Below are 72,089 nucleotides of genomic sequence, written 5' to 3'. Positions count from 1 at the left end.
CAACAGCTTATGCTGAGATAAGGATGAAGAAGAATCAACATAAACACTTAAGTCTATTTACTTTGCTTAAACATCACATATTATCTAAGATATTTACTGTATATAAATCCAGAACAGAGGCAGGTGTAAAACAGAACCCCCTTGTCAGTTCTTTGTTCAATGTTATGTTCTCAGTTTACTGTGTACTCAGTGTACATTAACTTGGAAGTGAGGTACAGTTATACAATATAATGTACAGTATACAGTAGGTATACTGGTGATGTAGCTTATTAAAAAAATCTAACAAGTTCATTTAATAATACACATTGTTTTTAGCATACTCACATTAGTGACTTTTGCCTATAATGCTATTACTATATAGATAATGTTTTAGGTAAACTATATTGTTTTCAAAATAATTTTACATATAATACAGGTACGATCAGTGGGTCTGTGGGTTTAATCTGATAGGTGTGATGAATAGATAGATAGATAATACTTTATTAATCCCGTAGGGAAATTGATGTGTTACAGCAGTCCAGCCCAAGACAAGCAAAACAGACATCAGAATAGTTATAAAACAAAAGACAAACAAGATAAATAAAAATAAATAAGTACATAGGTGTGTGCAAAATGTGCTGATCATAGTCACCTAGCCGATAGGACAGTACGTATAACATCCCTTATTTCATTAAGTTGTACTAAGAAAATAGATTGTAGTCATAGTTTTTTTAATCGTAAGTGAAATAGCCATAGCTGTAACAAAAGTTGTCTCTGTAACTTTTCAGTTGCTAATATATTAAGAGCATTTAATTAAAATCAACTACATACTAAACAAAAATTTTACACCCCTGATGAAATAAGAAACAAATCATATAACATAATGTGTTGTTGGAGAATGAGTATAAGTATGGTTGCATGAATATTTCTTTAATTATTTTAATAGATTAAAAAACTGTAACACACAGGTTCTATCCAGAAAACACAAGTGTCAAATTGTTTTCTCCAACACAACACATTATCCAATCTGTACAGTAAATCTTTCTGTTATTTGATGATTTTTTCCTATTTAGTTAGGGGGCAAACAAACCTGCAGGTACACTGGTTAAAACCAGTTCAAAGAACTTTGTGTCCCATTGCAAAATTCTCTTCTGTCTATATATATAATATTTTACAGTAGATCTCTCTGAGAATAGTGACAGTATTGACTTGCATAACCTGTTAAGGTAGCCAACCCTGGTGATGTAAGCTAATCACAGTGAAAAGGATTAGAACCCAAAGAATGCCTCTACCAAATCTTGCTGCTTTAAATGAACAGGAGAAGAGGATATCTAAACTGTTCTCATGCACTGTGCATTGTTCCATGTGTTGTCTAATATGTGTAACTGGGGGTAAAATTAATCTCTCTGACAAAGTTGTACAAAGGTCTCCAAGAAAATATTCATATATTATAGACTACTGTTGTTCATTTTAGCCAACACAAGACTGTCTTGGCTGACCTTGCATGACACAGGAAAATATAAAGTTACTATAATCCATCAAGGCCTCTGAAAACTGTCCACAAAGTCTCCAGGAACAATAAGAAACATTTCATCACCAAGCCTAGTAGCATATAAAATTAATCCTCTCACACAGTGGATCTGCTTTAATTGCACTTATGATAAATCAGTGGAAATCATGTGTGTTTTTAAGATTTTATATATTATTTAGAATATTTATATCCTTGAACTCAATTTGATGCCAAAATTAAAGTGTCCTAAATAATGGAGCCCTCTTAAAAAGAGGTTCTCAAGACAGAAAAGGCTAAGGGTTCCTGCTCTATAGTATTTCTACCATGTTCTGGAAAGAACAAATACCAAGACCAGTGTACTGGCATTGCCAATTAAAGGCAATAATGAAGAAAAATGTGTGGGAGAAGAAAAATGCCTTGACAGTAATTGCCTTAGTAAAGTAAGAACAAGAGAGCATTATAAAGTGTTGACTAAGTATTAAGTATCTTGTGAGAGGATGCTGTTATTATTTTCTCCCTCGCCTGCGTCTTTGAAGTGGCATTCTCAAGGACACAGCTGAAGCGGCAACTTTTACAAAGTTGTAGAAATGTGTAGATTAACACTTTAGGTTGTGTTTTGTCTTTTGTGCTATAAACAAAAAGCACAATACAGCGAACAATTTAAGGTAATGAAATAACAATGGCAAAAGCTGTATTATAGCATTAAGTAATGTTTATTTCAGTTTATTTCAGCTGAGAAACAGGTAATCTTCAGTGTGCACACTATCACCGTACTTAAAATATAGTATTTAATTAACCATTTTTTGATTTATGCTAACTTATATTTAACCTATGTAACAGCATTAAAAATATCATATTAATACATGCGCACCCTCTGACATATTTTATAAGGGGCTATACATAAAAAGAGGAGGACTGATGCAGCTCTCATCAATAAAGCTGCAATCTCACAGGTGCTTGGGGAACCAAAGGCTTTGTCGTCCTATGGCAATAATCCCCTGGCCTGCCCAGGCCTTCAGAACATTTGTCGTGTTTCACCAATTGTGCTATGTTACAGGTGGAACTTTTTGTGATAGCTGACGGATGACTTAGACGAGACTTGAGCCTCATTCTTAATTATCTATCTAGAATTATTTACCCAGTGAGCTAAATACCCAATTTAAACATTTCCTCTTCTTTGATCACTTCTAGCTACAATTTACAATACAAGTCTATGTTGCACTTTGCAAGACTGGTCAGAATAGATATAATATTTTGATAGAATATTAAATAGAATTTAATAGAATATTAAAGCTGTCCTGGTGAAGAATCTGGTGGAACAGGTGCATCTTGACCTTCACTTGAACTCCATTTCTTGTCAATGCCAATAGAAAAGAAGGGGATAGATCAAGTATTTCACAAATTATTTTTGTACCTGTAATACCCAAGACCAACGGTATTTTTTGCTAAGCAACGTAAACAGTGGTACACGTTATTGGACAAATTGAGAATTAAATAAAATCCCTCAGTATTCACTCAAAGGATCTTCTAATGCCCTAAATGTGACTTTGTTTTATTCAACCAAACTCCAGTATCAGCATTTCCTCTTGTTTCCTCCATGTTTTGCTGACAAATTGCTCATATTGACAATATGAAAGAGTTTCACTGATATGCCTGTACCATATTGTCTCAATCTCCCATCAGCCATTTAGCCATCTAATTGCAGATAGGCATGACTCAAGCCCAATTTGGTGAATGACTTCTGCTAACCTACAGTAGCAAACAGGTCACGAGTCTTGTGTATGGGTTATTTGCCACTTAGCTTTCTGTTAATTTGTATTCACCACAAATTATCCGATCTGGTTTCACAAACTAAAAAACGGGATATGGCCACAACTGGAACCTGGGTAGTTGTCATCTTATGGCACACAGAAATAGTGGAAACACCTTGAATGAGCTCATTGCATGCTCTCATTGTAGAAGATGTGTATGTTTTGATTTCAATAGCCTTCCTTGCTGAAGTATATTGAAATATATCCGCTATGTGTTCACTCACCGCAGTAACTGAAGCACCTATTTCTACAGTACCTCAGTCTGCAGCTCTTCACTAATCACATACATTGTAACAACAATAGGTTCAGATTTGACAGCATTTGCATGATACAGAAGATACAGTGTGCATCTCTGGCATTGGTCTGTGACTGCGGTCTGAGTTGATGCAGTCAAATTGGTCTGCTGTTATGCCTTGCTGTTTTTCATTGTTCTATACTGTCAAGCTAGATATCCTTTCTTGTGGCAGTATTTGCACTTGAGAAGAGGAAATGTCACTGTATCACACATCGGATTCACATTTACCTCTATCTAGCTTCATTATTTTTCTCCCAATTTTGTCTACTCCTACAAATCCCTGCTGGTAATGCTGAGACAGTCACATCCTAGATCCAACTAAAATTTTTCTTCTTTTTATAATGATATCTCCATACAATTAGTAGTAAATAAAAAAAAAAACTTGGCTGTGTGTTAAAAGTTGTATTTGTTTGCATCATACACTCGGGCTCCTTAAATCTAAAAACATCTACCCTCCTCAGTGATTTGCTCCATATAAGCATGGACCTTATTTTCTGAGCTTCTCATCTAATGGGCTGGGAAACACACTGAAAAGTAGGAATGAGAGATATTTTTACTTTTGTTTGACTTGGTGCAAAGCGCAATTGGCTACTTTTAGAATTCTTACAAGATTGAACATTTTATTACTAATAAAGAACAATAAACATGTAATTTGAACACAAATACATTTAATCCATAAAATCACCAGTAGGAAGCTGCAGTACAAGCTGAATAAAGGTTCCAGCTTGATAAATGACAAATATACAGTACATTCCTCTTCCCACCCTGCAATACCAAGGGACTAAAAAGTCAAATATTCTCAGGTTCTATCCCGTCACGTTTTTTTAACATACTGAAAGGAAAAGAGTGCAGCTCTTTTTTCTACGCACTGGCACTTTTTATAATATTGTCATGATCTTTCTGAATTGCTTTGATACTGTACTTGCAGGAGGAAAGGATTGTACAGAAAATTGAGGATTTGATGTTACTTCATTGGAGTTCAGAGATGACCCAGACACAGTTGTAAATTCTGTACATTCTATTTTCTTTCACTACTTTTCTCAATATATTTTTGACTTTCTAAGTTGTAATCATGTCAATTATTTTTGCACTCCTATTATTTGCTGCTTCCTTTATCCAAGGTGACTTACAAAAGGCTGCAAGAAGTTAAATTCAATTAATTATAAATTTAAATCATGGAAGAGTGGGTGAAGTTCAAGTTTAGTAAAAGTACCAGGGATTAGGTAATACATGACAAACATTATAAGAATAAGAATGATAACAATTAAGACATATACGAGATATACATAATTACATATAATAAAACAATACAATTTGTGCAGTAGAATGGCAGCAATAAAATCTCAATAGACTGCTGGTTAAATGGTCTATAAGAATGGCCCATTAAACTATTATAACAAGCATGTACTACTACTAGTAGTATTACAATTAGAACTTCTATCACTACTTTTATTTCTTAAATGACATAATTCTGCTAAGGAACATCATACTTAAGGATAAATTCACTTTATTTTTTTCTTAGCATTAATAACTTCAAATTCAAATGTTATTATCTTTCATATTTTAAATAACATTTTGTTCATGTTTTGCTAGAAACTTAAATATTTGCGTTTCTGTTTGCGAGGCATTCCTTGATATTGCAAATGAAAAAAATGTACTTCTGTTATCAATGTTCCAGCCTTACAGTACATCCGAGATATAATCCCACATTAAATCAGACCATGTGCAATCATTTTTTTTGTTTTGATCAACAAGGAATGCCAACCAGAATGTGTATACATAATAATGAGGTCAGATTCCTAAATTGGAAACCTAGAAAAATACAATGCTTAAAAGGCTTGCTATTCAAGTGACATGATTTAGCAGAAAATGTTTTTATTTCAGGTGGGTAGCTGCGTCAGCATGGATAGGCTGCAAAGGAACAAGTAATAGGTTTATTCCATGCTGAAAAGAGAAGAAAGAAAACACGTTTCGGCCATGAAGCCTTCTTCAGGTGTGAGCATTGTCTCCTTTAAGAATGTAGGTGGTTTCAGAGTGTTAAGACATCACTATAACCCAAGCAAATGTACTATATCCCAAGCATAGGCTCAGCACAGGTTTCTTTATGTTCACATACTGTACAGTACTGCAGCTACTATATGTCACACAAATGTTATGCATTTATACTGCAGCAGTATGTACAATACTTGCAAATGGGTTGTAGACTGAAATATCCTAGATCAACCTCTATGATCCAGAATCCAGAGAAAACACATGAGATTCTCTCAATCTCTAAATTATTTTTTTAATTTTGTCACCTTTTACACAGTTTGTTGAAAAGTATTTTGAAAACCTGAATTTACAGCTTAGGAGTTTAAAACATTGTAATAGTCCATATTAATTAAATTGTTAATGTGAATTCTACCTGTATAAAATGTAAAGAAATGAATAGAGCTGAATGAAATGGTTACTTAACCAATGCTATTATAGGTACTGTACAATACTATGCAAAGCTTTTAGGCATCGACTTATCAGACACAATCGGGAGGTAGGACATATGTAAACTATGTGAATAAATGATGTACTCAAAGCATTAATTAGTGTTTCTAATTCTGCTCTTATACAGTAACAACTGTGACCCTTATTAATTCAACTCACAACAACTCTATGAGCAGTAATGTTGCAGTATGACATTTACATCAATATCTTTTACAGTACTTATTGTTGGATATTCCCTACTGTTAATATTCTCCTTCTGACTTTAATATGTCCTTAAAGTTAAATGCAAAATGTTAGCCTTTCATAGACTGCAATAGAATTATGTTTCTGCATGATGAAGGAATAACACTGAGTGAAACAAATAGAACAATGGGAAATGGCCTGAGATTTTACACAGGAGTGTCGAATGTGATGCTGTGGTATAATATTTAAAAAGAAAGTTATTGTGAATTTATTCAGCTTCAATGAACTAATAGGTCACACTTTCTAAGCTGTTACATCTGGACAATTGTTCAACAATCAAAAAATTCAACCAAAACACCATTTAAAGTTACTGAGCAGCATTATTTTAGATTTCAAACTTCACATTGTATATACTGTATAGGTTCTCATAAACAAATTTCACAATCAGTTGGACGTTTTTTTTCTGTTTTAAAATGTAAATGTCATATCATCAAATGTTACACATTTGCTTCTGTAATTAGAACTACAGTATGTATGAATTTTCTGTGACAGATTTGAAATTAACCTTATCTATTTTTAATGAATCTGTAAAATAATATAATTGTTTTGGGTTTCAGTAGCTAAAAGTATTACAACGGGAAAAAGTTTTACAGGAAAAAAACTTAAATTGGGTTTATATTGTTCCATTAAAACTGCTTTATTTTGGGATAAGAAGTTACAAATGTGAAAACTATTGTTTCAAAGTGGAAATTGAACAAATATAATTTGCAGAAAATCAAGTTAAAATCCTAATGAGGGGTAAATAAAATAGTAATTCTTAAACATAGATACATACAGTAGATACAAATTACATCTCATTTTATTTTTGTAACAAACCAAAACATTTAAAGCAATAAATAATAATAATAATAAATAATTTCTTTAAAGCTATGTTTGTTGTTTATGGTACATTTCTTGAGATTTGTAATACCCTTGCTAATAATTAGCTTGAGCAAATAAAACATAACATAAATGGAAATAAAACTTCATAGCTCACATGCCAGAAAGCTCTCCAAATAACCATGGTAAGAAGATACTTTGAACCCCATTCAATCTTTATAGTGTTCTTAACACCAAAGGGAGGACACTTCTAATTTGGATCACAATGCAGTTAGAATTGCGAAGTTCACTAATACGCCATTCATCTTCATAAATTATCTTTCTCAATCAGTATTGTTTCCTTAGAAAACATGTATTCTTAATCACCTGGGCTAACCCAGCACAGTATTAAGAGGCATACTCTCAGACAATCTGAATTGAAATATCTTTACAGCTATTGGAATTTGTAGAATTATATCAATAGGGAAGATTTTCTTGTTAGTCGCTGCTGTCAGTAAGAAGCCTCTGCCCGCACCTTAACCACCCATCTCAACTAGCCAATTGGTGCTATTGTGAGGACACAGAACTTCCTACGCCCTCCCCCCAATCCACGTGTGTGGTGCTTTCTAGGGGGAATGTGATACTCCCCCTGCTATGGCCCCTCTGTTAGTTATGACCTGACCCTGACACTACATTGCTGACATTAACTTCCTTGCCATCTCATTAAGAGCATGCAGCACTATGGGACTTTATACTGAAACTCAGACCATTAGTGGCAGCTGCTGGCACCTGCTAGACCTTCTGACTTGCAAAAGCAGTAGCATGAGTCTGGTGTGGTTGATTAACCAATGAAGGAAATAATCATAATAAAACCCTTTATCACACCCCAGGAGCCCAAACAGTTCACAACGGTGTTGAAAATAAGCCAACGACATTTTAGGAAGAAGATTTGTTTAATGTGGTGTAGATTGACTGATGTCACAGAATTCAGTGTTATTCCTAGAAATGACAGGGCATGAAGACATAAGCATCCTATAGTAAATATTTCATCGCTATCAGTGAAGTAAAAGCAAAAGTTATTTACATATACTGAATGTTACTGAGACACAAAAAGCCACATTCACAACAACTTTCATACTGTACACTTTTTCAAAAGAGCGGATAAAATCGAATAGAAGACAGTAAAATTATATCTGCCAAGTTACCTGAATTGTTAAAATCTTTACAATATGACCAGTATTTTGTCTTATTGAACCAACAAAAAAATAGTTTGTAGGTCATAATAATGATGAAAGCCATTTTTAACTTTTTGCCATCCTGGGCATGCAATTACATGAAACACTTTGAGAATTATGTATAATTCTCATGTTGGTGAACACTATTTCCTTTTGTGTTCATACTGAATACACATAAAGAAAGCATACAGTATACACTATGAAGTCTACAATTATTCAGATTTTGGGGTTTCTCAAAGAGATTGTATAAGTAGCACCTTCTAAACATTTTTATGTTTTAGTGTAGTTAAAATGATAATACAATATGATGATTATTAGGATTATTAATATTCAAACCAATATGCTTAGGAGCCATTAATACATCTTTCTATACAAAACGTCTGAAACTAAATGTCGCGGAGCACTTCTTTTTTTAAATTTCCACATTACATTTTAAATTGCCCTTCTGTGACATTTACAATTATCCATTTTCAGCTTACCCACCAGGGAAACAGTGACCCAAGAATTTCAAAATAAGATCTCACTCTTCTGTATAAATAAAAACAAAACAAAACAGGTAAAGTAATACATAGCACAAAATGTATTGACATAAAGAAAAATAAATATTTTGTTTAGAATTCTGTGGGTACTTTTTTATTTTTGGCAGTTGTTGATGAGAGTCTGCTCTAACAGATCAGTTTTTCCATGCTACCAAATGTGGAATGCTGGGTAGAAGAAGCAGAGTTGGAAAAGAGAAACAGATAAAAAGCATTATTTTATGATCCCTCCTTTATCATATTTTGTAACAATTAACATCAATATGATCTTAGCTTCTTAGTCCATAGTCCCTAGCTTAGCCCATAGATGTTGAAAAACTATTGTAAATGTGTCACTTACTGTATTTGCAATCAGATACTGTATGTTCGTCAACATGTGTGAACAGAAAGGAACTTTGCAAGTGTACCTGAAAATGGATTGATGGCCTTGGTTTAGACTCTGTGTGAGTGCTATGCCCAGTGGGCTACAAGGGAGCACCACAACAAACTGATGTGAGAAATACAGTATTAAGCATCAAAATAATTGATAAATCATATTGAAGCATAATGCTTTACATTTCTAACAGTGTCACTAAATCTGTAGATTCCTCTTTCAGATCAGTGTCTGTATAGTGATATAGGGTAACATAAAAATATATTTTTTTTACTGTATTATACATAATCTAGAAGATCACATATGGAAAGGAGATTAGAGATGCAACAAAAAGCTGAAGTAGGAAAGTGTACATTTGAGATATATACTGTAGTGTCCATTGTATAATAAAAATTTTAAAAGTCTTGATTTTTAAAGAAGTCACTTCCTCAGCCTTGAACATGGCTGTTGCATGTTGCATAAAGCAAAATGCTTGTGTATTAGCTTACCCTAAGTAATTCTGATTTGGATGTATATTTGATCAGTCTTAAACTGTGAACTCTGTTGAATTAATGGAGATTAAAATTTCAGAACAGTTGCTGGTGAATAGCAGGAAAGAATTTGAAGACAAGTGAATACCAGAAAGGAAAGAAAATGCTGCTTTTTTCATATACTGTAAGTGTTCCTTACAAAACAGGATTCATTGATAACTAAATTGCTAATAAAATGGTATTCAAGCAGTAACAACCTCTATTACACCCACTCGGCAGTAGTACGTATCAACTGTTTACATTAATCCTGTGAAAAGAGTATTTTCCTGTCAAAGCCAGTAGGGCTACAGTTTTTTCTCAGCAGTCTGTGAATCACCATGTATATTCTGGTTGGTATGTTCTGTGAGTTTACAAAGCATGCCTGGTTCAATGAAACCTGAAGTGGGTTCTGCTGAAAAAGGTTCTGCTTCACAACCTACTGCTACTTCACAAAGCAAGGAATGTAGGGTGGTTAATGCATAGATGTTTTTCTTAAAGAAAAGTTAGGACCTCCAAAATCTGAGGATGTCGCGCTCTCCTGGAAAAGAGAGGATTGCTCAATCCAAGTGAGGGGGGTGGGGCAGCAAGTAGAGGAGGTCAAGTATCTCGGGGGGTCTTGTTCACAAGTGAGGGTAGTGGGATTGTGAGATTGACAAGCAGATTGCTGCAGAGGTTGTAATAAAGTGGACGCTGTGCTGAACTGTGGTGGTGAAGTGGGTGCTGCGTTTTCAGACAAACTTTCGGTTTTCTGGTCAGTCTACGTCTTTATACTCACCTTATGGTCAGGAGCACTGGGCAGTGACTGAAAGAACGAGTTTGCAGGTATAAGCAGCAGAAACAAGGTTTCTTTACAGGCTGCTCGGCTGACTCTCCAGGACAGGTCGAGGAGCTCAGCAATCAGGGAAGATCCTGGAGTAGACTTGCTGCTCCTCTGGATCGAGAGGAGCCAGTTGGGGAGGTTTGAGCATCTGGTGCAGATACCCCCCGGGGACCTCCCACTGGAGATGTACCAGACATGCCAAACTGGGAAGAGACCCTGGGGCAGACTCAGGAGGTGCTGGAAGGCTGTTTCTGCGATGCTTACCAGGAGTTAGCAGTTAGACAATGAGATGAGACTATTAGCTATATTCCCGACATCTTAATACAACCATAAATATAAGGCATATGAAGTTATGTGAAATACTTTGAAAAACTACATGTGTATACTGTAGCTCTACCAAATCCATGCTCCCCATGGTAAATTCCTTATATACAATTAATGAGTTCTTCTAATAATAAATATAAAAAACAGCTTATGAGTTTTTCAGATTTGATCATGTACACATAGTGTATTGTATACACACCTGAAGAAGGCTCCACGGCCGAAACGTTGTGTTCTCTTTCTTCTTTTTTTCAGCATGGAATAAACCTATTACTTGTTCCTTTGTAGTGTATTGTATATACTGTATATAGCAGAATAAATGTGAATCAAAATAGTAAGCAATAAAGGTAATCAGAGGCCTGGTTTTAAGATAGCAGGTCATAGAGTTTACTTCAATTTTCACAGTATAGAGAAACTTGTCTTTATTGCCATCCCAATGGATTATTTACTGTTGATTTTGTGCTATCAAAATTACTCGATAAACGCAAAAGCAAAGCAGTTTGAAAAGCCCCAAGGTTAGGTGGTGTCAGCTATGTAAACTGTAAGACATGTCTCAAGTTGTGAAGACTTGTAGTGGCAGTCTGACTGGCACGATGGAAAATGCTGTTGAATCACATCAATGAGTTTATTTCTAATTGAGGCACATTAAAGCAAAAAAAAAACAACTGAGATGTTACACAATTAGGTACTATCTCTTTCCTTCTCCTAAACTGTCACTGACACGTAATAATGTTTGTAACGTGTTGCGTTTAAGTTAAAAAGGCATACAAGCAATAGAAGGAAATAACAAGGGGTGTAAGCATCCAGTTGTGTTTCTTATTTTACCTCAGAGAGTAAAGGAAATTTACTACAAGCACATGCTAACATCTCAACAACTTTGCTTATATTCAGAATTTGCCTTATCAAATATTTACATGCTACCAAAATATTAATTGACCCACAGCTTATAACCACTACGATCAAAAGCATATATTGTTCAGGAAAAACAATCAATGGTTATGTATAATATTAAGATTAGCATTTTAAGTTACTAGACAGTCAATTGCGTTTTGTATACAGGTAGGAAGATATGCAAGTACCCTTTATCCATTTCATTTAGTATTTTGTTTACACTAAAACTGTTTGCTTTACAGGTTGCTACAGTACCTTAAATTGTTTACTCTGAATAAGTAGATAGGTTGTAAGAAAGCAGCATCATTGAAGTAAAATGCTAGTTTCATGGTACTGTAAAAACTGAAAGTTTATACATGTTAATTTATACTGTGCAGGAAAGCAGGTACAACAGTTGAATAGAAAATACATGTTCAAAAACTGCATTACATTCTGTACATCAACTTGCCCTCTAGCAAAAAGCTTAAAAAACTATAAGCCTACAAGTATGAATCATAGAACGTTGTGCTTTCTTCTTTGATCTTTTATTCGCTTCCTTTTACTCATTATTCATCAAATACCTTGTAAAATCTATTTCCATAAGACGAGTAATGCCACTTCAGTAGAATACAAACAAATACACCAGCCATTTTCTTTCATACTAGATTTCAGCTAAGAATACATTGAAACATTTTTAAATACTACTTGTTTTTGAGGTTGCCATACTGTGTCTGAAGTATGGAACACATACTGTATGTAGCCACTAATAACAGAAGCAATAACTTCTACATAAAAAGGCTCACATGGTTAATTCTTTGTGGTGTGGTTGTGCCATACACTATGAGCCTATGCGTTTACATTGTGTGGATAAATCAAGCTACCTGAATTAATCCTTTGTGGTATTAATATCATGTAATTTATCAGTTGATAGCAGAGTTTTAAACCACTGATTTTCTTTACTATAATGTGATATTTGGGTACCTGGACAGGTAATGCTCTGTTAATCTTACACTTTTTGAAGGGCTAAAGTCTTCCTTTTACTTCTTGATTTACCAGGTAGAAAAGTTTCCTGATCGAGAGTTTATATTGACCTTTACAGCTCAAAACAACACTGGTTTGACTTTGGCTATTTTATTACCCAAACATGACAAGATTTCACACAATTGTGGTATGCAGCTGGCAGAATGCTACTAGGGCTGAATGGGCTGTAGAAGGTTAAACAAAAAGAGGTTAGGCAAGTTGCTGATACTTATATGCTAAATTGACGGTGCAGTAAAATGAAGAAATTTACAACAAAGCTGACATACAATAAGGTCAATTTCTTGTAGCTAGTACAGACATGAATTTCCTTTACACCACACTTTTCAAAACTTGGAAGACTAAATTATTGTCAAACGTCTGTCAGTATAAATGTGAAAAGATATCTGTATAAAAAGTGAGGAAGGTGTTACCTGCTGTATTAGGAAGGTATTTTATTCCCATCAAGAAATGACCCTAATTATCCTAATTCAAATAATTAATCTTTTGAAAACTTTATGCATTAAGTAAATGAGTCACAAAATACTACTTGTGGTTGAAACACTAATGCTGACATCACAGGAAAAGAACCAGAAACCATGTCTGAGACTGCAATAGTATTCTGACGTATCAAATGATGTCTGTTTAAAGTTGGGCAAGCATAAGTGAAAAGATGTGTTTTTACAATGTGTAAAAGTAATTACACATACCTCATTTAGCATTATTATGTCTATTAAAATGTATATTCCCATATATCCTCAATTAAAGTCTCTATGCAAAGAATCTTAAGTGGAGAGCTGCAAAGGACAAAGTAAATAATTCCAGGCTGAAAAATAGAAAGGCTTGTTTTTTTCTACTTTGCAGCATGGAAATATTCTCTACATGAACAGAATATACTGTAATTCATTTCTAAGTAAAAGTTAAAAGTTTTTAAACGTGTCAGTTTAAATATATTTTAGTCTTTACTATACCAGTGAGCCATATGATACTTATTAAAAATCCCTTTACAAACTGGAAGTTTTTCCTTCTTTGTTCCAAACAAATGAGTTTCTTGTTTCAAATTGAAATGACCCATATTAACTTTCACCAGAATATTGGCTAAAATCCTCCTCTCTGAGTTTAAAAAAGCTGATGATTTCTGTGAAACTGTGATATATTCTCACCCTTCCCAAAAACGCCAACCCGCCCACGCAGAAACAGGCAGAGCCTGAGAAAAAGTCAGCTACCTGCAGCACACGGTAAGTAATTTACATAAATGCTTTAGTTTCCTCTTTATAAAACAGCCATAGGCAACATGTTTTATTTAGCAGTAAGACTATTTAGATTTTTCAATTAAAGGAAAGACCTTTTGTAAGATTTGATAGTCAGGTTTTATCAACTTTCTTATGATGTAAGAAATACCATGATTTAAAACTGCATTTTTAAAACTATTACATTCTTATTTCTTAATTTAGGAGTTGTTTATCTTTAAATGATTACATATTGCATATGTTTTACTGTGATTAGGAATGCACATTTAAATATGGCACTGTAACTTTACATAGTAGTAAGAGTAAAAAGACCAAAATGCATTTATATAAATTATTGAAAGGTAAAGTATTTTACAGAAATTATATACAGGTTTTATGAGGGAAAGAGTAAGTAGTTCACACTTGATGACAGAGAGCCTCCATACCACAGTGTCTTGAAATTAAGGGAAACAGATTCCGCACATACTCAATTCATAAACATACAGATCTTATCATTTTTTGTTGATTTTTGCATTTAGTTTTTTTTTGGTTCACCCAGTATCCCAACTCCCCTCCTTTTACCTTACGTGAGGAAAAGTGAACCTCTTTTGCCACTTGTCATGTCCATGTGCATTCATTGTATCATTTTTTTTCATTCATTTTCTTTGTTTTTCATTTGGAAACATATTGCGAAACCCCATGAGTCAGTTTGAGTAGTAATCCATTTGTCAGAACTTAATAAAGGATTGCATAATTTTACAAATAACAGTACTGTAACACAAACTAATGTAAGTATAATTGATTGCTAACTCCTAGTTAATTCTGGACAATGCCCTTGTGCCCTGTGAAAATCATTTCAGTATGAACTAGTTTCTATTTGTAAAAATGTTAAAAAATAATGCATGGAAGTAAGGTCGAATTTTGAAAGTGATACCATGCTCTAAAATATTGGTTAAAAAAGTACAGCTGCCATTCCTAAAGGCAAGGGGCATTTAAGGATTTGACTAATTTGAGTGCAAATGCCTTGTGATTAATTTGTTTACATTGACACTAGGTAGTACAGACACAAAGAGAAACATTCAAAGTTATTTTGACATAATGTGATAGTCTTTTCTAATACTATAAAATACCAAGATACAGTAAATGGATTTGTCTCTAAAATGTCAATAAAAGAATTTCAAGACTTTCTGCCATTGCAGAAAGGGCTTAGACTTTTTGAGCTTTTAAAAAAATCAGAGATCAGAACTCAGTCATCTGTGAGCAAATATTGCTGATCAGCCTTCTGAGTTTACTCAAACTGACAAAACAACCTTTACACAAGTGGTGACTATTTATAAGCATTTAAGGTTATCACTCCCACGGAAATTGTTGAAATAAACTGTGATAAAGGCTTTTTGATGAAAGCTGAAAAAAAGGTTTTTTAAAATCCTTAAAGTGCATTATAAAGTTCAAAACGTAGTCTGTCCTTTGAATAATCCATTTGTGAATTTGTTCATTTGTGATTGGAGAGAAACAAAAAAAAATGGAAATATTTTCTCTTATTGCAACACATTAAACAAATGCTTCCCCTTTAAGAAGCAGGTCAGACATAATTAGCAGAAACACAGAGGGTAGTGGCTTGACCTAAAACACACATACAGCTTTATTCTCTTTTTACGACAGCAGTGGCTCTCATGGATTTCAGGAATGGCTTAGGGTCTTCTTCCTCACAAAGAGCCAAGTAACGTTCCATTGTAGAAATTGTTTCCAATAAGAAATATGTACTTTGAGACCACTACAAAAGATTAAAGAACAACATTTTGAAACAAATTACTATATACGAAGTAGTTAGAGAATTAGCTGTTAAAAAAAGCACATACTGTACAGTACAGTACACACCTTTGGATAGTGGAGAAAGTAAAATTCAACAATGACACAATGCCCTGTCATGCTTAAGTGAGGCTTAAGCTTTCTTAAGATGCAGGAGATTTACAAAAATGTTTACAGCAGGAAGAATTACTTTAATGTACTTGGAAATACAATTTTTAGAGAAATCCACCATTTTCTTACAAAATAGAAGACTGCAATATATCAATAATAACAATCCTAGAGGACTTTTATTTTGCTTTGGTATTTGAAGACTTTCACTTAACTCTTAAATCTGAAGACAATAGTTTGACAATTGCAGAGACCAGTGATGTTACTCAATTAAACCATAATTGCCTCAAATAACAGATGTTTTTCCCGACACTCTCTGTAGTTATCTCATGAGTCACAGACCTGCAGACTAATGTTATCTCAACAGGGTGCCATTTACAGGCGACAGACAGTGGGTAAAAGGTGGATGACCCTGTAGTTCATGGGCCTTGTACTCCAATAGCCTCAGATAAATAAAGTGCAAACAACTGGTGCTTTAAAAAGGTACTCTTAAATTTTCAACTTTTATCTAAGTTATGTTCACAAATATGCAAATAAAAAAACTGTATTGTTTATTTTCACTTGAAGGTGAAAAAGAATAACATGATGTCTCACAAGTACACCTTTCGTTAGACACACACCTGCTATTCTTTAAAAAAATGAACTTTCCAATTAAGGATCTGCTAAGAAGATTTTATGTTTAAAAAATCATGCACATGAAGATGTTTTGAGATAGACGCTATTAGATATAAACTTGAGGTACGATGCCTCTTTTATCTACTGATGTAACAGCAAAACACTGGAAATCCTGCTTGATGTGTCTGTGAGTGTGTGGATAGGTGGCAGCTGGTGCTCTCGTCTTCACGTACACACAAGTTCAGACATGTTTGTAATTCCAAAATCTTTGTTTCCAAATTGGGGTCATAGATATTTACAGAGGAAGCAGTTTCCTCCTTAAGACCCACATTAGCTCTGAACCTGCTTCTCGACCAGGTGGTTCAAACTTTTTTCCATAGGGCACTCTTACTCTCTTTTGGAGACAGCATCACTGTATTTCACAACTTATTTATAGGTGCAACTGTTTTGTTTTTTTGACCTGCTGTATGTGATTAACATTATGGACAAATGCATTATGTGGTTTATCAAATGCTATATGCTAAAGTGAATTTAATTTCAGTTCTGTGACTCAGGTTGCTCAAGATAAAGGCAGATGAAGAAAAAGAAGGAACAGATTTCCTTCTACCTCTAGGAAGCTTGAGACAAAATGCTTTGGCCAAGAATTAGCCAATCACATTCAGAAATTATACAGAATAATTAGTACATTTCCCCTTTTTATTGCACAATATTGTCTATTTTATTATTTAAAGATATAATTATATATTTTTTATTTTTATACATAGTAAACCTTTACATTGTTCTTATCTGAAATGATAAATATTTTAAATAAAAAAGTAATCATGTTACTAAAACTAATGTACTTTAAGACTGCTGTTATTTGAAAAACATTTATAAAATGAATTTAAGTCATGCGGACTAAAGTTATCAAAAAGTTACAGTTTGCTTCACATGGTAAACTTGATTCCTACAGGTCATGTAGCTGTTAAGGGGATTCATTTGGACACTAATTTGACTGCACTGTCTTTTTTTGTGATCACTGTTCTGTCTGTGTGCTTGTTAATATTAGAGTGCCCACTGTATGAGTGTGTCACTTTCAAGGACAGAATAACCTGTTTTCCCCTTAAGGTCAAAGTAGCACCTTTTCTTATATCAATGTTGTTCTGCTGTAGCATCCCAAAACCCAGTTTTCCTTAATATTAAACACTATAATCAACTCATAGCTTTTCTTGTCCTGTCTGTCTGATACAATTCCTATCCCAAAACACTTTTATTGAACCTAATTTGTTCTACCTCAGTAGAAAGAATGAAAATTATACTGGGGAACTAGGCAGCTCACTCTATATCTAATAATTGATTGTTTAGTAACCTCACCTTACTACTGAGTTTGGAAGCTCACTCATCAGAGAGATTCCACCTCCAATCTGAAGCAGTCAATAGACTTTCAGAAGAGTGAGCTCAATGGTGATCTTTCCTTCATTCCAGCTTATGTCTAAGAGGTAAAAGTGCTATTATTTCATCTAGACAACCCACCTACTATTAATTCTAGAATCTGCATGGATGCACTCTAAACACTTTAAGTCTCCAATACAGAAATGTCTTTTCCCCATTATCCAACCTAACTGCCTTTCTCTTACAGATCTTAACCTGACTGCCTTCCTTTACCTACAGACGCCTTTTAAAACACCTCAACTAATAAGTACCAGCTGTGTAGCTTTCCAGCTTGATTCCGGCCACCTGCTGAAATCCATGTGAGAACGTGCGTTTTGATGCCTTGATTATTAGTCTCTAGGGCTATGCTGTCATCAGACCATCTTTTGTTGCTACACTACAGTTTTTAGTAGTAATTCACCTCATTCACTATGACTCATGTTTGACAGATGTGCTAAAGCTAATTTTAATTGTTATTTTTACTTATTTTATTGCAAATACTGATTTAATTTAAGGCACATACTGAATGAAAAAATACAGTCTACTTAATTTAATGTATCTTTAATGTAATGAGCAAAATAATTTACTTCCCATAATAAACTGACAAGCAGGAAACTACAGTATGTGACTGTTGAGGAAAATTATCTTTACCACTCTTATTTATTATAAATCATGTTATTGTTTTTATTTCCAGTTGTGTTTTGTATTGAAAAATAGTTTTAGTTTTGTTGAAAGTTTGTGGTAATGTGGCAATTCTCCTGAGCCTGTGACTCTTCTTCATTTCTAACTAATCTTTATGTCAAAGTAATCTCTTGCCATGTGTAGCTGTGAAAATTGCCAAGTGTAGATTTTGGCACATTGTTGCTTTTAGTACAGGTAGTGAAAATATTATGATTAAAAGGTTTTCTTTGTAAGGAAAACAGACATTAAATAGATCATTCAATTTGTTCTGTGAGCATATTTGTCATAATTCAAAGATGCATGTGTAATTACTGGAGCTAGAAATACAGTACTGACTACTATTTATACATTTAAAGACAATGGCTTTTTTAAGTAAATTTAAGTCAAATTCTGACCAAAAACACTAATAATATGATTGTAGTAACAACTGAGACATACTGTATGGACAAGGAATTCAGGACCCCACTTGAATTCAAAGACTGCTCCATTGACACTGGCTTTTGGAATGGAGGAATTTAGTGTGATTAAAGCTGGAAAATAATATTAAAATGCAGGCTAAAATAATGAATTACAATATTTTTTCTAGGTCTACCACAGAACAAATAGTGACATAGTTAGTGTCTCAGAAATAATGAGAAACATTTAAATGAGAGGGAAATTGTTAATTTACTGAATGAGTATTTCACTTGTGTTTACTTACAAGAGGCAGAATTGTTATAGGGTTTAGAAGCACTTAAGATAAATTCCCAGGGCTTGATGGTACTCTACCAATTATAGTAAAGGAAATAAAGGGTTTATAGACCATTAACAAAGCTCTTTCAACAGTCTGTAAAGACAGAGGTAATACCCAGTGATTGGAAAATTGCTAATGTAACACCCGCCAATTAAAAGCGTGAAAACTGAACCAAAGAACTCAAGACCAGTATGTGTTATTTATATTTAATATATGATTGTGGAGACCATAATTAAAAATAAACTAAGGGATCATCTGTATGGTAATATGATTCTAGAGAATGCTCTACAAGGATTTAGAAAAAGTATGGTTTTTGTATTCTGTAGATCTCAAAACACAAAAACATTTAACATTTTATGATGGTGTTTCAAGCCAGCATAGATGTGTGAATAGTGGGATGACCCACAGTACACCCCATTCTTAATGCTTCACTAGCTCTTTTAGTTCTTGTGCACTGCAGGATTCTGGCTATAGTACTTAATGTTTTGCAGTATGACACCGGTTGTACCTGTAATGATTGGAACAATGATGGACTTTATTCATAATTAGTACATTTAGTACTTTGATCTCTAAGTTCTTATCCAGCTTCTATCTGGTCTTAATCTGAATGTTTGTGTATACTGTGATGCTCATATCTATGAGAAGTGTAGTATTCATTAGATGTTTTCTTGCCCATGAGACAAATTGGTGAAGTGTTTAACTATCACCAAATTTTAAATCACTTTCATGGAGAAATTTTATATTATGCGTTGTAGCTAGTGTTTGTACCACCCTTTTGGTGATATCAGAATTCTACCAGACACTCAAGTGGACATATTACACACCTAGATGTGTCTGATGTGTTTGACGTGTTTGTAGGCATTCGGCAGAAGGTGAATCATATCAGGCAGACTTTGAAAATGTCTGCAAAGATCTTTTACAGCTTTTTGACATGCTTCTTAATAAGCATTTTGTAGTTAGGAATACTAACATGGGCAGCACAGTATTGCAGTGGTTAACATTTCAGCCTCACAGTACTGGGGCTTGGGGTTCAATTCCTGGGATGCTATCTGCCTGGAGTATGTATGTTCTCCCTGTGTTTGTGAGGAATTCTACAAAGAGCTCCTGAAAAAATCCCCAGGAAAATCATACTTTTTGCATTTACTCCTTCTAATATTTTACTGTATGTCATACGAATAATTCATTCCACTTTGAATGGGCAATCATATTTGAATCATGGGCAGTATTACTCTAAAACTTTCCAATTTTACAAAATTATTTTGCAGATCTCTCTCACACACAAATCTATAGATAGCCACTGTTCCGAGACCAGATCACTGCTTTTGTTGTGCTATAGCTGGTGTAGAACCTTAGCAACAGTCATGCTTGGATTGCTGGAACTCAATTGTCAAAACTGTAAGAACAATTCCTTGTGGTCATATCACAGTATTTTTGCAAACATCAATTCAATTCAACACTATTAAAACATATTAAAATATAAAATATGAAGAGCCTGCTATTATTCAAGCATGCTCTTGGAGTGCCTACTATTATTACTACTGCTGCTTTCTACTAGTAAAAACTATTATGACCAGTAAAACTACCCTCATTGCTGACCATAACATTATTAGAAGCAAATACCTTTTGCAACTGTTCCAGATTCCATGCATTTAGTTTGTGTATACTTGGGCGTGCAAAGTCCAGCACTTCCATGTAATATTCTTTTAAAATCTATACATCAATTGACAGCTTTCTTACCAGCCAATTAATGATAAAGAGTTATCACCTTATCTCATTGAACTTTTAAACTTTTAAAAACTTTTAAACCCCAACATTAAAAATGGTCTTCGATGCTTCATTGTTAAACTTTTAGTACTTTATATTGCAGTTTCATTTTCCAATTCACACCTTGCTTTCATTACTGATTGAATCCTAAACAAATTATGTACTCCTGTTTGCGTGTGTAGCTTGATTAGATAATTTCCTTATGCAAGCTTACTGCTCATTTGTTGGGTGAAATTAGTTGTTAAAACTTTGAAGTACCCATGTTTTAAATTATTTTATGAAGCAGGACTGAGTTTGGGGAAACAAGATTTCGGTCACTCATACACGATGACCTATAAGCCTATTTATTCATTCAACACACAGTTTAAAGGTGACTGGAGTTCATGTTCAATAATTGTACTGCTATGATGACAAATACTGTATTACAAACCATGTTATTTATTGTTAACCTAAGATTTACAATGTGATACAATACTTTTAAAAAGAGTGAGCCAAAACTCCAGTCCCATTTGTGGAACTGGTAAAGATGGTAATGTGACAAGAAATTAATTTAAATCAGGTAGTTAGGCAAGGTGGTAATTAAGATTTGAGAATCACAGAATGGGCACCCCTATATTTAAAATAACTTGAACAGCTGAAGTTCGAGAAGATGTGTGTGAACAGCGAATGGAAACAACAGAGTAGAAGAGGAATACTGAAGTAATTAAATATGAACTATTAAAGAAGCATTGCAGAACACCAAATAGTTGTGCAACTTGTTTAATTGTTGTACTCTATAACTTCCAGTAAAATAAAATCTCATACCTTAAGTAAAGAAAACTGTTTCTACGAACCTATTAGAAATTCAGTTACATCAAATTGAGTAGTGAGAAAAAGTTGAATGTTTTGCAGTTGTATTCTAGTTGAATTTGTTGAAATTGCGGTTATTACAAAGAGATACTGTATATAGAGTTCCATGGACAGGCTAAATGAAAAATCAATGTTTTAAGTGTTATTTGTTGTTATAAATTGTTAAATTGAGCTAAATTAAATTGCTCATTTGGAAAATGGAGACTAAACATGAAGTGGAAAGTATCTCTGAATGCATTGAAGATTGGATGCAGACAAAAGCTAGACTCCTTCTCAAATTCCAGTCCAGGAAGTATGTAAATAAAAGGCATTTCTTTTCTGTATACTAAAGAAGACATGGGCAGTCTGTCATCACGTACCAATCCTCTCCAGCTGACCAAAGGGACAGCTGAAATACAAGCGGTAAGATGGTATTTATTCAAACGATCACGAGCACCCATTGAAACTTTTAGCTTCTTTTCAAAGAACTCTATGTCTTTCCAAAGCCTAAAAACAATCAATCAGGCCAAGGAAGGATGGGAACTGAAATGGAAAGAGTGATTGGAATTTAAAGACCCTCAGCCTTAACCTTTCACTTTGTCAAGCACCACTGCCACTGGAACCCTGCATTGAACAAAAAACACTCACATGAGAAGGCAAATGGCTTCCAGCCTCATAGCCCCACACCCACCCCCTTTTTAAGTGGTCAGTGGGTCATGGCTGGTCTTAAGGCCTTTTTACTCAAGCAAGAGAAAAGTTCTAAAAGAGAAGTTCAAACACAGAGTTTAAATAAAATAAAATCTGGGTCAGGAACACCAAACAATATTGTTCACCTTTGCAGCACTTTAGAAGCATACGACACAATTCACACCATTTCTGAGGGCTTTAGTCTCTTTTTAAAATAAAAACTAAGTACATTTTCCCTGAATAAAGAAAAATCAAAGTGATTTACTACACTTATAACAAAGAGCAACCCCTCTGACCTATGCCACTATTTCCATGCCTGAAATATTTTGTAGGTATTTATCTAAAATACACACATTCCAGTGCTAACTGATGAAACCTTTTGCAGAACAGCTAATGTGTGTTTCTCCAAAGCTTTCACCAGTCAACAACTTCAAACAACCCCCCCCCCCCCACATACTCTGGCATTTCTAATATGCTTGACTGATGGCTGACATAATTTGAGCAAGAAAATAAAGCACAATTGATCCAAAAATACAAAAGATGTGAAAGGGAGTGAGACAATGGTAACTACCATGTTGTAACATCAGCATTCTCACATTACAAACCATCCATTTTTTAATTCAACCAATTCAGGGTCACAGGGGAATAAAGCCTATCCCAACATACATTATGCACAGGGCACGGTACACCCTGGATGGGATGCCAGGCAGACACAAACACACAATTCACACCAAGGTCAATTTTCCCAGAAGCTAATTAACCTACAGTACGTTGGAGCTGTTCCAGGTACATCCCACTGGGTGGAGACCCCGTGGCAGACCCAAGACACGCTGGAGGGTTTATATCTCTCGGCTGGCTTGGGAGAGCCTGGGGATCCCCCAGGAGAATCTGGAATCTGTTACTGGGGACAGGGAAGTCTGGGCTAATCTACTCGGCCTGCTGCGACCGCGACCCTCACCATTTTATGTTCAGTCCTTCTTACTAATTAGAACTGAATTCTTCATGGAACTGTTCCCTTTCAAGGGTTCTGTTGGTCATAGACTGTCTATCCATTTACTCTATATGTGTTCCCCATAATCCCATGTAATATTTTGGCCCAAGAGATGTATACTGTAAGGAAAATATAAGTATATTTAAATCTCACCAGGAAAAGCAGAGTAAAAATGGATGGATGGTTGGAAAGAAACCAGAGGATCTGGAGGCATTCCACACTAACACAGGGAGAAGATACAAACTCCATCCAGCTTCTACCACAGGCTGGGAATTGAACCCAATGCCCCAGCACCGTGAGGCCGGAGTGCTAACCAATGCATCACCATGCCACACTCTCACTTTTCTGTGTTCTTTAAGGGCCTGATACTACATTGCTACTATAAAGTGACCCATTTCAGGATCTTAGGAAACACACTGGTCCACTTGCATTGGCCAATTGTCTCTTTCTTCACCCAATCTTCCTGTATACTTTTCTTTCATTCACAACTCTTGGCTTCTATCTTTCGTATTGTCTTATTTAGGTTCTCTCTGGTATGGAATATTTTAAAACATTTTTATTCCATTCTGCAGCTCCCAGCCCCTAAAATAATGTTATCACTTTCTCAAAGTCTTCTGAAGTCTCTCTCAACTCTTTTACTCACCGTCTTCTTCTACCTCCCTCAGGCTGCCCATCTGTCTGCAGATGTTGTGACATAATAATCACTATGCTTTACTCAGTAGTGTCTAGTCTCTGTTACACTCTTCATTGCTGTCAGACAATACTGTATGTTGCTACTTTGTCAGCGAATTCTGTCTGTCAGCGTTAGTCAAGCAAACCACTCATGGTCCTCAGCTATGCATTACATTCGTGGGCCTCAAATGAGCTTTCATGCACCTTTCCAGAACCTGTGATGTACCTCAATACAGCCTATTTCTCCACTGCTAAGAACTTCCAGCTCACCTCAGTTTGTCAGAGACACCTGCCCTTACCTAGTACTGACACCCCTGCAACAGCAGCCAGTTTAATCTCTTCCTGATTCTTGGATGCATACTGCCTCCTTTTGACATCAATCCCGGATTTACGGCCACCCCTGCTTCTCCTACGCTTCTCGCAACCCCATAGGGTCCATCTATTATATCCTCTCACTTCTTCAGGTGATGTTCTTATAAATTACTAAGGTGTGTGACTGATTCTACACCTGTGGAATTTCACTTATGAGGCCAGCAGCCATATCTCTCTGCAATGCACAACTGGCAACCCACTGAAGCTAAGAAGGTGTGAGCCTGGTCAGTACCTGGATGTGAGACCTCCGGGGAAAAACTAAGGTTGCTGCTGGAAGAAGTGTTAGTGGGGCCAGCAGGGGACGCTCACCCTGCGGTCTATGTGGGTCCTAATGCCCCTGTATAGTGACAGGGACACTATACTGTAAAAAGGTGCTGCACTTTGGATAAGACAAAACTGAGGTCCTACTCTCTGTTGTCATTAAAAATCCCAGGGTGTTTCTCGAGATGTGTAGGGGTGTAACCCCGGCGTCCTGGCCAAATTTCCCAATGGCCCTTACCAATCATGGCCTCCTAATAATCCCCATCTATGAATTGGCTTCATTACTCTGCTCTCCTCCCCACTGATAGCTGAAGTGTGGTGAGCGTTCTGGCGCACTATGGCTGCTGTCGCATCATCCAGGTGGATGCTGCACATTGGTGGTGGTGGAGGGGGGTCCCCATTACCTGTAAAGCGCTTTGAGTGGAGTGTCCAGAAAAGTGCTATATAAGTGTAAGCAATTATTATTATTATTATTATTATTATTATTATTATTATTATTATTATTATTATTATTATTATTATTATTATGCTTCTGAGTGCCCCACACACAAATTCAATGGTTCTAATTTAACAGATGTAGTTCTGGTTACCTTCAGCAGCAATCATGGATCAAAATCGAATCATTGGAGCTTCCCATATAAGCTTCTTCTAGCACTACCACAAGGGGACAACTTGAGCAAGCTCTGAATATGTGATATATTACATATTGTCTCAGTTATTTCCCTGGCCAAATGTGATCTAGCTAACAATTTTCCTTTGACCCTCTTTCTGTAAAGGCATTCACAAACTCATTAAATAGATTTTTAGAGGCACATTTTTGCAATAGTTTTTGGCACAGTCACATCTATAAGCATGATACTCACATACAGTACATGGTTTCTACAAGTATTGGGTCAGAAAAACATCGATCTTTTGGATTATGTGATGTCCTTATAGGAAAAGGGAAAATGCCATGCTATTACAACTGCCTGCTATGCTCCAAGCAATATCAGTTCTGCTTGCAAGACCTTTTTTTGCAATGGCTTATACTTCATTTCATTTGATAAAGTTTCAGCTTTTGAATCTAATCAAAAATGTTAATTAAAATTACACAGTTATAATATTAATAAAACAGTTTAATTTACCTTTTAAGTTATTTATATATATGTTTACGTTTTATGTGATCATTTTGAAAGTGGGGTTTTTAGAACAGCAATGTTAACATTTCTCTACTTTAATCTATAATTCATAACTTCATTGTATTTTACTGAATAATTTGCTTTTATAAAATTTGAATATGTTGTAAATTTGGGAGTAACGTTGCAGCAGAGCAAGGCTACTAAGAGAGAGTGAAAACAAATACACAGACACATGGAGACAGAAAGAGAGAGTAAGAGAAAGACAGATAATGAAACAGAGAGAGTACCATGAGTACCTGCTCTAGCATACATTTCATGCACATGAGAGCTGATTGTACACAATAGAAGTAAGCTTAATAAGGAAGGGACTAGAGACCTGGTGGTAATTATATTGACTCAATCAAATCAAAGTGAAGTATTGAGCAGAAGAAAAAAGCGGTGTCAATCTGTAGATATGAGGGGCTGTGTGGAGTATGAAATACACTGTAAAGCTCAAATCAGCCTTTCTCAGATTCTGAAATGTGCACAGGCCATTTTCATTAAATATTAAAAACATAACCAAGAATTAAATACATAAGTCTAAGAACATGTGTTGTAGACCACAGGTTGGTACTGTAGGTAAAGTGTTGAAAGGGAAATATTTACTGAGATCATTTACCTCTAAAATAACATGCTTGTTGAGAATTTCAATTTATGTCTTAGATCAGACCCAGACTGCTTCAAAAGTGCTGTCTCCCTTTGCTGAAAACATATCCAATATCTGATAGTCACATCTCCATTCCTTATGTAAGACACTATTCATTCTTTTTACACATCCACCTCATTTATTCTTGCATGATTTTTTCATTTTGTTTGTTCGTACATGTACAGTACAATGATATTGGATAATTTTGCGTGTGCATCATCTATATTTATATAATCATTTATATCGTTTTATTTCTTTTTGAAACTCAATATGTGCAGTTGATCACTTCTCAGATTAACATTAGTATGCAAACCAAGAGTGCTCTTAAGTATGCTTAAAGTCTATTAAGTGTGATTAAATATCTGACAAAGCTCACACTAATAAACTTCACTCAGGGAGACTAGTAGACCTCACAAACCTTTCCTCAGAATCAGCTAAATGCTAACTCCCAAACACCTGATCTACTGTACATACAAAATCTTTTTTAAACACTGTGCTATCTTGCAATGTCCTAAGCAGCCATTTATTTTTATATACGGTATATTTACACATGAAAAAGGTATTAAAGCCAGAAAAGGTATTTCCCACCTTAATTTGTATTTATTCACACAGAATCAGTGATAATGTGGTAAACAGTCAATAGAATATAAATACAGTTTTGTAGTACGTTACCCTGGTATTCTTCCCTCCAGAACAGTTTTAATCAGCTCAACATTCCCACCATGATTTCAATTATAGAGCAACATTATAGTTTTTTTCTCTTGACAAGATATCTCAGGTTATCAAATTCAAACTCAAACATTCATGATGGATTTCAGATCAAATTTTACAACTGCTTTTCTTCCAAAAATCACTTTTGCTACACCCTATGTTTTCTGATATTTTCTTCAGTTCAGCCCTGTCTTAAGGTTCAATATTTACATTTTTGGAGAAAATAAATAAAGTCTGTGCCTCTTATCATCCAGTTTTGCTTTTCACTGGTAATATCCAGACTTCAGCAAAAATTAAAGAATTTAACTTAGAATCTATTTTGCCCTCAATAATATCCAGTGATCTAAACAGAATTTAAGAGGAACAGGTATTTCTCCTTTAACTTTTGACAGTTATTTAATATTATATATGAACAATTCCCTGAAAAGACATTTAACTGGGTTGAGTGAAATTACTGTTTTAGTATTTAGCAAATATTAAGTAGCATTTATGGTTCCATCTATTAGGTTAAATAATTGTAAATATTGTTAAATAATTGGTTGGGCCAATGCTTCAGTCCAGGTACCATTGTGTAATGGGTGCATGATTTTAGTAGTGGATGAAGAGGCTTTTTTCATATACTGTATATACAGTAGTATATATTTATAATAAGAAGTTCTGATAGGTAACTGCAAAGGAACACAGATCTAAACAAGGCTCCACGAAACTTGATGTTTTTTCTTTTCCTTTCAGCATGGAATAAAACTTTTCCTGTACCTATATTTATGATATATACACAATTGTATGCTTTGTGATGGAAGTTCCTACATGTATGATTATTATTCATTATATTTCATATCCAGCCACTTCTGTGCCTTAAACACCTTTTATTTGGGGGATAGACATTTTCTAGATCTTCTGAAAATACTGCACAATAAGTTAAACCTTGCCAAAAGTAAATCACTTGCCATTAATGCTTTTGCTATTCTATATCCTCTTCATCAGGGGTGTCAAAGCCTTGGTTGCGATCCAAGCCCACACACAAAGCAAGACTTTCACACACTTCGCTAAACCCTTTCTCCACGGTTTTGGAGCAACCTCAAAAATTGAATCACCAGCATTATTTTCACTGAAATCGAACCTGGTGGTATTTTTTATGATATTTTGTACAGAAGTAATACTGTAAGTGCCTTTTAATTATGTTATCAAAAAACAAAGATTGTCCCTTTTTGTCCAAAATTCCCTTTTTGTCCTTCATGTTTGTGATTTTTTTCACAAAAATTACAATCTTGATTAAATCCTGTGCCACTTATCTCCCATTTTATTATTATGACATACTAGATGGCATTTGTCCAAAATGCAGTTCAACTGCTTGACATTTGTAACTCTTCTAGCCTGGTGGCTTATCCTACATAAAAATGTTTTTGTATTGTTTCCTTACTTACTAAGTTTCTATATTTAAAATCTAAGAATTTAAAATAGATTGGAAAGAGAGATAAGATTCTTTAGATTGTTGTGGTCAACCTGTTGAAACAAATACAAGGTCAGTAGTTTTGGGGATGAGGGTTAAATTGCCTTAAATACATGCAATGAAAATGCAGTTCTACACATACAGTAGGTCTACATAAGATTCACAAACACTTTTCACTGACAGCATATTAAATGAAAATGTTAAATTCCTGGCCCTATAACTATGCTACTTTATTAATAAAAAATAAATAATTGCATGAATGAATTTAAATGAGGTTTAAATTAAACCTGTTTTTTTAGGATTATCTCATACACAGTAGTAAATTGTCAGGTAAATCTTTAGCTAAATTAACTGACTGACACCTGAATAAATGCCTGTCCAGAATGACTGATTAAAATTATTACACAATCAAAAATATGTTGCATAGTCATTGCATAGTCTGCTTCATTTTGAACATTTCATTTTTTAGGGCTTTATCCAATGTGTTTGTTGGAAGACTTCCTGATTCTATAAGGAAAGCACTAATTATTGCAAGAATAAATTTGAAACTAATGTGATTACATCTCTAACTAGGTTCACATTGTTTTGGTATTGTTTGTATCAAGCTCTTGACAGCACAGGGACCTAAACATTGATGCATCCAATTAAATTATGGACAGAGTTCCAGTAAAGAGAACAGCATAATACGTTTATTGTTTCTAATATAGTCAAAATAGGACTACAGATTGGGTGATTATACATGTAGGATTCAAAGAGAATAAATCGCTGCTGCATATCAATTTACAGTATATGCCCTGTCAGATGTGGGAAAGTAAATCAAGCAGGATTAAAATCAATAACATCATTTCAACAATGTTTTTTTTTACAAATTGTGTAACTACTACTCTGTAACATTTCATTAGATATAGTATATGGAATTCCGGGATTAGGGCTTTGGGAGCAAGTTTCTATTTGAAATGTTTTTGACAGTAAATTTAGGGACACTGTCATGCAGGAAAATGTAACTATACCTATAAATTCATCCATGGTAACAAAAGATGCATTCTTTTATCAATTCAGCTGTTATTTAGCCCCATTACAAAAATATTTGGCTAAATATACATATGCATTATGTATAATATTATTTGTTATCCTTTTCTACAGATCGTAGACCTTTCATTGAAACTTGTATTTTTGTAACAGTTGCGTCGTCCTGATTCTGTCAAGATTCCTGTACTCTAATTTTCCAGCATACAGTATGTAGTTCAGTCTTTGGTTTCAAATTAGTCCATAGCTTCTATCAATCATAGTCAAACTATCCATCACCTACAACTTACTCTATCTTTCAAGCTCAATTTTTCCTGTCATTTTTTCTTTCTCCCCAGGTGCCTTGTTAAACGTTTAAAGGAGAGTGATAAAAATCATGCCTTTCGACAGCCCATAGGCTTGCTTTCAAAGCATGTTTATTTTTTTCTTTAAGAATACATTACAATAAAGTGACCCCTTCTTACTCCACTCCTCATTCTTGGGTCACCAGAAAAAGAGAGGTTCTGTAGATAAGTTGAAAAATGAGTAAAACTGGAATTTGTAAAATAAAGTGCAAAGTAATGGTCAGGAACTCCAGAGAATCTACACAGGGAACTTCTATTTAAAGACGGATTAACGTTTTATCTGCCTAATGTTCTACTGAGTTCAAAACATTTGTGTACTGTAGTGTTAGTTTTGTGTTTCATGCAAACTTGTGCCTCACTTCTATAAACTGTGATTGAAAACTGATTATTCTACCCAGTTTATGCAAGATTAATGAGGCTTTGTTGAAGCGTAATGACCAATATTTTGTCCTTGGACAGGACCTTTTTGTAATGTTCTCACTAATTTCTACAATTTTCTTTCAGAATAGATTTGTCGATCTATGCCAGAAACCACAGCCTGGCCAACCATTTTTGTGCAGTTTTTTTCCATGCAGATTATAACTTCTTTGGCACACTGTGTTCTGTATTCCTGGAGAATACACTCAAAGAATCTGTGGAATTTTCCATTTCTGTAGGTTAAAATTCAGAAAAATTTGTATAACACAAACTCACCTACAGTATAGTAAGTTTGGGTGTCCACACTTTTTTAAAGAAATTAAACTTTAAAAATGTAAGAAATTAAAAGTTTCTTGGACTTTATTTTTTTCTTTATTTTAGATGTCACAGCCAAAACCAATATCACAAAAAAAATACCAAGTAATTAAAATGCCATGAATATGTATACTTCTTAACAAGATTGTATTTTCTACATATTTATTTATATATGCATTCTGTTTAATATTTTGGACTTTCAGTAAGCGTACAGTTTTAAATTTCATGTGGAGGTACAGTTACAGTCATGGTGTCAAAACAACCTTCAAATAAAGGAAATGGGAAGGTTTGGTTCCATTAATTTGTCACATTCTTGGACAGACTTCAGGGAATTCCCAAAATGCTACAAAGAAATAGGAACTTCATTTGAAGAAAAGGGCTAGTGGAAAATTACTAAAAAGGAAAATGTCGAAGCCCTGTTTTATAGATTAATCCTTTAGATACTGATTATTGTACATGCTTTTTCTAGTAAATAACGCAAAATTGAGACAATTATTTGCATTCATCTGAAAAGACACTTTGTCATTCATAATAATCATACATAATAATGATATCATTTTAAAGACAATTAAATTAATGCAATTAAAAAATCTCTTATTTAGTCAAATGAGCTCATGCAGTTAGGTACAACTGATTACTGTGCACAGTGCGTAGCTGTCTCACAGCTCTTAGGTTCTGAATTCAAGAAAACTTTTTATAGTTTTCACATTGGTTTTTATTGGGTGCTCTTGTTTCCTCCTATCTTCTAAAAACATGTTGGAAATATTACTTGTTATCTCTAAATGTTGTGCTTGTGTGTAGGTTTGTGTACTATGACTGAATGTTGTCCTGTCCATGGTGTAGTCCCTCCTTGAATGCTATGCTTCTTAGACAGGCACTATTATTCCACGACCCTTACCAGATATATGAGGCTTTCTATTTCTACTTTCTAATAACAGATTGTAGACTTAGCACATCACAGTTTTAAATGTCATTCTTTGCCCTTACAACTTTACATTACATTATATTACCTTTGGTCTTACTGTTTGAAGTACAGTATTAGTATTATACAAATTGTAATAAAACAAGACTCAACAACAATGTGAAATTTATTCATGGGTTAATAATGAATTTTCTGTCACAACTATCATTTTGCTTAATGTCACACTTTCAGCTGTGTTTTTTTCTGTTATTGTCTGAAACATAAATATAATTGTTAGCAGCCCATTTGTTGGCTTTAGCTGTTATGTGTTTTGGTTATTTGTATTGGCTTTAATCCTTAAGTGCTCTCTGTAATTCCTTTTGGACTTCCATGTTTTAATTTAATCTAAAAAAATAGCTAAATATGCAATTTCAGGCACTTGGTAAGATGCCCAGTTATTGTGTGTAGAACTGTTACAGAGGAATGTGGGAAAGTCAGGGATGAACAGAAGTACCAACAAGAAAATGAGCAAGCTGGTTGTGGAAACAGAGGGCTTCATCTTGCAAACCTTGGAGCAAGATAAATGAGCAAAGGTGTTCTTTTGAAAGTGGAAGACTCCCCACTAGGCAGCAGTATGACCTTACCTTACTCTTCCAGTGTTAATCTCATTCTCATACCTATTTAATAGTTTTACAGTATGTTCTCCATTTCTTCACCTTGAAAGTTTTTGAAAATCTATTCCAAATTTAATTATTTAGCAACCTAATCCTTATATTACAATTAAAAAACAGAAACGGTGTTTTGTTAAACGGCATCTTTAAATGCATTTCTCTCATTGATGCAATATGGTGTTAATACATACAGATTCTAATTTTAATGACAGTGTACAAATGGACTGTTAATTCTATCTTCCCCTGTACCAGCATCATGCACAATAATATTCAGAATCAAAAGACAATTTCCAGTTCTCTTGGTGTTCTCTCTGCATTCATTTACAGAGAGAAAATAACAGTACAATTATTCCAAATACAAATCTAGAACATAGGATTTGTAGGTGAATGATATACAGTACATGCTGTATGTAAATCAACAACATGAAACGTGCTTTGTATATGTGACATATACATACATAAATGTCATACACACATGCTGTACAGTATATACTGTACAATACCATGCGAAGTGTTCATCCTTTTCACTAATGATTTTCCAATCCAAATTTGTTGAATTACAAATGATTTATACATATTTTATTAAAAAATATTTCAATCAAACCATTAAATCTCATACTGGATGCTTTTGAGAGTGACCATTGTCCAATGTCATTAAAAACTGCAAAGAAAATTCCAAAATATACTGATTACTAGTATTAGCCCTTCTTAGTCTATGTGGTGGAAGTACCTTTGGCATGTTAATGCTAGTAGTAACAGCGTTACTATATGGAGAAGCCTGGGTGCATATTTATACATAATCTCCACAACCAGACATACACTATTAATTTGCAGATGTTTTATGCCATAATCCTGCTCAAAGTAGTGATCTGTCGAAATACATTCAAAGGCAGCTGCTTAGTCCACCTTTAACATCCACGTAAGTTGTGAAGGATATGTAATGAAAATAAATGAGCATCTCAGTTTCAAATGATATGTTAGTGTTTGTTCTTTAAATGTTATTTTTACTAATCTGTCAATTATAAATCACTGTAGATGTGTTAAAGACATTTTGTGTGGTAGTCCTGTCTATACACAGGAAATAAAAACACATCTTTCTTATTTTTTCCAGTTGAAGGGCATTTGAGAATGGTTATCCTTATCACAACTACCTTCCAGGAAAGGTCATCAGTTTGAAAACCCAACGTGAAAACTTTTGTCATTTCAAATACCACCCAAGTTGTTGTGCTTCCTGACTGGAGATAGTGACAGAGATTTATTGAACCACATGTTGTTTTATTTTGTTTTGTCTGAGAAAACAACATTTTCTAGCTTAACAAGACCTTGGTTCCTCTGTGGTCTTACCTCCTGTTCTGGGTCAGTGCAAACGATCTCCAATAATTCAGAAAGTCACTCAGTTTACACAAGGGAACATCAACTTGGTGATGGAGTCTTTGCTTCTGTTAGAAATTTTTAGGGTGTATTTCTTATTTTTATAAATTGTCATTGTTGCTTGTACTGTTTTATCAAGCCACTTCACACAAGCCAGATTGTTTAAAAAAAGATTATGTTTATTTATATAAGGAAAAAATACAGATTACAGATAAATAAACATTATTGTTATTATACAACTAAACAATTAGAAAAGACTTAATGTAAAGTGGACCTGGGGAAAGGGTGTGTGTGTGAGAGAAATTGCTTTAGAAATAGAATGACAGAGAAATTTAGGGAAGACAGACTGTGTGTACCTGGAGTAGAATTCAAGCAGGGCACCAGAGTTAACACTCCTTCTCTTTCATAAGTGCCACAGCAATTTTAAAGACCACAGCGTGATGACCTCAGTTTAATGTCTCACCTGAAGGACAGTGCCGCCTGCAGCACAATGTCACTAGCCACCACACTTAGGCATCGTTTGGAAATTCTGATCTAGAGAGAAGAGTTCCACCTACCGGTCCACCAACACCACGCCCGTGTCTTCCATCCAAGTCATGGCCAGACCCAACATTGTTTAGCTTCTAAGGTCTAATGAAATCATGTTACAAAAGTGCTAACAATGCTGCTGAAATACAGTAGTGTAACAATGTAAAATCGAATATCTTTGAAGTTTCAAAGTCCAATATATTTATTAATACATTGCGTTTTGGATTAACTTGTTTTATTTCAAATTGAGTAAAGTAGTAGATCGCTTGGGACTCCCAAGTCCCAAGGAGAACAGGTGCTTGTTGGGGACACAGATATTACTGTTTGAAATATGTTTTAGATCATTATCCATTTCTAGCTTGGAGTTCTCTTAAAGGAAGCAAGTATGGCCTTGCAAATGTTAGTGTTAGGTGATCATGTCAATTGCTTTGCTATGCAACAGCCTCTGCTGTGTCTTATTTTATGTCTGTGAGCTTGTAGCGGTTTCAAATACATTTAATTTGTACTCAGGTTAAATTTCAGCCTAAATGATCGTTTATTGCTGTTTTAAAGGTAATGTGTAAGTTTGTTTTGAAACTGGTCTTTCTACTACAGAGAAGGGAATTTAATTGAAAATATCAGGTATTCTTAAAGACCTATATTTAAACATAATGTATACCTGTACATTATATTCAGTAAAATATTTAAAAAATATATCATTTTTGTTTTTAGACATTCTAGCAATGTCTACCTAACTGGATTTGCTATTTGTTAATCAGTTTAACATTAGCGCTGGTCTATACACTGACCTGTATTGTCTTTAGTGTCTAGTTTAGTGATCCTCTTTCCCCTACAGAATACATTAAGATTGTGCACAATTTCCTCCACTATTTGGCATTTATCACACTGTTTGTACTACATTTCAGGAATGTCAGACAAATCTTGTACAAATAAATACATTTAGAATGATTTTGGTTTTAGCCCCTTTTGACTGAAGGTGCAGAACCATCCAGCCTTTAACCCTCCAAATACAGCGAACTGTGAAAGGTGAATGGGCTGCTGTGTTGGCAGTTTAATTGGGTGGTGGAGGGTGTTTGAGTGTTTGCAAAACTTGCATTGCAATCTTTTATTTTTAGAAACACAAGAGTAGTGGAAATAGCGGAGCTTGTGTTCTTCCCTAACTTTCATTATTAACTCAATTTCTCACAAAAGAGGCATTAGCGCAGATTAGTGGTTAAGGCTCTGGCTTTATAACAGGAAGGTCCTGGGTTCATTTTTTGGGTAGGGCACAACTACTGCACCCTTAAACTTAGAGTGCTTAACTAAAATTCCCTGTAATATAAATTGGTACGTATGTATTGTTAATCAATTTGGATGGGCATGTGAGTCAAATTAATTATTATTAAAGCAGCCCGTGAACAAGAAAGTCTTTTATACTAATTATCATCCAAAATAACTCAGTAAAGATTCCTTCTAGCAATTTCTCATGCAGTTCCTAGTTTAGTACTAAAATACATTAAGGTATAATTTGTTTTATTTTCACTTTAGATGTCCATGTCAAATTAATATTCACTCTCTACTCAGCGGTATTTCCATGGAAAGTGGGGTAAAGATCCATTTGTCTTTTAACACTGTACAGTATTTTCCAAATTAAGAGAAAGAGTGTACAAATTAGTGATTAATAGAGCCTAATAAAATAGCAGATAAATACCATAACCTGTGTTCTTTATACAGTATATAGAACCACAATTGTACACTCTGAAGTGTCATTATACCAACTATTACTTTAGAATAAAATATTAAAATGTATTGTGAAATATTTGTTGTCACATACAATTAATTTTAAATATATTGATGGGTGACGTTGTTATTATTCTTTTTTGACTATACTATAAAATTCATTAATTGACTTTTAAAAACCAAACTCTGGTGTAAGAAATAAAATGTTTAAATAATCAAAAAAAATTATAGAACACGTCTTTCATGTGTAATCGTAAACTGTCTAAAAAGGGAACAGGTGATATTATAACTTTGTTTCAGAAGAATGAGCCTCCAAACACTATCTATCAACAAATTTCTGTGCTTCGGTATCCCGTGACAATTCATAGCCAAAGCAGAAACAGCACACAGTACAGCAGCTGGGCTATTGCGTTGAGACTTTTATAATCCTGTTACAGGGTTATTACTTATGTAAATAGCACAAGCTAGTGAATATTTTCTCATGACACTGGTGTTTTCATTAAAACAATGTCTGGGATTTTAGGTTTTCCCTTAGAATTGAAGCTTAAATTAAATGATTTCTCAAGACCTATTGAGTTTGACTGTAAACAGCTTTATTGTGAGCTTTCCTCCAGCACAATAGCATTGTCACTTCAACTTAAACTGGCACTTCTCTGTTCTCTGTAGCCAATATTAACCATTTACAGCATGTCAGTGGTGCACACATACAAAAAAAAAAGCAGTCTACATGGGTAGAAAAAAAGATTTACATTTCATATAAAAGAGGCAGACAATCCATTAGATAATTGCAGAAATTCCATGAGACTGTTTCAGCGACCTTATGACATGTTTCTGTGCTGGGCCACACACATTCTGAAACTCCTTTAAGAAGTCTGTTAAAATGAAGCAACTGCTATACCTAATAGAAAATAATGAAAAGAATCTAATCTCTTCTGTGAATACAAAAGTTGCCATAGCAAAGTGTGAAACTTGGATAGGAATGCAACTGTCCAATTCATTACACGCAGAGTCAATTCTTATTAATTATGTAATTTTCGATATTCTTCTCTTTATCATACTAATTAAAGTTTAAGACAAAAGGTTTGTTCTCTAGGCAAATATGTAAAGCAGGTATGATCAAGACTGTAATGAGCATATTCTAGTAAAATGAGCAATATAGTCTTATGGTAGATGGTAGTCATTAATGCATGAATAAAATATGCAAGTAAGTATTTAAAGTCTAGAAATCTGTCCATAAGATTATGAACAATTTGATTATACCAAGACATCTCCTTATTGTAAGTGTTTTGACCAGCAGTTGTGTTACCAGACAAAATAAATAATAAAAAAAAAATTAAACCTCTTTTTGTCATTTCCAGCAATAAAAGCTTGGTAATTTGTGAATCACAATCAAAGTTTTAAGTTCAAGAGAATTTAAAAGTTAAATATAAACTTCTATAAGTTCTATAACTTATAACTACTAGTAACTACTGCAATAGGAAAATATCACCTTGCCTGTTGTAATTTGTGGTGGACATCCAAATTAAAGAGAATCAGTGTTTTTAAGGGGAATTAAACTAAAAAAGTATATGCTTTACGTCCTTTAGTATTTCAACTCAGTTTCTAATTTGGGTTGTCAAAGATGTTGACTACGAGTGGAAATAATACAAGTATTCAAAATCCTTAAAGGTATTGACGAAGTCAACCTATTGAACTTCTTCAGAATTGACAGTGAATCATGAACACAAGTAAAAACTATTTGGAAGTGCATTTAAGACTGACAACAGGAGGCACATCTTTATGTAAATAGTTTTGGGAATAAGGAATAAATTATCAAGCTATGTTGTTGAATATCTTGACTTCATTCAAGAAACAGCTGGATGAATTCTTCTTGGATGAATCAGCTACTTACTACCTTATAGGCTACATGGGCCAGATGTCCACTCATTTGTAAATGTTGTTATATTGATGATGTAACATCAATGAAGTAAATGTAAAATGATGAATGGAATTCATCATGTACTCTTTTTAGTCATATATCAAAATCCCTCCAAAGAAATAGGGTTTTTAATATCCTAATCCCCTAGGTGGAAGACACCAAGGTATTCTATACTATGTGGCTTTGGTTCTACAGTAATGCTAATAAAGATCAAATGGATTAATTATAAAGAAAACAACAAATCTGGTTACATGTTATATGATTAATCATTCTAACACATCTTTGGAAAACAAATATTGAGCTCTATTAACCTACATAAATCACCTGGGTCATGACAAAATCCCCTACCTCATGCTATGGTTCTGACAGAAGCCATACTAAAGCTGAACCTGAACATGAGGAAAACTAAAAAAAGGTTAACAGTGATGGCTTTCCAACAGGGTATGCCCAACCATACAACCTTACATTTATTATTACAAAATGAATAGGTCTGTGGGAATACAGTAGGCTTTGCAAGATTACCAGAAACTCTAGTTAATAGAAGTCACAGAGGCAAGGACTCACTCATCACATTCTATTATAATCAGATTTTTTCATAATCAGATAAGCAGATTTTATCATTGTTTCAGTTTAAAGTGTTTACAGTATAATAAACTGTAAACACCTGCACGCAGAGACAAAGAAATGGCTTTGTCTTGCAGTGGCTTGGAATGTCTTAAGGTGGCTAACTCCAAATGAGTTTGGCTGACTTCAAAAGGTTTGTGATTATTTATGATATTCTGTTCACATAAAAAATATAAACATCAAAAAGGAAGCCTTAGTTTCTTAAATGTGAAATAAGAGGTCCCTTCGGTTTTTCATTTTGTCATATTTAATTTCATTCTTCAAAACTCTCATACAGTATATTATTAAAAATTAGAATCATGATACAATAATGCTGTTAATAGACTTGCAAACCCATGCTAACTATTTGAACCTTATTGAAGGATCAATATGTCTTAAGTTAGCTTAACTGGAAGGCAAGGGGATCTACTTAACTCCAGATGGTTATTTATCCTGTTCAGGCCCTTACATGTACAATATACTCTATAAGGTAAAATACATGATCATGCTACACAACATTTCTCAAGTGTTGCACATTCAATTTTACTCACACCACACACCAATTCGCAAATTTAACACAATCAATTCTAAAAATATACAGTACATTCCTATGATCAATATATGTACTGTACATACTATACAGTATATGTCTACAAGTTCTTTTACTTCTCAAAGATCAATGAAGAAACTACCACTGCCTCTGCTGCCAAGCTAGGCTGATAAAGAATTCCATTAAATGGGTGAGAACAAATTGCTTCATTTTAAGTTTCTGTTTTTTTTCCTATGCCAAAAAAAACATGTTTAATAGTTATGCTGCTAAACTGGGACATATATCAAAATCTTCTTCCATCTGATGTTATTTGATCAGAAGCCTCCTTGTCATTTGCACCATAACCTGAATTGGTTATTGAAACATGAGTAACTAAATAAAACCAAGTGTGAAGTAAGTCACTCTTTGGGTTATGGCCTAAAAATGCCTGTAGATAAAGCATTTTGCCTTGGGGGTGAGTGTACTGCATTTTATGAAGTATACTGAGAAAAGATTCATAGAAAATTAAATACAGAATGAGATGTTTATTCAAGGAGAGTAAAAGCTGAAAAATTGTATTGAAGGAAAAAACTTTGGAAAATGATTATTTTAGAATCAGGTAAAAAAATATTACACAAGTATATTATGGAAAGATCTAGGAAATAAGTTACAAACACAAAACTATGTTACTTCTGGGGGAAAGGTAGCATGACATACAGTACGAAAGAATGGGTTTGACTTCTGAATACTGTAATACCATGTAATACTACTATGTTGTTGTTCTTTCTATGTACAAAGGTTGTTGTGACAAAATAGAGGAAATATTTAGTCTTATTATAGAAAATGTGAGCTTTAGCCTACAAACTATCTTCTCATACATTCATTGGTTTAAAGCTAGAGTAATACAAAACAAGTGAAAAATATTTAAATAGACTTGATCAACAGGGATTCTACTGAAAGCTACAAGGTAGTAAAATGTGTGTCCAATGTTGGAAGCAATACTAGCTGTAAATCTGCAGTGCATGTTTCACCGCAGGTTGCAGATGTTGTCTTTTGGGAATCAGTTGTGTGGTACAAATTCAGAAATGTTTTAGTATAATTTTAATTAAATTTTAAAAATCAATATGAATATAAAGCTGTATATACTGTAGATATATTATTCATTTATCTCTATTTATCTGCTCCATGCTTTCTTTTATGTGCTCCACTGGTTTCTCCATTTATTGTCCTATTTTTGGACAAATTCTACTATAGTCTCCCACAATCTGGACTACACAGTGTTCACCCTAAATATTTTTCCATAAACACAGTTTATCATTTCTCTGCCTGATTTGAAACAAGAATTTGAATTTGACATAAATATAGGAATTTCCATAAGTTATAGCCTTCAAAAAGTTGTAGACATCTGAATAGATGGTCATTTTAGATCAACAGCAAGATTTCAAAAGCCCTTGGTATGTTGTTCTTGATTTTCAATTAAGAATTGAAATATTTTGTACTTTAAAAAGGTTAGCGTTTACATACCAGTAACCCAATCAAATTGTGTTAATTTTATAGTATATCAAGACCTGCTGAGCAACTAAAAAAGAAATACAACTGAATATGTGGATTTTCTCTGAATTTGTTTAAATTAAACATCTCAGAGAAGCTGTCATGGTGTGGAGAGCTAAAGGAATTGCTATTTGGACATTGGCATTTACATAAGAGTTATTTGAGTTATGTTTCAGCTGAACATGTTAGTATGATAAAGCTTATCGAAGCTGGTATTTGGAAAATAATGAGCGTAACATACACAAAAAAGACAACTGGGTGGCTGGTGAAACAGAAAAAAAATGTAGGTCTAAACCTTATAAGGAATTGCCACAGAATTGCTAAATGCATTTGATCAAATATATTGTATTGATAAGAAGGCCCAAGAAGGTACAATCTGAAGTATGTAGGTAAACCAGAACCGCTAGAAATTTTATTGAGTAATGCAAAATAAGCAAACAATTTTTATTACAACACTACTGCAAGTTTATCCAGCACAGCTCTGTGAAACCCTAACTGTATTCATTTTGATGATTATTTTTCGTACAGGTTTTGCAACAAAAGTATACATAGTGTGATGTATTTCAGTTTAATGCTGTAGTGGATGAATGCAAAAGCTGGTATATAGAAGAAATGGGCAACTAATGTAAAGCATCTCATTTACAATGCCTTGGTGAAGATATGAGTCTTTCTGATGTGCATTACAATTAAATCAATGTGTATATGGATTAATGTCTTACATTAAGTTATTGTCTATACTGAAAAAATAAAACAGTTTTGTGGATTTCCATGTGTAACATGTAATGGGAGTTGTGGGTGATTGGGGCAATGTGAGAACCATATTAAAGTTTAAGTAACAAAGGGATATTTGAACAGATTGTCACAAATGAATGCACAGAGGCAAAAGAGTGCATTCATTTGCACATGGAAGCAGCACAGCAGCCTGCTTCAGCTGTCACTCATTTTGTGGTGTCTTTAAATATAGTTGAGACAGGGACAGATACACAATGAGAAACACAGAGGAAGAACACACACAGAGAGGGTGCCCATAAACATCAGTCTCTGGCTTGGAGAGAATCTCCCTCATAGAAAGTTGGTAGCTGTCTCTTGGTTGTGGAGAGTTAAATGGGTTAAGACACGGCTTATTAGGATGAAAGAAGGAGTATGGTTGGCTGTCCTGGGGGATATGAGGGATATGCCTAAAACACTATCCAGAGAGCAAGGAATAAGTGGACTTCAATATGGAAGAGAAGACCAGAATCAACAGAAGCAAATGTTAACTCACCACATTAGGTTAACTCCAAAAGTTTAGGAAATTAAAGGCTTTTTGGAGAAAAACTCCAAAAGGTTAGAAGCTCCAGTCTTCTTGCCTTATGACTACATGAAGATGGAGCAGGTATAGCTTATGGTTACTGTCCCTAGCCAAACAGGATCAGTCAGGTAGGGTTACACTATTACTAGTGTTTATTAAAGGTTATGTTTTTTAGTGGTAATCAATGTTTAAGGTTATAAGAGCTAGATAGGATTGAAAGAGAAACTGTTACTTTCCCCAAGAGGAGCATACTGTAGTTAATGGTTATCTGGTTACAAAACCTGGATGTGGTTTGGGTTTTCAGGGCTTCCTGACCCAATGGCTGACTGGTCCCTAATTCCACAACATGTGTAGAGGCAGCTTCAAGGGTTACCTTAATCCTAAGTGTGCTGGTTGGGTGCATAAAAACCTGTCCTTGGGCTGCATTGAGGTAATTGCTGTGTGCACTCCTGGTGATTGGTCACCTGTGGAAAAAGAGCCATGGCTTCAGTATGGTGCTGATAGTTTCCCTGGTTTCTGGTGTGTGGTCACCTCATGGTTATTATTCACGTTAGTCTCTGTTTAATGGTTTATGATTTAAGTTATGGTTTTCAGTTGCAGGTTTGAAATCTAATTGTGGTCAGAAAACACTTCTCTTAGGACCCTGAGAAGATCTGGGTGTCAGGTCACAGATGTCTGGTCCAGGTGTCTGTTCCAAGAGGTAGCAAGACTCTAGGATGTGGTTAAGAGACTTCAGATTACAGTTAGAGGGCACATTAGTCACTATGGCCAAAATGTCTCTGATTAGACCCTAGGAAATGTTATTCGTTCACTGGGACCAAGATTCATCATGCTGTAATACATCATTTGCTGGACTGCTTGGGGCGGTGTGGTTGTCATTTGACCAGTGTTCTTTTGGCTTTTGACTGGATTACTGCAGTCTTAGAAAGGTATTGTGGAAGATGAGATACACCTCTGATTGGCTCTAACGCTCCTATCAGGAACTATGTAGCCTGAAGCATGTCAAAAGATGAAGAAGACAGGTCTTCAAAATTCTTCCCATGCAGATACAAGAAGTGTTGCCAAATAGATGAGCCTTAAACAACTAGCAATTTCAAATTGTGGAGGTATGATAAAAATAATATTTGGCAATTTCAGATTAAAAATGCAATTTAAAAATATTCAAAAGTCATATCAGTGAACACTATATAAAATAAGCACAAATGGTGTAAGAATTCTAATACGTAGAGAAAAACTTAAATTGTTACCAAAAAGAGTAAAAGGTGGAAGTAAGCAGCTGGTTTTAGAGTTCAGAGACCAAAAATAGTGTGTAACTGAAAAGGAACTATGCAACTATGAACTAAGGCTAAGACCTAAAGAACAGTATTGCATAGAGGAAACCAAATATCCTCAAAATACACTGCAATGAAAACAAAATAATGTAACATTCAGAACAGCAAGGTTTCTGCAATAAAACAATATGCAGCTGATAGCTTTTGAGAGAGAACAGGTTTAGAAATTCTAAACTGAATTGCTGAATTGGGTGGCATACTGTAGCAATTGGTGCTGCTTCTTCACATCTACAGGATCATGTGCTTAATTCAAACCTCAGGAGTCATTCAATAAGGCTCTGTTAATGATTGGTCTTCCCTCCATGGCTAGAGTCAATGTGCTCTGATATGCTTTCAGGGTTGCCTTGTGCCCTATTCCTCTGGGATAAGCTCTGACTTGCCATATCCTTCACCAGGATAAGCAGCTTACTGATAATTTCTGGGTGGTTACACAGATAAGTGGATAGAGAAGATATGTATACCAACATTTTCATAAAAAAAGCTACAGTGTGTCAACAGAATTCATAATATTGTTGATAATAACTTCCACACCTAACTTTTTTACTATTTTTCCAATTTTAACTATTTCCCATTTGAAGGAGAAAAACTAATGCATGTATGCAAAGCAGAAAGCTAGTATTTGATTTAGGGTGCTTCTGGATGAACTTTTATTTGCAATATAAAGACTGCATTCATTCAGTACATTAGGTGATGGCAGAGAACACTGATGTTCCCAAAACAGTGCCAAGTACATTTTAGTTTCAGTTAAACCAACCAACCAATCAAATCTTTTTCTGCCAGTGTGAGAATCACTAATATCATCTAGAGTGTTAGTGCAAATTTGAATAGGGAATAACCCTATTTAGAATACTGGACAAGTGGGAAAAGACTAACTTTCAGAACTTCACCAGTGGAGACTCCCAAAATGTGTAAAGAAGTTTCCACAGAGAGGAATGAAATGTTTCTGAGTTTCTTTTAATCCTTTACCCACTTTCTCACAGCTGACTTGTCAGTTTACAAATCATGGCATAAGCAGCATTCATTTGTTTAGCCTTTTTTTTAATTGTAGCAAAATCTTTATTTTTTGCTTCTACGGGCATGTTCTCTTTGTTGTGAAATATTCATTTCGCAGAATGTATGCACTCGATTCTACACAATTTAAGCACTGATCCAATATCTAAACCTATGGATCAAATAAAGCACAAATGTATCCTAATACTGTATATCCACACAACATGAAATAAACTTATGTAAACTTATAAGTTTTATAGGATCCAATCAGCAAAGAAGCAGTTAAAGCACTAAATGTGTTTATAATGTTGTGACAAAGTGGAATATCTTGACTGGTACTAACTCATTTTGAAATAAATTCCAGTCCCAGCCATTTTTTTTCCAATATGCAGAAATATACACCACATATAAATAGTGTACATTTATATGTTAGATGTCTGTTACAAATGGCCTTACCATACTTAAAAAACAGTATTTTATTATTTGGGATATAATTTATTTGTGATGAGCTGGCCCTATGTTACATTGTGCGGGAGTATCAGTATTAAAGGAAAACACAAACTTGGAATGGTATTTAGTTTTATGATGTGACAATTAGTCTTGCACAATTTGTGAAAAATGGCACACCAAGGTCAACAATTATGCAAAACCTATGCAGAGGATGCATTCAATAAGATGAAGAAAGTCATGTCACATCCTCCCTATGAAATAGAATACATGTTGCCACCCACTGACACCAGTGACAGACAAAAAAACAAACAGCAGAAAAGGTTCACAGAAAAGGTTAAATGCTATTAGCATTAGTATACTGTATGTAAGTTAGAGATAAGGGGTGTGTAATAAGAATGCTTACAAAAGGAAGGAGAATATTTGGTCCACATAGCCGATCTGGTTGTAGATAATTTATCTCATCAGGTTGGTTCTTGAAAGAGGATTATCGGCTTCAAAAACACTATCACATAGTTTTCAACTTTGTCCTCCAGTTTTATTTCACTGTCATTGTCTGGGTTTGGCTTTGTCAATGCCTTTGAGGATTTTTAATATTTGGATCAGGTTCCCCTGTAGTTCTCAAACTACGAGAATAAAAAAAGTTCAGCTCTTTTAGCCAGTGTCAGGTCAGTGTAGGAAATTCCTTAAAGGCTAAGAATGTAATTCTGTGGATTGATTGGAGAGCTGCATTATCTTTTTGGTAGCATGGGGACCTCTATTGTACATTACATTCTAAATCAGGTCTCACTAGTGCAATGTCCAATTTCAAAATAAAATCCTTTTATTTAAATTTTACAGTTTTAACTATATATCCTATTTTTTGCCTTTTTATTGCTTCCCCAGATTGTCTATTGTAGATGCAAGTGATGTGTCAACATAAATACCTCGGAGTTCAGCATTTCCCATTTATTTATGCATTTCTAATGTATTTACGGTATGTTTTACTACATGCATCTTGTCTACTTTAAATGTTATCTGCCAGGTATTTACTCAGTCCTGAATTTGATCTTTTTTAATTTAGTCTTTTAGTCTTTGCTAATTCCCTTTACTTTAGTTCTGTCAAAAAATATCAACAAGGCGACAAGATTTATAGGTATAGCATATTTAATATTTCAAGATTTGATGTTGCCTGACTGAGGAATTTACAGCCTGGCCATAAGATCAAGGTGAACAAGATCCCCAAAAATGAAAAAAAAAAAGAAAACCTTAAAATTGATGCAATATAACTACCAAAATAGGCTGGAACTGAAGTTGAGTTGTGTTGAATGTCTGAACAGAAATGACAGAAAGGGATAAAGAAGAAGGATCAGGGACAGTAGAGCGGAGGGTAAGGAAAAAGGGGGAAGGACAGAGAGGAGAGAATGCATCTATTATTGTTCCAGAGTTCCAGAGAGGGAGAATATAACTCCTGTCCTGGCTAGGAGAGGGTTTACAGTTTTTGAATCTCTGAGTCTTCCTCCTATGCTAGGAAGGCCAGCAAGCCAGAGGAGATTATGGAGTTGGAGCCTTGTGGGTAGTGCAAGAGACGCAGGAGCAGTTACAGGCACACCGGGATATTGTTAATTAACAATTAACATTCCACGCCTAACCTGCTGTTTAAATCTGTCTCAGTCCACACCTCGGCACTCGGTATTATTGTAGTCTCCTCTGTCTCCTGAGCTCACCTGCTACTAGCGATACGCCTTGGAAACTATAACTCTTAGTGACTGATTTGGATCCCGACTCGGCCTAGCCCTTTTGGAATTGTTCGCCTTCTCCATTTTACTAACGAGACCAACCTGCATAGGGTTCTCCTTTTAGGCTCGTAACAGAAGCAATACGAAAAAGCTAAGGTCTAGTAACCCTGAGTGCAAGAAAAGATGCACATGAACAAAGATGTATGCAAAGAGTCCTTAATAGATAAGATAGATAAGCAAGTGGAAGTGCAAGACTAAAATTAAAAATACGCACAAGCTTTTGTTTAAAAAAGACTTCATATTTTGCTATCATCTTGACTAATCTTCTAACTACACCTGAATCTAGTCATTGATATACATTAAGAAGTATTTTTTATAAAGATCCCTTGTATCCTGTATACTGCACATTACATCACCCTATTCAGAACACTCACCCCAAAATATGAATGAACTAGTGAAACACCACACAGTTGTGGTGGATGAAGTGAGTCCCTTTCCATTTGTAAAGTGTTATATCCTTATGTATAATGCATATTTGGAGCGTGTTGTAAGGAAAATTATGTTTTTTTTTCTTATTTTTTTATTACCCCCTTAGTGTAACTGTGACAAAGTTTTACTTCTTTGAGAGTAACCCTAGAGGGATTCTGGACATTGCCTGAGAACTATTGAAAACACCAGAAGGACTGTATGGCTTAGATCCTGCTTATAGACTGAGAACATATAGAAAAACTCAATAGAACTAATAGCGACATTATAACCACAGTGCCTGGGTGTGGAAATTCCTAAACCAGATGGGGCTTTATGTTTTAGCAACAGCTTTAGGAAATAAAATAAGATCTTCAAAACAGATGTATATCCCATGTCTTGAGTAGCAAATAAGTCAGGGAAATGCCAAGTATGTAACAACACTTGACTAAACAGAAGTTCCCAACCACCACATTGTAGACTGGTTCCAGAGTTTGAGAGACTGATTGCCAGTATAAGCTTTAAACACTGCTAACAACTTTTCTATGGCCAAGCCACGCCTACTTCCTACTAATTAGCTGAACTAGAATGTTCTTATTTGGTCAATGACTCTAATCTGAGCTTTTGAAAATGAACATTGGCAGCTGTGACTAGTTTCAGCTCTGTGAAACAACTGTTAAGAAAAGCCAACTTCAATGGACTGATTTTTTGTGCTTCTGAGAAAATGCAGTGGTGGTCTGAATGACTGGGAGACATACTGTGCAAACTAGATGATTCAAAAGGGCTATGTATTACAAATGCATACATGAGCAACAAAGCAATGGATCCTTCAAAGTCTTCAGCAGTTACAGGCCAAGCTTCCTGCTCTCAAGAGAAAACCTGTGATATTATAAGACAAAAAAAAGAAATTGTAGGGCAAACCTATTTCTTCACTATACCACTTACACAAATGGTTTTAGCTTTAAGGGTGTCATTGTTAGGGATTAGCCAAAGATCCAAAACTAAAATGCAACTTACAATTGATGAAGAGCTGCTTCTTCCTGCTCATGGAGGTATCTAAAGATGCCTTTCATGAGCTTTTTGGGAAACAGGAGCTTGAAAGGTATGTACAAGTTAATCTTTTAGATAATGTTGCTACTAGAAGAAATGCCAAAATAGCCGAGGAAACCTAGAAGCAGGTGTTGTACATGATCTTTGGTTTTCAAGTCAGGTATTATAAATTATTAAAAATAAGGCAATGCTGTTCATATTGAATTTTTTTAATACAACATGCGGGAAGATTTACTGTGTGTAGTTTTACTTTTACTGCCTGGACACCCAGATAAATGATTTTAGCTATAGACCATGCACCACTTGCCTGGGTGAGTCAATAGTGAGTAAAATGCTAGGGTAAACCAATGGTTCCTTAAACTACAACTCTGAAGACGACTATTGAACATCTCAGTTGGCTCTTAGAATGGTAATCCAGGGAACATTATTTAACGATGGCTTTAGTGACATCTGTTGGAGAGGGTTGTTTGGAGGGATATGTGACAGAGTTCTAATAGTCACATTGTTCTTACTGTGTTGAGCCACAAGGGGGTGGCATTATTCAGTTGCAGAAGGAAAAAAAACAACTCAGAGACCACTTCTCAGGTTACAGAGAAGTCACTTGCTTATTATTATATAAGGGACAGCATCCTCAGTTATGGAGAGGTCACATTCCATAGGTTAAGTGTAATTTCTGTCATATAACATCTTTTCTGGAGCCAGTTTGTGCCACTGATAAAGGTTTTTGTATCAATATCAAAAGGGAAGGCCCAACAGCAACTCAACAGTGCATCTCCATAGGGAACCAGCTTTCAATGGTGTGTTAATGGATAATTTGTACATAACAATGAGTCTACAAAGAGAATCTTCCATATTAGATTTCAAGATCATGGATTCAGCCTACTGGTGATTAGATCATTTTTACAAGTCCAGAATGAAAATACCCTTTTCTCTGGTTGTGTATTTATTGTAATGAAATGCATGAGTGAATAATGGCTATTGTCTATGGTACATATATTGAGGCATCTTGTACAGCAATAAAGAGTTTACACATTGTCTGTACCAGACAGTGTATACTATATGAAGTATAGATCTTAATGCCATGTTGATATTTAAAACCACTTTTATCTACAGCACAATATGTTTAGTGTTTCAAATGCAAATGATACAATACAAGACAATATGCAGGGCAGATTGAATTTAATCAAATTAATAAAATGAAAGGTCATCAATTTCATGTCTGATGGGATATTCTGATAAAATGTCTCTCCAGGAACAATAGTTTTCATGGGACGTGACAACATGCCCATGAGTCCTATAATAAAGTGAGTACAATTCCCAGTTGAAATTTTTACCTTTTTGATGATTTCTGACTATCCACAACAACATAGAACTATACTTGGTTTACATGAGCAAATACAAAAGCTTATTACAATATCTTTTCAACTTGGTGTAACCCATGACTAATATCCCAGGCAAATGTTCTCATTTAGTTCATAAAACTATTTTTAACTGTAGGGCAAATCCGGCTCCAAGAGAAAGGAGTGGTGGTATTTAGCAATGTTAGTAAATAGCCTAGGATTATGATATTATATTTTGTTATTTCCCTGTTCTCAAGCACTCATAATTAAAAAGACATTGTAAGAAATACTCCCTGACCCATTGAGATTCACTACGGAGGCATAAACTGAAGCTGTCACAAAAGTTGCTTCCAAACATTAAACATTCCAAACATTGTATAGCTTTACTAAACAGGTTCGGATTTATTACTTGTGTTATAGACGCATAATAGATGTACCCTCATGGAAAATTAGGTGTTACTATGCTGATATAAATAACACAGAGAAGTGTATATAAGAATACACCTTAGAATATTATCATGTTACTACCACTCTTATAACTTAGGGCACCAAATAAGAAAAGAGTACAATATGGTCTTTTAATTTTGAAATTAAATTGGAACTCCATGACAATGTGAATATTTAGTTTCATGTGGTCCCAAAATACTGACTTCATATGTACTTTTTATGGTCCAACAGCAACAACAAAAACAGGGCACAGCTTCCTATTATCAGTAAAATCACATCTAAGCACAACAAAGACAATGTACTACAGTATAAAAGTTCTTTCATTTAGATGGAACAGATGTAAAATATGTTAATTTAGACATTTTTGACATTGTACATGTCTTTTCACTCAAAATTTAGTACATAATACTTGTAGGAACAAAAATGTCAAACTGATCAAATCATCTCTGTTTGTGATGAGTAAAGTTCTTACTTAATTATTAAATTATAATAAATAATATAATAATTAAATGTAATATTAAATTATGGTTCTTTGGAAAATGCCAGTCCTCAGAGCCATTTAGTGACAGTGGTGAATTCTGTTTTTCCAAAAGAGTAGGTTTCCCATTGTGAAAGAGTTCAATATTCAATATTCAGGCATTCATTATCCATTCATTATTATTAAGGTATTACCTAGTCACCATAAAGGCTCACATGAGTCATCTTGCACACAGCACTTTATCTAATGTACAGTATTTAATCAGTTCTTTATTCAATCAATTAAACATAGATATCAAATAAAACCACAGATAATGTGATCAAAAATACATATTAAACAGCGATCAAACAACAGTTTTCAGTATAATGGTGAGAAATCAAAGTACTACAAATATAGTATTAGTTCTGACTTCCTAGACAACTGATGCAATCTTGTAGCACTAATGCAAGAACCTAATCAGCCTCTGGACAGATTGCTGTGGGATGTTCTATCACTCTTCCTGTGCAGCTTCATCCAGTTTAGGAATGCAGGCAACTCACAATTATCTCATGGTCATGACATTATTGAATTAATCCCACAGATGATTAACCGGACTGGACTAGAAGATAAAGTGGCCATTGCAAGGTTCTGACTTTTTTTTAATATTGTGCGATAGTATAACTAGCACTGTGTGGTACTGTGTTACTGGAAGATTTACAGTTCCAGGTTTATCTAGCAGAAAGAAAATTTGTCTGATCCGGTTTTTGGCTTGAACAAGACGTAATTGTCTTATTGAATATGCTTTGTTTTTTTAGTTTCCTGAACAAAAACTTAATGGCAGAGTAGACATAAAACATGCTTTGACTTATTCTCCTTGGTCTGCTTGATCAACCACCATCTCCTGAACAAGACTGTAGCTAATCTACAGAATATAAAACTCAGAACAAAATTGAAATACAATCCATACACTTACAAGAAGGATTTCACATTTTCATTATGTATTATTTATAAAATTCAGTTTATACTGATTTTTTATACTTTAGCACACTTTTAGCTTCTGATCTCCACAACAGTATATGGAGGTGCGTTTGTTTCAGTGTTTACACTTCAATGCAGCTATTAAGTGCTTTATGGAATTAAACTTGTGTCAGCCTGAGACATCCTCTGACCCCTGTCTGCTATGTTCAGTGACAAATTAGAAGCCTGGGCTGTCTCCATCATTTGAGCAGTAAAACATTTTACTTGCCAATTTCACACTTTCCTCTCAAAGAGCACGGGGGTCATGGCTGTGGGGTTATGTCCAAAATGGTCTAAAGGAAAACAGGGAATTAGCAATGGTGAATGCAGACACTAGTGCTTCCTCTCTTTGTCTCCAAGCAAAAGGAAACAAATATATATTGCTGACATATCTATAAAATATAGCAAGCTAAATTTCACTTTGCAAAAAATAAAAAAGTGCACTTAACATGGAATTTAATGATGTGTTAATATGATATCTAAATATGATTATGATGAAAAAGAGAAGGCAAGTCCCATTATATTTCATTGCTTAAAACTACCAGAAAGCATGAGCATGAGTTGGCAGGGTCATGTTGAAATTCTCAATGTAAACTGACTGCATGCCAGGAGGACAGGCCAAACCAATGGTGAGAGATAAATTTTTAGCTCTTCTCTTGGGAATCTGCTGTTGACAAGGATCAAGGGGGCACAAGTTAAACACAGTTTGCTGTAAGCCATTTGGATCTTATCAAAGAAAAAAAAATACAAGTGACAAACAAAAAAGTTTAGTTTCATACTAGAAAAATAACTCATACAGGGCAAGCGCAAAAACAAAGATTCTGTAATTTTCACACACTAGAGGCACATTCTGCATTTCACTTTTGTTTAATTGGCTTTAAGTTTCTGGGGCTGTGGCATAGGGCTGTGAATTAAAGGTCAAGCATGCCATTCCATTGAGTTTAATATTTCAATGTGAAGAAAGTCAAGTATAAGAAGGCCAGTCTGTAGCCTTCCGTCTGACTTTTGAATGTAAAACTAAGGCCTATAAAAAGTGTGTTTTTTGTTGAGTGTGGTCTTAGAGTATATGAGACCACTGAACATTACATTTTAAAATAAATCCTAAGGAATGGGATTAAAACTTCAAATTGTATAATTCAGTTTTTTGTCCCCACTGAGACATTGAAAAAAAGTACAGAAACATCTGTAGAATAATTTGTAGAAATAGACAAATACAATATACATATAGCTTTACTAAACAGGTCCGGATGTATTACTTGTGTTACAGACAAAAAATAGATGTAGCATTCAGCCAAAAGACATCTCAAAGTGTTTTACAAGAAATATGCAGAAAATATAAAAATGTGAAGTGCGCTGTTAGGATGAAATATAAGAGAAAATAATTTTACTAATTACAAAAAGAAGATAATTTGTGAAGCAGTAATTATACGAACATAATAGGTGAAAGACTTTTTAATACTTAAGAACATATTGGAAAAGGTGAATATTCCCATATCCTGATAAGAAATGCCTTAGGTAATGCAGGGAGTTAGCAAGAAGTCTCTGAAATCAAATTTGAAAGACTGAGCCAATGAAGGCTATTTTTTAGGGCAGGTATAATGTACTCACTGGAACTAATGGAGATTAAGCAGATGCCACAGAGGTTAGTTATATCTGTATCTTTGAAATAGAAGATCAAGGTCACTCTGTATGCAACTCAAGTTTTATGAGGTATACAGTATAATGCCATAGGTTTAGTTACGTTTAATAAACCACAGTGAAATCCTGATAAAATAATGACAAAACATAGTAGGGGTATTGCAAACATGATCTGAATATTTTGGAATGCTTATTCAAAGTAAAAACTTTAGGAAAACAAAACAATTATAAAACAAAGCAAACTAGTATATTAAAGTTTGGAAAAGTATCATATGGGTTCTCGGTGCATAGAATCAGAATATACAGTACAATAGGATCCTTTATAGGTGGAGTTGGTCATCTGTTTTATTTAATTAACTTTGGTCTATGGGAGGTTGTTTTTGTGCTTTATACTGTCCTCTCAAAATGCAATCAATTTCATTACATTTTGTGATACATCATACCCCTTGTATCAGCTGAAAGGAATCTGTGGAAAAAAAAACCTGCAGTGTTCCCATTGCTGAGACAACCACTTCGACCTTTGATAACCTGCAATGAAATGTGTGTGGCAGTGTTTACACCTTAAGGACACGAACAGGTGATGAAACAGATATAATACCATCCAGAAGTGTTTAAAATGAATTAGCATAGTCATGAGTCACCATATAAGCCTGAAAACAGTAAGCGGACCTTTAAAATAAAGGAAATGTAAGCTTTCTCTCTTTCAGCTCTATATGGACAGGGCCTAAGGATATTCCTGATGCTTTTTGCACTGTATGCAAAACAGCTGGCTTCTAACAGCCAAAAGAGTTTTAGATTTACATGGTTGGCAAGGATATGATACATCTAAGCTCAACAAGATGAAAGAAATCAAAGATTCATGCAATCAAGAGCTACAATAAATAATAAGTAATTTGAAGTTTTGCATCTTGTGAATAAGACAATAGGAATAGCAAGAGAAGTGCACACCATTGCAGAAAAGCATCTGGCTTTTGTGGGTGTTGTTGAATGAAGCAGGTGCAAAAATAAGTTGAGAGTATTTCTCTGTCTAACAGCACTTTTTGGACATCTTTTTTCAAATTTTCACAACTGGTATTCGGTAGACCAGACTAAGTTTGCTGATTCTGCTCTATCTTCATCATGATTGACTTTCCTTTTTAACTTTAACACTTGTCTGGAAGACAAGGTACACGTGTTTAATATTGAAGTTCTCTTTTAACTGCTCTTGATATCTTAGCTTCTCTTAAAGCTCAAGCCATCTGCTACACTTGCTCTTCACCATGGTACAATATACTGACCAGTTGCACTTAATGAAGGCAGTCTCTTGCAAACTAGAATGTAGGTGGTGTCTTTGAGGTTTGAATGTACATCTTCAGTCTTGGAAGGAACACTTGATTGAATACAGGGATGAAATGGAGTCTGCTAGATCCAGCTACTTGTCCCCCATCAGTGAAAACAACCGTAACAATCTTAGATTGTTTTTCTTACGCCAAACTGATCTACTACTTTATCTGCTCCATCCCAACTTTTTTTTTATTTCTAAGGCTGACAATATCCATGAATGTTACTATTACACCTCCTTGCTACATGCCTATTTTTGCTGGGTCTCCTCTTTCTAGTTTCTCTCAGCTTGATACTGTATACCTTAGTAAATTGGTATCGCATTTGAAATCCACCTCCTGTTTATTAGATCCCAGTCCTAGTGTTTTATTTCAATCCTGTTTTTCTGCCCCCTGCCCTGTCATTTTCAACACCGTAAATGAGTCATTGAACACCAGAGTAGTATCAATAGCCTTTAAAATGGCTGCAGTTACCCTGTGCCTAAAAACCTGGAAACCTGTCCTGGACAATCTAAACATTTTTCTCCCTATGCTCAACCTACATTATCTTGCAAAACTTTTAGAACATCCTATACAGCACTGAAACTTCCACTTCTAAAGTTACTAACGATTCTGGTTCTCTGTCTATCCTTCTTCTCCTTGACTTCAGTGTCTCTTTTAACACTGTTAATCATCACATCTTATTTTCTTGTCTTGAGACTGTGTTTAGAGTTTCTGAGATGGTTTGTAAATGGTTGAGCTCTTACTTTACTGATCGTCGACACTTTGTTTTCCTTTGGGGTTTCAGTTGTGATGTGATGTGATGTTGGGTTCGTTAAGTGTATTGTCCCTCATGGATCAATACAGGGCCCCCTACTATTCATCATTTACATGTTCTAACTTAATCACTTATTAAAATCTCATGGACTGAATTATCATTTCTATGCCGACGATACTCAGATCTACATCCATACTAAACTGGTGTAACGCTGCTCTGTAGAGGTGAAAAGGATCCGATGCAGATGCAGGAGTCGTTGAGAGGTAAGTAACGAACAGAGCAAAACCAGGAGCTGAGTCGTAGTCCGAAGGCGTAAGGTAGGTCGAGATCCTGTAAAGGCACTGGTGGTGAACAATCCAAAATGTGAGACAGAATCGTGGTCGAATGAGAGCTGCAGGGTCAAATCCGAAATAGACACAGATAGCAAACAATCCAAGGGGCGAGACGAGATCCGAAGTCTGAAGGGAAAAGGTGTAGACAGAATTCCAGGAAGGCAAAAGAAACGCTAGGCAGAGCAACAAGAAGTGAACTCAATACCGAGCAACGGGAAGTAGGTTAGAATAGTATAAATAACCCGGCGTGCCGCACGGTAGAGCAATTGCAGGTGTGTTAACTCATGCGGCAGCACTTGTTAATAGTAACCCGCTGCTGATGCTGATTAGCTCGCTTACGCGTTGATCTCTGCTGGCTGATATGGCCGATCAGGATAGTCCCTGTGAAAGTCGCTGATTAGTTTAGGGTCCAAAATATCTTTCTCCGGAACCCAAGATCTCTCCTCGGGGCCAAAACCCTCCCAGTCGACCAGATACTGAAGGGTACCGCGGTTCCATCTGGAGTCGATGATCTTGTGGACCGTATATGCCGGGCGCCCCTGAATGCGACGAGGAGGTGGCGGGCTACGTTGGGGAGCCGCAAGGGGCGAGCGGTAAAAGGGTTTCAGCAGGGAGACATGGAATGAGGGGTGGATTCTGAGGGTAGGGGGGAGAGCAAGGCAGAAGGTAACCATGGTGATCCGGGAGAGAATCTGGAAGGGGTCGATATACCTAGGCCCAAGCTTTTTGGAAGGCTGATGTAGAGGTAGGTTCCATGTAGATAACCAAACAAACTCTCCTCTCCAAAAACAAGGGGCTGGTCTGCGGTGTCGGTTGGCGAATTTGGAGTGGCACTGGGTCGACTTAATGAGAGCTGTCCTCGCCATTCTCCAGGTCCTTCGCAGTTTGGAAATGTATTGTTGCACTGACGCCACTGCCGTGTCCGGAGGTGTGACAGGGATGAGAGTGGGCTGATAACCTAATGAACAGAGGAAGGGAGAGAGACCAGTGGAGGAGGAAGTAAGAGAATTGTAGGCATATTCTGCCCAGGGAAGCAGTGATGACCAATCATCCTGTGAGCTGGAGGTGAAGGCTCTCAAAAAGGTCAGGAGGCTTTGGATGGTCCTTTCCACCTGACCATTGGCCTCAGGATGATAACCAGAAGTCAAAGATACATGGGTCCCTAGAGCTTGACAGAAAGCCTTCCAAAAGGCCGAGACAAATTGAGGTCCCCTGTCCGAGACAACATCGTCGGGCAAACCATGTATCCTAAAGACCTGTTGCACAAACAAAGATGCCATTTCCTAGGCTGTGGGCAATGCTGGGAGGGGGACAAAATGGGCTGCTTTGGAAAAACGATCGGAGACCACCATGATTACCGTATGACCCTGACTGTTAGGAAGGTCCGTAATGAAGTCAACAGCTATGTGGGACCAAGGGCGGTGTGGGATCGGAAGGGGGTGAAGGAGGCCAGCCTTCCTAGAGCGCGGAGTCATGCTCCTGGCACAGACCGGGCAAGCCCGGACGTACTCTGCTGCATCAGATCGCATGGAAGGCCACCAAAAGTCCCTGGTGAGGAGGTCCAGAGTGCATCTGCATCCAGGGTGGCCGGCAAACCGGGAATCATGCCCCCACTGCAAGACAGCAGAACGCAAGTTGTCCGGGACAAAAAGCTTATCCGGGGGGCAGCACAGAGGATCTGTAGTTCCGTTGAGGGCACGCCTGACCTGATCTTCAATGGAGCAGTGAATCGCTGCCACAATTCTGTTGGAAGAGATGATTGGTTCAGGCGTGTAGTCCAGGTCTGGGGGGTCATGGAGCCGAGAGAGTGCATCAGCCCTCCCATTCTTCGAGCCAGGAGTGTAGGTGATAACAAAATTGAAACGAGAGAAGAAAAGTGACCAACGGGCCTGACGCGAGTTGAGGCGCTTGGCAGATTGAATATAGCACAGGTTCTTATGATCCGTGATAATGACAAAGGGGTGATGAGCCCCCTCCAGCCAGTGTCTCCATTCCTCGAGGGCCAGTTTGATAGCTAGGAGTTCACGATTGCCCACATCGTAGTTAACCTCAGCGGGAGAGAGCTTCTTGGAAAAGAAGGCACATGGCTGAGGAAGGCGATCCTCTTCGAGGCGCTGGGAGAGGACTGCACCAACCCCATGGGCAGAGGCGTCAACATCAACAATGAAAGGGCGGGAGGGATCCGGATGCCGTAGGAGAGGAGCGGAGCTGAAGAGACGTTTCAAGCGCAGGAATGCCTGGTTAGCCTCCGGATTCCATTTACCCCGGCTAGGTCGGTTGCTGGTCAGAGCCGTGATGGGCGCCACAACGGAGCTAAAGTTCCGGATGAATCGCCTGTAGAAGTATGCAAAACCTAGAAAGCGTTGGATTTGCTTTAAATTGCAAGGCACAGGCCAATCATTGATAGCCACGACCTTAGCTGAGTCCATCTCAACTCCAAGGGGAGAAATAATGTAGCCCAGAAACTGAATCTTAGAAGCATGAAAAATGCATTTCTCGAGCTTGGCGTAGAGCTGGTTGACGATGAATCTGGACAAGACCTCCTGGACATGATGGACATGTTCCTGAGGGTCAGCGGAAAAAATGAGGATGTTGTCCAAGTACACCAAAACAAATTTTCCAATAATGTCCCTAAAGATGTCATTTATGAAGGTTTGGAAGACCGCTGGGGCATTAGCGAGTCCAAAAGGCATAACCTGATATTCATAGTGGCCGTGCGTGGTCATAAAGGCCGTTTTCCACTCATCCCCTTCACGGATCCTGATTATATTATAAGCCCCCCGTAGATCTAGTTTTGAGAAGATGGACGCTCCACGTAGGGACTTCAGAGCGGCTGGGATTAAAGGCAAGGGGTAGGGATGTTTGACTGTAATGGAGTTCAGCCCTCTGTAGTCAATACAGGGCCTCAAGGAGCCGTCCTTCTTCCCTATGAAGAAAAACCCAGCACAGGCTGGAGACGAGGAGGGACGAATAAAAACGGAATTCAGGGCCTCCTTGATATAATCTTGCATGGCTTCATTCTCTGCCTGAGTGAGAGGGTAGATCCGTCCTTTGGGTGGGAGTGTTCCTGGAAGCAAATCTATTGCACAGTCGCAGGTGCGGTGAGGGGGGAGCGATAGAGCTTTCCGTTTTTCAAAGGCTTGTTTCAGATGTGCATATTTGGGGGGAAAAGGTGTAGACAGAATTCCAGGAAGGCAAAAGAAACGCTAGGCAGAGCAACAAGAAGTGAACTCAATACCGAGCAACGGGAAGTAGGTTAGAATAGTATAAATAACCCGGCGTGCCGCACGGTAGAGCAATTGCAGGTGTGTTAACTCATGCGGCAGCACTTGTTAATAGTAACCCGCTGCTGATGCTGATTAGCTCGCTTACGCGTTGATCTCTGCTGGCTGATATGGCCGATCAGGATAGTCCCTGTGAAAGTCGCTGATTAGTTTAGGGTCCAAAATATCTTTCTCCGGAACCCAAGATCTCTCCTCGGGGCCAAAACCCTCCCAGTCGACCAGATACTGAAGGGTACCGCGGTTCCATCTGGAGTCGATGATCTTGTGGACCGTATATGCCGGGCGCCCCTGAATGCGACGAGGAGGTGGCGGGCTACGTTGGGGAGCCGCAAGGGGCGAGCGGTAAAAGGGTTTCAGCAGGGAGACATGGAATGAGGGGTGGATTCTGAGGGTAGGGGGGAGAGCAAGGCAGAAGGTAACCATGGTGATCCGGGAGAGAATCTGGAAGGGGTCGATATACCTAGGCCCAAGCTTTTTGGAAGGCTGATGTAGAGGTAGGTTCCATGTAGATAACCAAACAAACTCTCCTCTCCAAAAACAAGGGGCTGGTCTGCGGTGTCGGTTGGCGAATTTGGAGTGGCACTGGGTCGACTTAATGAGAGCTGTCCTCGCCATTCTCCAGGTCCTTCGCAGTTTGGAAATGTATTGTTGCACTGACGCCACTGCCGTGTCCGGAGGTGTGACAGGGATGAGAGTGGGCTGATAACCTAATGAACAGAGGAAGGGAGAGAGACCAGTGGAGGAGGAAGTAAGAGAATTGTAGGCATATTCTGCCCAGGGAAGCAGTGATGACCAATCATCCTGTGAGCTGGAGGTGAAGGCTCTCAAAAAGGTCAGGAGGCTTTGGATGGTCCTTTCCACCTGACCATTGGCCTCAGGATGATAACCAGAAGTCAAAGATACATGGGTCCCTAGAGCTTGACAGAAAGCCTTCCAAAAGGCCGAGACAAATTGAGGTCCCCTGTCCGAGACAACATCGTCGGGCAAACCATGTATCCTAAAGACCTGTTGCACAAACAAAGATGCCATTTCCTAGGCTGTGGGCAATGCTGGGAGGGGGACAAAATGGGCTGCTTTGGAAAAACGATCGGAGACCACCATGATTACCGTATGACCCTGACTGTTAGGAAGGTCCGTAATGAAGTCAACAGCTATGTGGGACCAAGGGCGGTGTGGGATCGGAAGGGGGTGAAGGAGGCCAGCCTTCCTAGAGCGCGGAGTCATGCTCCTGGCACAGACCGGGCAAGCCCGGACGTACTCTGCTGCATCAGATCGCATGGAAGGCCACCAAAAGTCCCTGGTGAGGAGGTCCAGAGTGCATCTGCATCCAGGGTGGCCGGCAAACCGGGAATCATGCCCCCACTGCAAGACAGCAGAACGCAAGTTGTCCGGGACAAAAAGCTTATCCGGGGGGCAGCACAGAGGATCTGTAGTTCCGTTGAGGGCACGCCTGACCTGATCTTCAATGGAGCAGTGAATCGCTGCCACAATTCTGTTGGAAGAGATGATTGGTTCAGGCGTGTAGTCCAGGTCTGGGGGGTCATGGAGCCGAGAGAGTGCATCAGCCCTCCCATTCTTCGAGCCAGGAGTGTAGGTGATAACAAAATTGAAACGAGAGAAGAAAAGTGACCAACGGGCCTGACGCGAGTTGAGGCGCTTGGCAGATTGAATATAGCACAGGTTCTTATGATCCGTGATAATGACAAAGGGGTGATGAGCCCCCTCCAGCCAGTGTCTCCATTCCTCGAGGGCCAGTTTGATAGCTAGGAGTTCACGATTGCCCACATCGTAGTTAACCTCAGCGGGAGAGAGCTTCTTGGAAAAGAAGGCACATGGCTGAGGAAGGCGATCCTCTTCGAGGCGCTGGGAGAGGACTGCACCAACCCCATGGGCAGAGGCGTCAACATCAACAATGAAAGGGCGGGAGGGATCCGGATGCCGTAGGAGAGGAGCGGAGCTGAAGAGACGTTTCAAGCGCAGGAATGCCTGGTTAGCCTCCGGATTCCATTTACCCCGGCTAGGTCGGTTGCTGGTCAGAGCCGTGATGGGCGCCACAACGGAGCTAAAGTTCCGGATGAATCGCCTGTAGAAGTATGCAAAACCTAGAAAGCGTTGGATTTGCTTTAAATTGCAAGGCACAGGCCAATCATTGATAGCCACGACCTTAGCTGAGTCCATCTCAACTCCAAGGGGAGAAATAATGTAGCCCAGAAACTGAATCTTAGAAGCATGAAAAATGCATTTCTCGAGCTTGGCGTAGAGCTGGTTGACGATGAATCTGGACAAGACCTCCTGGACATGATGGACATGTTCCTGAGGGTCAGCGGAAAAAATGAGGATGTTGTCCAAGTACACCAAAACAAATTTTCCAATAATGTCCCTAAAGATGTCATTTATGAAGGTTTGGAAGACCGCTGGGGCATTAGCGAGTCCAAAAGGCATAACCTGATATTCATAGTGGCCGTGCGTGGTCATAAAGGCCGTTTTCCACTCATCCCCTTCACGGATCCTGATTATATTATAAGCCCCCCGTAGATCTAGTTTTGAGAAGATGGACGCTCCACGTAGGGACTTCAGAGCGGCTGGGATTAAAGGCAAGGGGTAGGGATGTTTGACTGTAATGGAGTTCAGCCCTCTGTAGTCAATACAGGGCCTCAAGGAGCCGTCCTTCTTCCCTATGAAGAAAAACCCAGCACAGGCTGGAGACGAGGAGGGACGAATAAAAACGGAATTCAGGGCCTCCTTGATATAATCTTGCATGGCTTCATTCTCTGCCTGAGTGAGAGGGTAGATCCGTCCTTTGGGTGGGAGTGTTCCTGGAAGCAAATCTATTGCACAGTCGCAGGTGCGGTGAGGGGGGAGCGATAGAGCTTTCCGTTTTTCAAAGGCTTGTTTCAGATGTGCATATTTGGGGGGGATAATAGAGTGCTCTTCCAAGGGGTTTACTGCAGCAGCAACTGGAGGACGACAACAGTTGTCACGACAGGCATGGCTCCAGGCAATGATCTCATTCTTGGCCCAGGAGATGTGGGGATCATGCTTCTTGAGCCAGGGAAGGCCCAGGATCACAGGGTAAGCAGGGGAATCCAGGAGGAGGAGTGAAATGTCCTCCACGTGAGTGGCACCAACAGTAAGGGATAGGGGAATGGTCTGCCAGGTAATGCGTCCAGGAGCGATCGGTGACCCATCCAAAGTTTGAATGCAGACAGGGGGTGAAAGCGGAGCAAGAGGAATATCCCACTTCTTAGCAAAAGAGGCATCCACAAAGTTCCCAGCTGCCCCTGAATCCACCAAAACCGAAAGGGGAAGGTGCGTGTCCATCCAATAAATCTCAGCTGGGAATAAAGGCCCTGAAGAGGATTGTGAAAAAACAGCACTACTGACTCTAACAGTAGGCGGTGGGGGAGCTCGAGGTGGATGTGGGGGTCTCGAAGGACAAGTAGTGAGCAGGTGACCTGACGCAGAGTAGTACAGACACAGCCTCCTGACGGCGCCTTTCCTTTTCCTCCAAGGACAGGGGTGCATGTGGCAGGGTAGGCGCCAAGAGGGGAGGACCCATGGGGCACACAGTTCTGCTTCCTGGGTGTCTCTCTGCTCTCCGAAGCCTAATGCTGGTGTCCAATTCAACCACCTGAGCGATAGCCGCCTCTAGAGACCAGGTGGGTAAAGGCATGAGCACCAGGTGGTCCATTAGATCCTCCGAGAGACCTTTAGAGAAGAGGCAAACCAAAGCTTCAGGGTTCCAGGCAGACTCCGTGGTGAGGGCTTGGAATTCACCCACATAATCTTGCAGTGGTCTGTCGCCCTGGCAAAGAGAGGAAAGCCGAAGGCAAGTCAAATCCGGGTTGCTTTGAGAAAAACGCGCCTGGAGACGGTCAGCAAAAAGCTGAAAGTCAGAGAACAGCTGATCTCCTCTAGCAAGCAATACTGCTGCCCAATCCAATGCTTTGGCTGTGAGCATGGAAAGGGCTAATCCGATCTGCTCCCGAGAAGTAGAAAAACGCTCAGGCTGCAGCTGAAAAGCCAGGGAGCACTGAGCAATAAAGCCCCTGCAGCCTGCAGGATTGCCATCATACTTCTCCGGGAGGACAAATGGTAAGGTTGAGGGAGTGGTGGGCGGGGCCGCGGGGGTTGGAGCAGGTGTTTGCACAAAAGGCGTTACAGGAATCTGTGCGGGAGCTGGCGAAACAGGGGAAGAAAAAGCCAGGCGACCTGGTTAGTGAGCAGTTGGAGTGAAGATTGAAGCTGGGTGATAGTTTGGGAATGCTGCGGGAGAAGGGAACGAAGGGTCTGTGTGTCTGCGGGATCCATAATCAGGCTCGGTATTCTGTAACCCTGCTCTGTAGAGGTGAAAAGGATCCAATGCAGATGCAGGAGTTGTTGAGAGGTAAGTAACGAACAGAGCAAAACCAGGAGCTGAGTTGTAGTCCGAAGGCGTAAGGTAGGTCGAGATCCAGTAAAGGCACTGGTGGCGAACAATCCAAAATGTGAGACAGAATCATGGTCGAAATGAGAGCTGCAGGGTCAAATCCGAAATAGACACAGATAGCAAACGATCCAAGGGGCGAGACGAGATCCGAAGTCCGAAGGCAAAAGGTGTAGACAGAATTCCAGGAAGGCAAAAGTGTAAGAAACGCTAGGCAGAGCAACAAGAAGTGAACTCAATACCGAGCAACGGGAAGTAGAATTGAATAGTATAAATAACCCGGCGTGCCGCACAGTAGAGCAATTGCAGGTGTGTTAACTTGTGCAGCGGCGCTTGTTAATAGCAACCCGCTGCTGGTGCTGATTAGCTCGCTGACGCGTTGATCTCTGCTGGCTGGTGGTTGTGACAACTGGAGTACTGAAGTAGCTGTTTCTGCACTCTCTAATTGCATCTCTGACATTAAATACTGGATGATTCAAAATTATCATCTTGGTGATTCAAAATTATCATCTGTTGATGACACTGTTCTTGTATTTCAATCTAAATTGAATAATTTGGGGGTGATATTTGATCTAGGCTTGACCTTTGACCTAAGAGTACAAAATATTTTACAAAACATCATTCTTTTAATTCAGAGTCATGGAGCAGTATATTGCAGTATATTAAAATTAGAATTTTTCAAATGGCAGTCTGATCAAGTTCTCTGTAAAAGTACAGTACACCATGATTTCCCAGATATTGCAAACCAAACTCTCCTTCCTTTTGCTACCACCTATTTGTGTGAATCAGAGAACGGAGCATCAGGAGTATCCATCAAATTTAATTCTGTTACTATAGCCATGTTATTTAATTTAGTCTTCAATCACAAAACTGTTATGCTGGTGACTTTATTATTTGTTAAAATGATGCACACCATACATTTTACAGTATACAGTATCATGACATTATTGTCTAAGGTAGTAATACTGTTTCTGGTTCATTGAAAAATAATTTTGATATATGCAAATAGCACCATAACATCCAGGTTTCTGTGACCTGAAAATGTTTGAAAATCACTGGTTGATATCATTGATATAGAATGTGGGAAGCAATGGTCATAGAACTGATCTGTGTGGCCCACTATTGGCCTTTTTACAGGCTGATGTCATTCTCTTAACCAGTGTCCTTCGTTTTAACCAATTATCATTTTACAGACATTACCTTGGATTTCCTGAATTAGAATTTCACTTACACAGGTCAGGCACCAACACTGTCAAGAAGGCAGTTGGAAAGATATACCAACCATTGAATTGTATTGCAAATACAGGATAAATAAGAGGAGCATTCTACAAAACTAACTAATTTAGCTTAAGGCTATGAATTAGTTTATACAAATCTTTGCCCAGTTTTCTATGTAATCGCAGCCTGTATGAAGTTGCCCTTAATAGACTTCTGTATTCCTTATCTAAAACAACAAAAATGCATTAAAGAAAGTGTTCTTTTTGATGAATGCATGCACTCCAATTATTCATAAGTGTAGAGAAATACTTGTTACCAAATAACATATGCAAAACGAACAAAGAAACAAATGAGGACCTAATTGCACATTTGCTTTAAAAGGATAAGAATGCATATGAGCCCATGAGAAAATTAACTTGGCACAAGTCTTCAAACAGCAGAAGATAGATTAATAAGACAATTTGGAACAGCAACACTCGTGCTCTAAGCTGAAGTAATTAATGAAGTTACTGTATCAATCTTGTTCAATTATTATGAGTGCCCATTTCTAATTCAACTATTGCTACAGACACCAGGTCTGTCTGGAGGTGGGTTGAAACAAACATGCAGAATTCCTTTATGGAAATGTGTGATTAACTCATAGGAGATTCAAGAAGTTATAATCAATAACTAGGACCTGGACTTTTTCTTGACTGTATGACATTTGGGAGCTCCTAACCTGTAGTTGAATTGTAATCCACCAGGCATTTAAATATCTCATTAGGATTCATTAGGTTAGGTAAAGCTTAATTCCATACTGAAAAGAAAAGAGACACAATGTTTGGCTGTGGAGCCTTCTTCTGGTGTGACACCTTAATATGATGTGTAATTGGTATAAATTGTGTCAATACATTGACTCAATAAAATAATTAAAATTAGATATACACATAAACTCCATCAAAAAATCTATTTGCGGAGTGAATGAGTATCCTCCTGGTAAATTGTACAATAATGAAAGGAACAGATTTAGCAAAACCATGATTTATTATGATCCACATTCAAAAACTAACAATCAACCAACATTTAAAATCACAAAAACACATGAGATGAAAGGCTGACATTTGAAAAATTGGTCCTCTGTGAAACCAAAAAACACAAGGGAAAAGAAAGCGTGGAATAGCAGCAGACTATAATTTATGGTTTGACAGAGCTTTTAGTCTGTTCTAATATTCCTCAGAAACATGATTATCACAAGACATGCATTTTTAAGCAAATATAATAAATGATGGGGGCAATTCCAATAGCAAGTCAGCTGAGGAGTATGTACTGTATCAAAGACTGCTGATTTATACAAAAACAAAATTAAAGAACTGATCAAAGCATGTCTATAGTAACTGATCTACAGAAGTACAAGATCAATGCTTTGCTATTTAGTTTGTTTTACAATGACAATCATGTACCAGTGAACTGGTGATTATTCTGAATGAAGTTCTGGAGCCATGGCGGGGTCCACCCAGCCATGTTTATTAAAGAGGTACCATTGCTTCTTTCAAGTAATGGCTAGATGAAATGTTTACTGTAGATAAATTCGCTACTAATATACAAATTAACTAGAGCGGGACAAGTCATAAAGAACTTTATTTAATTAATTTATTTTTGAGATATGGATATTTTTGTTTGGAAAAAATAATTTATTTCCACTTTGGACACTAGGCTAGGCTATGTAAGTGTAGAGGTGTGTCATTTTTTATTTTTTAAATTATATTTTACAAAAATGTGCTTTATTTGTGTATAAATGCATGATAAAGTAGTGTCCTGCATAAATTCCACTATTCATCCATTTCAATCCTGTCAATTAAGAACAAATTCTCATTTACAATGCTAATTGTAATCAGATGTCAGATATTTATATAGCCTTACGGTGGCTCTGTGGCTAAGGATCTGCGCCTGTGGCTGGAAAGTTGCCAGTTCGTATCCTGTGGCTGGCAGAGGAATCCTACTCTGTTGGGCCCCTGAGCAAGGCCCTTAACCCCAACTGCCCCAAGGGTGTTGTATAAATAGCTGAGTCTGTACTCTGACCGCAAGCTTCTCTCCCTGTCTGTGTGTCTCATGGAGAGCAAGTTGGAACAAATTCCTGATACAATAAATTGTACTGTATATGGCCAATAAAGTATCTTAGTCTTATCTCTTATTTACCAGAGCAATCTTGCTAAGGAATACAGCAGCTTCTCCAAATCTGGAACCCATACCTGTATATTGTATACTGTTGAACCCACAAATCTTCCATTTGGAGCTCAAAAACCCTAACCAGTACACCACTCTGCTTTTCTGTTAACCGCCCCCCCAACTTTATATGCTGTGTAGGCACAAAATGGTTGTTAAGCATGATCCCAGAGGGTCTGCACATTAGCTGGAAGTGAGTCCTATCTTCCACATGGATCTGAAAGTGTAACAAAATACAAAGAATTCTCCGTGTTGTTCCTCATCATGAAAATACTTCCCACTTGCAGTAACTATCAGTTCCTTGTTAAGTGAGTGAGTCAGTCATTTTTATATGTTCCTCATGTGTTCTAGAAAAAAGCCGTGACTGTCTTTGTCATGTGCACATACCACATAGAATTTATGGAATTTATCTGGATGACGCTGGCCGCTTAACCCAAAAAGAAAGTTGTGACTTTGGTTTTAGAGCAATGCAAAAAGCTTAAGAATTTCACACAATAAATATATCAACACATAACATATAATTAAAATGGTGCAGATTCACAAGTGTGGACTGTATATATCAAAAGATTATGAAGTTATCTAGTGTTTGAAGAAAAGATTAGCAATGACTTGAGGTGTTTCATATTCTAAAACTGAAATTAGGATTATGAATATAAACAGCATAGCATCTTTTTTCCTTTTGAGAACTGAGCAATGATGTCGACTCTGTGCTAGGTCTCCTATTACACTTAGCAGCCCATTTTCCTAATACACATAAAAGGCATACTGTATTCTCTATTTTAGTGGTGAGGTGCTACCCTCCTTCTGTAATGCACATTCATAAATGAGGTAGACATTGTAATCTTTCCTAAAGTATAGTTGACACACATAGGTGTTTTCAAGGCATCCTTGGTATGTCTTCTGCACTCTGACACTTTGCAGGCCCTTCATGGGCAATATTTCCAGTTTTTCATACAATTAAATTGTTTTGTATAAAATCCACTCAATTTATATTTCAGTACTACGGAAAGGTTTTAATAAGCAGTGCTACTGCAATAAAAATGTAGTAAATATTTACATAATTATTTTGAGCCACAGTGATAAATATTTTTATGTAGTTGCTTTCTTTAAAATAATAACACTTACCATGAGATTGATATTGAAAAATGTAATTAATTAATTCTCAACTTAAATCTTTAATATAGCTATTTATACTTTAGACATCTACCTGTAGGTCTGTGTGGTCTGTGTGGGTCCAAATGCCCCGGTATAGTGGCAGGGACACTATACTGTAGTTGGGGCTGTCTTTCGGATGAGATGTTAAACTGAAGTCCTGACTGTTAGTGGTCCTTAAAGATCCCCGGGCATTTTTCGATAAGAGTAGGGAGTTATCCCGGTGTCAGGGACAAGTTTCCCCCTTCAGGCTTTACCGTGGCCTCCAAATTGTCCTATGTATAATTGGTTTGCACTTGCCCTGTGATGGACTGGCGCCCCATCCAGGGTGTACCCTGCCTTGCGCCCGTTGCTTGCCTGTTAGGCTCCGGCTTCCCGCGACACTGTACTGTATAAAGTGGTTTGGAAAATGACATGACATTATATAAAGAAAAAAAAATCTATTGAGAATTTCATTGACAGTTGTCCTATATTCTCTTATTTAACTGTGCATACCGTACTGATTCCTATTAATTATTAAGCAATTATGTTGTGATTTAGTAATAATAATAATAATAATAATAATAATAATAATAATAATAATAATTGCTTACACTTACATAGCGCTTTTCTGGACACTCCACTCAAAGAGCTTTACAGGTAATGGGGACTCCCCTCCACCACCACCAAATGCAGCATCCACCTGGATGATGCGGCGGCAGCCATAGTGCACCAGAACACTCACCACACATCAGCTACAGTATCAGTGGGGAGGAGGGCAGAGTAATGAAGCCAATTCATAGATGGGGATTATTAGGAAGCCATGATTGGTAAGGGCCAATGGGAAGTTTGGCCAGGACACTGTGGTTACACACCTACTCTTTTCAAGAAACACCATGGGATTTTTAATGACTGTTTAGTACTGTTATGAACATCATTAACTAACTTCATAGGTGATATTTCAGATTATTAGAAGTAAAAGTAATCTTTGTTTCCACCCATATTGTAAAGATTTTCTTTCTATAATTTTGTATGAATTACATAACCTTTTAATTCTCCTACAAAATTTCTTATGATGTGAATGTTTAGCTAAATGAAAGCTGTAAAGTTTTAAATGACCTTGAAAGCTTGTATATTAAAAGCCCTACATAAGGCTGGAATTTACTGTTTTTTTATTTACTAAATCTTTAACTGGGGATATGTAAGACCGTGTTTTTGAAGTGTTATTTCTGAAGCAGATAATTTATCTGGGCCACTTGTCTTAAGACCAGCGAACTCCACACCCGATAGTGTTTGGTAATAGGAAAGAATCACTTTGTTAGTGCTTTCAACACAAACAAATTAGTGCAGGCAAAACCTGTGAGAAAACCTAAGACACCTGAAAAGTTGGACAAAGGATGTTACCTAACGTTCCACAACATATTAAGGAAAGAGGGGACCTTTGAGGTGGGTGCTCTGGGCTCTTTGTATTTTGTTACGGTGTTTACCTTTGTACTGTCTTCTGCTGTCAGCAAAGCAGGCTGAATGCCCTCAGCTAATTGATGCAATCTAATACGGGAGACTTGTAGTGTTACAAGAAAGGCTTGATTGCTGGCGCCTGAAAGAGGTGATTTCAAGAGATGTCACATGTAAACAAAACACTGTTTAGAAAGGATCTGGGGATCTTATTTTTAAGAGCACATTTAGATGAAGAAAAATAGAGTAGATGAGAGACTTGGTGAAGTGGAATGATTGTTTGAGGTATTTGCACAAACATTAGTCATGTGAACTGATGCCACACAATCCTTATCTTTAGATAGTAGAAATAAACACAGTTTTTCTACAGCAGAATAACAATACTTATGTAGTAAATGGTATATTATTAAATCCTTTTATGGTGGGAATTCACAATGAAAAAACATGTTTGAAAAACATCATTATATGTAAACATAATTGTAAATGAGTAGAAGGAATTATTACCAGATTTATGTTTAATACAGTACCTGTGGGGAGTCTTTCTTTATATTTTATAGCTTCAATATTTCTGCTTTGAAAAAATATGGTCTCTTCCTTTCCTTCAGGATTTTATGATTTTCTCTATTTTTCTATTAGATTTGGACTGAAGTACTGAAAAGCCAACCTTAAGACATTAACTCTTTTATTGCAAATGAAAATCCAAACACAGGATACTCCAGAAGACCAGGTTTGTTGCAGGCTTCACCTGCCATATGTTTGCTCAGTTGTGACTTTTGTCTAAATCTTTTTGAATTTCCTTGACAGCTTCTATAGTACTTGTTGATCCTCCTGTTTTTGTATTATCTGAAATTAACCTAGCTGTGATATCAAGATAGAATGTACTGTAGATCATTGTTTGTTATGCCACTATTTGGTACACATCTGATAGGACCTCATGTTTAACCCCATTATAATTAGACTAGTTATAGTGCAGTATTCATTATAAAGCAGCAAAATTGTATATCCCATTTCTTTTACCCTACACCCTCTTGTCCTGGTATTTAATGGTTAAAGTGCACGAGTGCAATGCATTACATGGAGGTATCAAAAACAAACTACATGGTATATACAGTATAAAATGGGAATACTGAGTGTGAAGAAACTAATCATGACACTTACAGTATGATGACTCATCATTTATAACTTAGAGAATATGAAGAAGAAACAAAAAGGACAACATAATTAAAGGCATATAATTCGAATCAAGGGATGTTATGTTAAATTTGTAAAATAGTCTAGGAAGTCATCATTTAGAAAATTGTGTACAATGTTGGTCGATATGTTATGAAAAAAGTCCAGAGAAGAGCAATGAGCTACATTTTTGGGCTTAAAGGAATGCTCTGTACTGGAAGGCTAAAATAGTTTAATCTTTTTAGTCTTAAAGAGAGAACAATAAAGACAGAGGTAAGTCCTTAAAAAACTGAAATTACAAGCAATAAAGATTCCAAATAGCAAACTGAAAAAGAAAACTGTGAACACTTCAAAATTAAAATAATTTTCTGACAATGGGTGCCAGCAGATTTAATTTATAAATGTTTTTTAAATTAGTTTTTTCTTTGTACAATGATCACAGTAATTATTGGGATTCAGCTTAATCACTCTTCATTTTTGCTCTTTTCCCCTAAACCACTCAAACCAGAAAGAATAAAACACTAAGGGCTCGTTATATTAAAATATTCAAACACACATTCCCATTGATCCAATGACAATATAAGCACCAAATCAAATCAAAATCAAATCAAAGTTTATTTATCAAATGCACAACAATACGGCGTGCAGCAGTAGTTGCTGGCAATGAAATGTTTTTTTTCTGCGAGCTCACAAAAATTACAAGAATCACAAAAATCACAAAAATTCACAAAAACACAAAAATCACAAAATTGAGGTTACATTTTTGAAATTGAATAAAACTCAATGTGAGTAGAGTTGTAATGTGTCAATGGTGTATGCAATATATACATGTAGTGCAGTTATGCTGAATATAGTGAGAATAGTGTGTCCATGTAGCCATTACAGGTGATTTGCTAAGGAGCTGCGGGTTGGCTATTTAGCAGTCTTATTGCCTGGAGGTAGAAGCTGTTCCGTAGTCTGTTGGACGGACCGAATGCTTTGGTAGCATTTACCGGATGGTAGGAGGGAAAACAGTTTGTGACTGGGATGACTGGGGTCCTTGAGAATGGACCTGGCCTTCTTCGGACATCTACCTGAGTAGATCTCCTGGATGCTTGGTAGCTCACAGCTGGTGATAAGCTGCGCTGACTTCACCACCTTCTGCAATACTTTGCGATCCCATGCGGAGCAGTTCTCATACCAGGCAGTGATGCAACCAGTCAGGATGCTCTCAATAGTGCACCTGTAGAAGTTGGCCTGGATATGTGATGGCATGCAGAATTTCTTTAGCCTGCGGAGAAAGAACAGGCGCTTCCGTGCTGTCTTGACCACGGTGTTGGTGTGGTGGGTCCAGGTTAAATCCTCTGAGATGTTAACTCCCAGGAACTTAAAGCTGCTGACCCTCTCCACTGCAGTCCAATTGATGTGAATAGGTGTGTGGTCTCCACCCTGATGTTTCCTATAGTCCACAATCATCTTAGTCTTACTGATGTCCAGAGAGGTTGTTCTCCTGGCACCATACTGCCAGGGTTTCAACCTCCTCCCTGTAAGCAGACTCATCACCATCTGTGATCAGGCCAATGACTGTTGTATCGTCCGCAAACTTGATGATGGAGTTTGAGTTATGCCTGGTGACACAGTCATGGGTGAATAAGGAGTAGAGGACAGGAATAAGCACTCAGCCTTGGGGGGCTCCAGTGTTTAGAGTCAGGGTAGAGGATATGTTGGTGCCCACCTTCACCACCTGCGGGCGTTCCGTCAAGAAGTCCAGGATCCAATTACAGAGGGAGGTGTTCAGTCCCAGGTCCTGGAG

This window comes from Lepisosteus platostomus, chromosome 3 (genome assembly GCF_059453375.1).
Source record: "Lepisosteus platostomus isolate fLepPlt1 chromosome 3, fLepPlt1.hap1, whole genome shotgun sequence".
NCBI lineage: Eukaryota > Metazoa > Chordata > Actinopteri > Semionotiformes > Lepisosteidae > Lepisosteus > Lepisosteus platostomus.
This window is presented reverse-complemented; position numbering follows the sequence as displayed.